The sequence below is a fragment of the Leptodactylus fuscus genome, chromosome 3 (genome assembly GCF_031893055.1).
Source record: "Leptodactylus fuscus isolate aLepFus1 chromosome 3, aLepFus1.hap2, whole genome shotgun sequence".
Taxonomy (NCBI): domain Eukaryota; kingdom Metazoa; phylum Chordata; class Amphibia; order Anura; family Leptodactylidae; genus Leptodactylus; species Leptodactylus fuscus.
In genome coordinates, this window is record NC_134267.1 from 121955941 (window position 1) to 122028029 (window position 72089).

The window sequence follows — 72089 nt, forward strand, 5'->3', positions numbered from 1 at the left end:
GTGGTCCAATTTTAGACTCCGCCTCTTCACAAACGAGCCTCCGGCAGGACCAGAGTTGATTGGCTGAATGCTGTACACTGGCCAATCAACGCTGGTCAATGCATTCCTATGAGAAAGAGAGTCAGCTCCCACATAACAGCAAGCTGCCTGCTCTTCTGACTAGCAAGGACGAGCCTGCTGCAGAACCAGCGTTGCTTTGCCGCGTCTTTGCTAGTTGGGAGAGCTGGCAGCTTGCTGTTATGAGGGAGCTGACTCTCTTTCTCATAATAATGAATTAACCAGCGTTGATTGGCCAGTCTACAGCATTCGGCCAATCAACGCTGGTCCTGCCGGAGGCTTGCCTGTGAGGAGGCAGAGTCTAAAATCAGACCACAATGGAGACTGCTGTGGTCCAATCTTAGACTCCGCCTCCTCACAGACGAGCCTCCGGCAGGACCAGCGTTGATTGGTCGAATGCTGTACACTGGCCAATGAACGCTGGTCTGTTCATTCCTATGAGAAAAAGTAAGCTCGCTCGTAACAGCAAGCTGCCAGCTCTCCTGACTAGCGAGGACGCGCCTGTAGCAAATCAACGCTGGTTCTGCAGCAGGCTCGTCCTTGCTAGTCAGGAGAGCTGGCAGCTTGCTGTTATGAAGGAGCTGACTTTTTATCAGCGCAACTGCAAGCACTTTGCAGTTAAAGCCCACGGTCCCCATAGACTATAATGGGGTCCATGCGCTTTAACTGCACAGTGCTCCTCCTAAACACTCTCCTCCTGCTATTCCTGGACTTAGTGACTCTCCTTTAGTCGAATAGTGGTTTCCCCTGAAACAAGCATTTTTTCCCATAGACTATAATGGGATTCGATATTCGATCGAGTAGTCGAATATTGAGGCTCTACTCGAAATGAATATCATATGTCGAATAATTCACTGTTCGCTCATCTCTATTATTATTATCTTGAAACTTGCTCTACTTGATCTATTCATTGGAAGAGAAGCAGTTTCTAGAAAGCTAATATAATTATTATAATTTTTAATCAATAGAATGAAAAAAATGAGTATCCTCCATAATAAGTAAAAAGCTTAAAATTGTATTGACTCTTATGTTCTATTTTCCCATTTTACTACTAACTTGACACCTGGCACGCTTCCCTATTAAAGCTCTTTTACAGTAAAATGTATTATTTCTTAGCCCTGTAGTACAGGGAATACTAAAGTAACAAATGAAAGAAAAGGCGGCAGCTTGAGGTTTACCCTTTCATCAGCATATATGGATTATGACTTTTGGCAATAAATTTTAATTACTTGGAATTTGTTAATATGATACTTTTGCATTCTAGGGTGTATGTGTTTGCTTTATGAGTCATATTTGACCCGAGTTATCATTAGTTTTCCATCTGTTGAACTTTAAACATTATAGAAACAATAGAAAATGAGTAGAATGTGGGTCCAACTTGATTGTGTGCCAAGAGATAGATAAATAGATAGATAGAATAATATTAGTTATACTATATGGATTATTCTAGTACATTCTCGTTATATTGTTACACTTTGCCCTGTTCTTAGAGTGGATGCAGTTGCCTTATAACAAGATATTAAACAGACTCTAGATGTCATAATACAAGCATCTGATTATGTGTTTTTTTAAGTCTTGGCTGTGAAATTTATGGGATTTTCTGTCCCTGGAAGAAATTTCTAAAGCAATTACAAACCAGTACTTCCTTTACATACATGTGAAACCGCTTCACATTTTAAACTAGGCAATACCCACCTTGCTGCTTGGTTGTGCCCATTGAGAAGGCCATTTTGGACTTTTTATGATCTCCAACCAATCTCTGCTCTGCTTGATGTCAGACTAAGTGGTGTTCTATAAGAAGTTGTTGCCGATTTTTCTGCGGTTTTTTGAGCCACAGCCAGGAGAGTATTGAGCAAAAGGTAGAGGTATAATAGCTTCCTATATACAGCATTTCCCATTCCTTTTGTAGCCATTCTTGGCTTTGGCTCAAAGAACTGCGGGACGTACACCAGAGCCCAGGAGAGGTAAGTATTAAGTGTTTTTTTATATTTTTATGCTCCCCTGGTCTCCAATTATTATACTCTATGCCCCCCCCCCCTTCCATGTCAAATGTTCACCTTGGGGCCCCGCCATTCCTAGTTACACCACTGGACATGTATATTTTGTTATTCATTGCATTGCTCTCTTCTTTATGTCTTACAAGGGGTGCTCTGCCATCTCATTCTTTGTGGTTGTTGTTACATGAAAACGTTAATAAAAAACATTAAGATATAAAAGAGATAATAATCTTAGAAACATGGCCCTGTTTGACCAAATAGATAGTTATATTTGTTTACATATGGATGCTTAAATATACTCGAGTATAAGCCGAGTTTTTCACTACAGTTTTTGTGCTGAAAAAGTGCTCCTCGGCTTATATTCGTGTCATTACGGTAATTTTCTGGTAGCAGGCCAGGATAGCTGACCCCCTCCCCACCGCTCCATCACACGCCGGGTGACGTGGCCACGTAAGCTCAGGCCCGCACCCGGCGTGTGTCTGCTTCCTGGCCTGCTAGCAGACGTACCGTAAGTACTTCTGCAGATCTTAATGTACAGCATCGCCGCGCTCCTGGCAAAAAAAAAATAGTAAAAAAAAAAAAAAAGTTTTAAAAAAATATAAAATAAATAAAAGTTCTAAATCACTCCTTTCCCTAGAATACATATAAGGGCGGGTTCACAGCACCAGATCTCAGTTATGCAGGATTCCGTTTTCTGTCGGCAGAAGACAGAAACCGACATTCAGTGTCTGTGGGTGAGCCGTCTTCTGCTGCCCATGGCGAAACCATTTTTTTTTTGTTTTGTTTTTTACCGGACACAAAGTCCTGCATATCCGACTAAAAAAAAACAAAAAAAAAAACGGTTTAAATGCGGAGAGCAGAAGACACTCACCGGCGGACACTTTTCAAACCCATGAATGTTTCTCGGGCAGGAAATGGAAACCTGCATAATGGAGATTGGGCGCTGGTGTGAACCTGCCCTCAAAGTAGAAAATGACTGTGAAACACATACACATTAGGTATCCCTGTGTCTGACAGTACCCGGTCTACTGAATATAGGGGATCTGCAGTTCTTCTATGCCATCGGGAAGGGGTTAATAGGAGCACTGCTGATACCCTATATTCAGCCAGGCTGAATTCCAAGTGGGGGTAAAATATCCCAGTCCTCAAGCTCAGGGAAGGTGCAGACAGACAACCAAAACACCCCCTCCCCTTTCCCAGCACTTACTGCACCCAAGAACTCGGCCATTTTAATTTTTTAAATTTTCCAGTAGCTGCTGCATTTTCCCCCTAGGCTTATACTCGAGTCAATAAGTTTTCCCAGTTTTTTGTGGTAAAATTAGGGGGGTCGGCTTATATTCGGGTCAGCTTATACTCGAGTATATACGGTAAGTACTTGAGATTTTGGCTACAAACCACAAATCACTGTTTTCTATAATGAAAGTGGCTTTGTGGTTTAGATATACAAAGATATTTGTGACATCTTTTATGAAATAAAATTAAGAAAAACAATTCTTACCTAATGCTATATCACTGTATTTACAAGTAAAATCTATAGACACAATGCATCTTTATTGCAGTTAATGTTTCTTTGGTACATATGACACATGAGGTATATACAAAGCATGGAACAAAATAAAATAGCACCTTAAAACAATTAACCAGAAATATTCCTTTATAAATGGCCTCTATTGTTTACCACATGGCTAACTTGGGATAATACAGGAGGGCAGACATGGTATAACTAGATTACCACTAGCTGTTCTTTTCAGTAAATTATTATTTCAGTGTAGAAAGAAGATTGTATGTACATGTGCAAAAAAGCCTCCAAAATGAGCACACAGCTCTCAATGTATGCGGTGCTCAAACAATTGCAGTAGAATACAATCCTGGTAATGTTAGCTGAAAAATTAAACCTACCCTCCTGGCCGTAAGTGTTGACACCCCTGAAATTTTTTTTATAGAAAATGAAGTATTTCTCCCAGAAAATTATTGCAATTACATATGTTTATTTCCTTTATGTGTGTTGGAACAACACAAAAAAGCTGAAAGTTATATAATTTCATGTGAAACTCCAAAAATTGGCCGAACAAAATTATTGTCGCCCACATCTTAATATTTGGTGGCACACCATTTGGAAAAAATTACCAAAAAAAAAATCACTTCCTATAACCATCAACAAGCTTCTTACACCTCTTAACTGGGATTTTGGACCACTCTTCTTTTGCAAACTGCTCCAGGTCTCTCGTATATGAAGGGTTCCTTCTCCCAACTGAAATTTTAAGATCTCTTCATAAGTGTTCAATGGGATTTAGATCTGGACTTATTGCTGGTCACTCAGAATTCTACAGCACTTTGTTTCCATCCATTTTGGGGTGCTTTTTGAAGTATGTTTGGGGTCATTGTCTTGCTGGAAGACCAATGACCTAGGAGGCAAACCCAGCTTTCTGACACTGGGCCGTAAATTGCGACCCCAAATCCTTTGGTATTCTTCAGATTTCATAAAGTCTTGCACACAGTCAAGGTACCCAGTGCCAGAGGCAGTGAAACGACCTAAAAACATCTTTGAAGCTCCACCATATTTGACAGTTGCTACTGTGTTCCTTTCTTTGTAGGCCTCATTCTGTTTTTGGTAAACAATAGAATGGTGTGCTTTAACAAAAAGCTCTATCTTGTTCACATCTGTCCAAATGATGTTTTTTTCAGAAGGATTTTGGCTTACTCACGTAAATTTTGGCAAACTGCAGTCTAACTTTTTTATGTCTCGGTCAACAGTGGGGTGTTCCTGAGTCTATTGCCAGTATTTCATTTCAATTAAATGTCGGTGGATAGGTCACGCTGACACTGATCCACCCTGAGCCTGCAGGGCAGCTTGAATTTCTTTGGAACTTGATTGGGGCTGCTTATTCACCATCTGGACTATCCTGTATTGAAAGCTTTCATCAATTTTTCTCTTCCATTTACATCAAGGGAGATTAGCTACAGTGCCATGGGTGATAAACTTCTTGATTATATTGCGCACCATGAACAAAGGAGCATCAACATCTCTGGAGATGGACTTGTAACTTTGAGATTTATCCAGTTTCAGGTGTGATTTTTTTTTATATTACCCACACCTGTTACTTGTCACAGGTGAGTTTGAACAAGCATCACATGCTTGAAGCAAAGTTATTTACCCACGATTATGAAAAAGTGCCAACAAATTTATCCATCCCATTTTTGGAGTTTTTTTTAATGAAATTATGTCCAATTTGCCTTTTTTTTCTCAGTTTTTTTTTGTGTTGTCCCAATACACACAAAGGAAATAAACATATGTATAACAAAACAAGTGTAATTGCAATAGTTTACTGGGAGAAATACTTCATTTTCTGAATAAATTTCGGGAGTGCCACCACTTACGGCCATGGCTCTATTTATAACCAAAAACCCTAAACACATGATTTGAAAGAGAATCTATTAATATAAAACACTACCCATCCCTATGCCTAATTATTATAATACATGTACAGACGAAAACACAAAAACACCTATGTATTTATTATGTTTCACAGATTTTCATTCCTTCATGCTGTATGAGAGCCCATAGCGCTCCCATACAGTACGCAAATACTGGACATTCTCTGTCCTTTGAATGCTATGCTCTGCCCAGCTGTTAAATAGTCATGAATAAAGCAAGTCTGGTTATCCTAGAAAACTTTAACAGGGTTAAGGATATGAATAGCTTACCCGTGCATTTTCTGAACATTCTTACTAATCTATATACAGAGGTCCCCTGTCACCCAAAATCTTAGTTTGCATAAAGCATCAAGTTGTCAGAAGTCTCTGTGTTCACGCTCCAGGTCTCTACGATGTCACCAACTCTGCTCTACTCCTGCCACTGGTACATAGAGTGGAATCAGTTATGAGACCAAGAGTTGGAACATCAGCAGGGGAGTCAGAGAAGCAAGATCTCCACTCCCCGATGCCCTCTACTAATAATGGGGTTTAGGGAGGACCTACACATATATTAGTCAGTAAGCTTATTCAGTGCATTAAAAATTTTTTCCCACTACATAACCCCTTTAGTTAGCAAGCAAATGCTTGTAATGCAAGTGAAATAAAATATATCTATGAAAGACAAAGGGCATTTAATAGGCATGGATAACTGCATACTTAAAGGGGTTGTCCAGTTTCAGATGATATTGAGAGACAGTTATTGTTTGTATAATGAAAAGTTCTAGTTTTCTATTATGCTTTCTATATCAATTCTTTAAGGTTTTCTAGATCTCTGCTTGCTGCCATTCATTCTGATTACATACAGTGGATAGAAATCAGTCCATGGTCATGTGACATACAGTCCATGGTCATGTGATGAGCACACAGGTGCATAGCTCGTTACCAGGCAGATGTCTAATTACAGTGCTGTGACTGTAGTCCACGAATCCCTATCTGAGAAGATGAGGTTTACACTCTGTTAGACGTTCGCATAATCCATAGCCAGTGCACTTTACATTCATTGGGTTTAAGCCTAGTTTCATAATGGAAAATTCACTTTAAGAGACCTTGCTTGTCAAATGATAAAAATTACTTTTTTTTATTTTAATATGAAATATATCAATTCCTTAGTGAATATATCATCTTTTTCCAACTATGACATGAAAAAGCAGGGTAGCATATTTTCATATGACTTTCATACAAAATAGTGCATGTGTATATATAGCAGCTAGGAACTGTGAGGTCAGATATATTTAAAGGGTTTGGATGCTCTAGCCAGTCCTTTTTATATGTCTAAAGCCGGTTACATACAACCATGCACACGTGACCGTGTCATTCACGCTCATGTGTAAAGGCCCATAGAAATGAATGCGTCATTGTGCTATTTGGGAAAAACCTGGATATCACACTGACCAGACATACGGTTGTCTGCAAGGGGCTTAATCAGATAGAACTCTACTCCTCTGCCCCTCCCTCATCCCTATTATCCCAATCAACAGTAGATTTCTTAACAGAAGGACAGCAAGCATTGGATGGAGTGGAGGCCTGTGTTTGTTCACCAGTTTCTGGATATTCCAAAATATTTCTTTTTACAAACTGTTACAAAAACAGTCCAAATGTTCTACTAGGTGCAATAGAACAGGATTAGGATATGTTCACACTACTGTTATTAATGTCCGTTGCTTCATTATTTATAGTAGAGTAACGGACACAGACAGAGCTATAGACATATCTGTGTTCGTTCCTATTGATTTTAATGTAAACAACATGACAGACGCTTTCTTCCATCTTGTTTCTTCTGTCAGAAAAATATGACAAAATAATTTTTTACGCTGGGGTGAATGCTGAGGGGGTTCCATCTGCATCTGTCATTTAATGTCTATTAAATATCTCTCATCCTGTGACAGATGAGAGCAATAGAAATTAAAGAACGGTAGTGTGATCCTACACTTTGTAGCACTGGATATACTAAATCTACTAGAAAAGACAAGTAGAAACATTCAATATTGAGAAGAAATCTTTGATTCAGATTTATGATGATGATTTTCAGAGTATTTTATGTATCAACAAAGTTAAAGTCACTAAGGAAACGAAGGACAAGTTCATCTGCAAGATGTTGGAGGAAGAATGGCCAGATTCCTCTTCTGAAAACTGAATTCTCCCTTCCACTTCAGGGTAGACTCGTAACATTTGATGGATATAATTCCCAACTACTGCTATATCAAGATCACCTAGAAAAGGCATAAACATAGGAATAAATAAGAGTAGAGATTTATACATCCAAAACTGAATCATAACTTACGAATAATTTGAAGCAGTCTTTTATATTACAATCCAGCGACATTTTCTGTTAATAAGCAACAAGCTATGGAATTGCCACCACACACTAGACACTGATCTCTTTTTGATGGTCTAAGGGTACATTCACATATGTACAGCCAAAGTATCAGTTGTGCACAACGCTGGAGGGAAACTGATGCCAGAATGGATCCCATAGTTTTCGATGGGATCGGTCCTGGCACGAGAGGCATCAAATCTGTGCCTCAGCTGGATGGAAAAACGTTACCTTCAGCGTTTTTCCATCTAGATCCCTTAAGGGCTAGTTCACATGGGGCAAGAAGGGGCGGATTTTGGCGTGGTATCCTCCTCAAAATCCGCCCACTCACAAAAGAGGTCTATGTAGACCACTAGCGTTCTTTTTTCCGCTAGCAGTTTGTTCCTATTAGCGGAAAAAAGAAGCGAGCTGCCCTTTCTTCAGGCAGATTCTGCGGCTGATTCAGCCGCAGCGTCCGCCTCGTGACAGCACCCTCCGGACTAGGCCCATTCATTCGGGCCTAACCTGGAGCGGAAAGCCGTGACGGGATGCCGTGCACTGCACCTGCATCCCGTCGTGACAGCCGCAATGGAATGTGCACACGCAGAATCCTCGTGTGAACTAACCCTTCTGCAGTGCCAGATGCATGCCAGGTGCTGCCACATCCAGTTTCAGGCAGAAACTGGCATACATCCAAGCACCATGTATGTAAAGTAGTGAAGCCAGCAATTGCCGTCTTCACTACTTTACCGGACCAGGGGTTGCTCTCCTGGACCTGGCAGCTCCTCTTGTAGGTGCTACTGCCCAAAACCCCTTTCATCTTGTAGTAAATCCAGGAACTGCTGGCTTCACTACTGTACGGGAGCAGGGAGTCTCCTGCTGTTTGGACCCCTGCCTCCCGACATTTTCATTATGACTGTCCCTCTCCAAGCCCCGATCTCCTGCACTAGTAGCAGTAGGGATCGGTAATTACCTCTGCTGACTTCTCACATTTCAGCTCTTGCGCAGGCAGAAGGGACAATTGCCAATCCCTGCAGCTGTTTAGTGTAAGGGAGAAGGACTTAGGGACAGCAGGCAGGAGGTGTATGGGGGTATTAATGGGGATTTATACTGTGTGTGTGGGAGATACTAAGGAACATGCTGAGGAGGCACAATAATGTGGCATTATATTGTATAATGGTCCTTAATGTCCCCACTCACAATATAATTCTCCTTAATGCCCCCACCCACAATATAATGCCATATTAGTGCTCCCTGCACAATATAATGCCACATTAGTTGCCTCCATACTGTATAATGTCACGTTAGTGCCCCATGCACAGTATGATGCTACATTAGTTGCCCCCGTACAGTATAATGCCACGTTAGCCCTCCACACGGTGTTATGCTATGTTAGTGCTCCTACACAGTATTATGCACTGTTAGTCACCCCTGCACAGTATAATGCCACATTAGTTACCACCCGCATAGTGTAATGCTATGATAGTCGTCCCCCACACACAATATAATGCCAATTTTGGTTGCGCCCTGCCTAATCCTAATCTTTGTTGTCTATACATCGGTTGCGTCAGACATCTTTTTGTCTGAAAAATACCATAAATACTGGACCTGTTCAGCTCGGACCTTTACTTGATGGGAGACCCCATGATAACTCTGATCATTGGCAGTAAACCCTACCCCAGAGATCCTCAACCTTATCTACTTTGTGAGCCCCCAAGTGGTCAGTTATGAAATACACTGGGAATATGTCTGTTTATCCAGACAGGAGTGGATTAAACATCTAATATTGTGATGCTTTAATAATATAGTTATAGTCTTGCTCATTTCTCTTTTACACACAGAGGAATAAGTTACAACTTACCACTATCGTGCTTTAGACTCTCATTTTTCAGCATACTAAAACCATCTCCCCCTTCAGCAATATAAGCAGGAAGAACAACTTTGTAAACTTCATCCATTTGCAAAGGAATATATTTCGGTACTCTACATTTGGTGCATATCACTTGCAATGAGACAACTCTTTCTCCAGGCTTGTTATCTGTATTATAAACCACTTTAATTCCTACAACAGAAAAGCAAGAAATACAGTCTAAACACAATAACTTTGTAATTTTATGAAGTATTACTACGAGAAAAGACATTATTTCTTTGATTCTCAAAGTTACTGAATTATTTCCCACCATCTTCAATGAATATGACTAATAGAGTTTAAAGGGGTTGTCCAGATCTTTTTTTTTTTATTGATGACTTATCCCCTCAGGATAGACCATCAATATAAGATCAGTAGGACTTCCAGTGATCGGCTATTGAAGGAACAGTGGTGCACGTGCAAGCACCATAACCTCGCCCCCTGTACGCTGTTAACATCATAGCTCCCATGTGATGAGATATAATTACTGTCTTGTCCACTTCTCTTCTATGGGAAGACTGTCATTACATCACATGGCTCCTATGAAACAGGGTGCATATGATGTAAAGAGTAAGGAGTCACAGCGCTCATACTAGCACATTGCCCCTTCATTGCCCAGAGGACATGGGTGTTTGATCCCCACTGATGTTTTATTGATGACCTACCCTAGGGACAGGTCATCAATAAGAAAAATTAACTGGACATCCACTTTAAGGCAGATGAGTAGCAGTTTTGTTGCATAAATTTCTGAGGCCTTTTCATATATATCTTAGGGGTTTTGTAAAATCCATGTACATATTGCTGTAACAAATCTGTTTAATTTGAACACCCCCACTGTCTCTTCCTGATTGCCGATCCTATCCTAAGCAATAGGCGACAACTGGTCGACGGGCTGTTCCTATATAAGTGACAACACAGAATGAAGATAAGATAAACAACAACAACAAAGGGAGATCAGCTAGCCAAGGGTCCAGTAACAGTCAAGCAATGCAGCACAGAATCAAAATCCAAGAGAGTAGTCACAAGGGAAGCCAAAGGTCAGAGGTCAGTAATATAATAGCAGCAGACAGAGAAGCTCAGCAGGGACAAAGTCAAGGACATAGTCACAATAGCCAGCAAGCCTGTGTGGGCTGATGGCCGGTATATTGGAAGCAAAAGCCGTCCCAGGCTTAATTGGAAGACAGGCTATCAGTTACACAGGCAAGACTAGAATTAACCATTTAATGATCAGAGAGAAACAAGTTGCAGGAGATGGGTGAGGTTGAAATTCAATTACAGAGGAAAGGTAATAGAGTAGTATACACACAGTGCAATGAAAAACTCTAAGCAAAGAATCAAAATGAGCCCGTCTCCTGCGCCATAGCGTGCGCACGGAGGGTGGCTCAGACACCGAGCAGGCAGAGACGTTACATGAACATAGACTTCCTTCCACATGTTTTTGTCATTTATGTCAGGATTTCCATAGAGATCAATTACATCTACAAGAAAACTATTTTTTCCCTTGAATTTGTAAAGACAAAAAGCAGACTAAGTAGGAAAAGGTACCTAGTGCCAAAATGTACATACTTGTATTGTGTGCTGTTTTAGGCATGGCTTGCTTTGCTCTTTCGAACTTTCACACATTTTTCATAAATTACAATATTAAGAATGTTAAGTAAAGCCAGGCATCCTTCATAGGAAAAGGTTCATGTGAAGTGTTTATAAATATCTTTGTATAAGTGTGCACATTTGGCATAACTATCAGGAAAATCAGCTGGATGCAACTGTTAGTAATACAATTGGATACATTCACCATTGGACCCCCATCATAAAAAACAAACTATACAGGATAAGTTTTTTTTATGAGATACTATTCACTAAGTGAGTCCATAGCAATGGTCCCTTGTATGCTAAAAAAGTGTGCAGTTACATAAAACATAGTCAACTGCTTTTCAATTGGGTATACATAAACCCAATAAAGGATATTTACTGAACACGTTAGGAGATTTCCGAGTACAGCAGTGTACATGCAACTTGATCTTAAGGGGTAAAATACCAGCCTGATATAGACAATGTTAAAATATAGTTTCTGAATCTCAATTACAATGTATTCAAAAATTCAAATCATCCATCCAACAAAGAGCGTAGTGGGGGTGTATTAGGCTATCTAAAAAAAAATATATACAGTATATAGAAGGGTGTCCTCTCACGTGTGGGACTATGTCACACAGACCACTCTCCCCCTTGCAGCACATAATCGAGGGCAAATATTGACTAGGAATAGAACTCATCCAGAACCAGGACTCATCTACAACTCATCCAGACCCTCACGTCTACAACACACTGTGTCCTCTTAAAACTTAGCTGGTCTCATCAGTACATGATACAACCTTATACTGTAGCATCATACAGTACTGCATGTGTAGCATATTAAATAATACATACACACTTCTATATACTTCATATATAGAAACATTTGACACGTTTCCCAGCTAGGAAGATGTTAAAGCTGGTTTATCAGAGATATATAATATCTATGAGTAAAAGTATCCAGTATGTGTTGGAATTCCTCATAGAATCTAGGATGGCTTACACAGTAAATCTGAATAGGTCTGTTAGCCAATGAACCACTGGCCCTTGTATGTGAACCTTTTACATGTATTCAGCACTATACTCTACTATATGTATCTTACAGCGCTCTGATGTCAGTATAGTAGTTAGTAACCAACCTAATGATGCGCTGTATATAAACCAAGTGGATCATTGTTATATATATATACAGTCCTATGAAAAAGTTTGGGCACCCCTATTAATCTTAATCATTTTTTGTTCTAAATATTTTGGTGTTTGCAACAGCCATTTCAGTTTGATATATCTAATAACTGATGGACACAGTAATATTTCAGGATTGAAATGAGGTTTATTGTACTAACAGAAAATGTGCAATATGCATTAAACCAAAATTTGACCGGTGCAAAAGTATGGGCACCCTTATCATTTTATTGATTTGAATTCCCCTAACTACTTTTTACTGACTTACTGAAGCACAAAATTGGTTTTGTAACCTCAGTGAGCTTTGAACTTCATAGCCAGGTGTATCCAATCATAAGAAAAGGTATTTAAGGTGGCCAATTGCAAGTTGATCTCCTATTTGAATCTCCTCTGAAGAGTGGCATCATGGGCTACTCAAAACAACTCTCAAATGATCTGAAAACAAAGATTGTTCAACATAGTTGTTCAGGGGAAGGATACAAAAAGTTGTCTCAGAGATTTAACCTGTCAGTTTCCACTGTGAGGAACATAGTAAGGAAATGGAAGACCACAGGGACAGTTCTTGTTAAGCCCAGAAGTGGCAGGCCAAGAAAAATATCAGAAAGGCAGAGAAGAAGAATGGTGAGAACAGTCAAGGACAATCCACAGACCACCTCCAAAGAGCTGCAGCATCATCTTGCTGCAGATGGTGTCACTGTGCATCGGTCAACTATACAGCGCACTTTGCACAAATAGAAGCTGTATGGGAGAGTGATGAGAAAGAAGCCGTTTCTGCACGTACGCCACAAATAGAGTTGCCTGAGGTATGAAAAAGCACATTTGGACAAGGCAGCTTCATTTTGGAAACAAAAATTGAGTTGTTTGGTTATAAAAAAAGGCGTTATGCATGGCGTCCAAAAAGAAACAGCATTCCAAGAAAAACACATGCTACCCACTGTAAAATTTGGTGGAGGTTCCATCATGCTTTGGGGCTGTGTGGCCAATGCCGGCATCGGGAATCTTGTTAAAGTTGAGAGTCGCATGGATTCCACTCAGTATCAGCAGATTCTTGAGAATAATGTTCAAGAATCAGTGACGAAGTTGAAGTTACGCCGGGGATGGATATTTCAGCAAGACAATGATCCAAAACACCGCTCCAAATCCTCAGGCATTCATGCAGAGGAACAATTACAATGTTCTGGAATGGCCATCCCAGTCCCCAGACCTGAATATCATTGAACATCTGTGGGATGATTTGAAGCGGGCTGTCCATGCTCGGCGACCATCTAACTTAACTGAACTTGAATTGTTTGTCCAAAATACCTTTATCCAGGATCCAGGAACTGATTAAAAGCTACAGGAAGCGACTAGAGGCTGTTATCTTTGCAAAAGGAGGATCTACTAAATATTAATGTCACTTTTCTGTTGAGGTGCCCATACTTTTGCACCGGTCAAATTTTGGTTTAATGCATATTGCATATTTTCTGTTAGTACAATAAACCTCATTTCAATCCTGAAATATTACTGTGTCCATCAGTTATTAGATATATCAAACTGAAATGGCTGTTATAAACACCAAAATATTTAGAACTAAAAATGATTAAGATTAATAGGGGTGCCCAAACTTTTTCATAGGACTATATATATATATATATATATATATATATATATATATATATATATATATATATATATATATATATATATTCCTTTCCACTGGTTAGTGGCATCAACCACTAGGAGAGAGTCTATTTCTTATGCAGATATATGTTGAGTCTAGCACATAGGTAAACTTGGCATGATACATATGGTGATTCCTATAGCAGCGTACATAGTTACATTATGTCCTTTAAACAGGCTGTGAGAACCAAGGAGTGCTGTAGAACCAGCATATGTTACTTCTCCAGGTCTCGCATCAAGACTGTTATACAAACTGCTATATGTCCAATATCAAGTGTAGCAAGTGGATGTAGTGATCCTGCTTTAGCTGGACATCAGCTAGTAGTCTCTGGTACAAGACACACGCAGTTTTGTTGTGCCCTTTTAAAGGGATCCTATCATTCAAACTCATTTTTTTCTCACTAACACGTTGGAATAGCCTTAAAGGCTATTCTTCTCCTTCTCTACTTTTTGATGTCTTCTCAGCGCTGCCGTTTGCTTGAAATCCCGGTTTTTGTCAGTATGCAAATTAGTTCTCTCGCAGCACTGGGGGCGGGCCCCTGCGCTCAAACAGCTCTAGGGGCATCCCCAATGCTGCGAGAGAACTCTCTCCAGCGCTGCCTCCATCTTCTACAGCAACGGCCTCTTCATGCATCTTCTTCCGGTGTGTGGGGGGTCAAAATTCAACACATGCGTAAGTCGGCTCGGGCAGAGCCGACTTCACATGCGGGCAGCCATTTTTTTGTGGCCGCTTATGTGAGCAGGCGCAGTACACTCTGTACTCCATAGAGCTACAGGAGCCTACTGTGCATGTTCACGTAAGTGGACACAAAATAATGGCCGCCCACATGTAACGTTGGCTATGCCCGAGGCCAGCTGGCAGAGCCGATTTGCACATGTGTTGAATATTGACCCCTTGTGCGCCGGAAGAAGATGCGTGAAGAGGCCATTGCTGAAGAAGATGGAGACTGTGCTGGAGAGAGTTCTCTCGCAGCATTGGGGACGCCCCCAACTCTCTCCAGCACCGTATACATACAAGACAAAAAACAGGATTTCAAGCTAAATGGCGGCACAGGAGAAGACATCAAAAGGTAGGAGAAGAATAGCTTTTCTTAAGTTTATTCCGACGTGTTAGTGAGAAAAAAATGAGTTTGAATGATAGAATCCCTTTAAAGAACTAAATTAACAGCAAACCTGGAGTATTTCTAAACCAGCGACTCTTTATTCCTAAATCCCACCTATAACTTGCTGTTGTATCTGTTATTCTTTTAGATTAGGAAGTTGTCATACAGTATGGGTGGATCGCTGAAAAAACAAGCTGGTAGTAACCTAGAGTGATGGTAAAATAGTGTCTGTTACTTGTACAATAGCAGGCTGGTAATAACCTGCAACATTGTTAAAACAGCATCTATTGCTTTTTCAGGTCCCACATCCATACTGCTATTATACACTCACCGGCCACTTTATTAGGTACACCTGTCCAACTGCTCGTTAACACTTAATTTCTAATCAGCCAATCACATGGCGGCAACTCAGTGCATTTAGGCATGTAGACATGGTCAAGACAATCTCCTGCAGTTCAAACCGAGCATCAGTATGGGGAAGAAAGGTGATTTGAGTGCCTTTGAACGTGGCATGGTTGTTGGTGCCAGAAGGGCTGGTCTGAGTATTTCAGAAACTGCTGATCTACTGGGATTTTCACGCACAACCATCTCTAGGGTTTACAGAGAATGGTCCGAAAAAGAAAAAACATCCAGTGAGCGGCAGTTCTGTGGGCGGAAATGCGTTGTTGATGCCAGAGGTCACAGGAGAATGGCCAGACTGGTTCGAGCTGATAGAAAGGCAACAGTGACTCAAATAGCCACCCGTTACAACCAAGGTAGCCAGAAGAGCATCTCTGAACGCACAGTACGTCGAACTTTGAGGCAGATGGGCTACAGCAGCAGAAGACCACACCGGGTGCCACTCCTTTCAGCTAAGAACAGGAAACTGAGGCTACAATTTGCACAAGCTCATCGAAATTGGACAATTGAAGATTGGAAAAACGTTGCCTGGTCTGATGAGTCTCGATTTCTGCTGCGACATTCGGATGGTAGGGTCAGAATTTGGCGTCAACAACATGAAAGCATGGATCCATCCTGCCTTGTATCAACGGTTCAGGCTGGTGGTGGTGATGTCATGGTGTGGGGAATATTTTTTTGGCACTCTTTGGGCCCCTTGGTACCAATTGAGCATCGTTGCAACGCCAAAGCCTACCTGAGTATTGTTGCTGACCAAGTCCATCCCTTTATGACCACAATGTACCCAACATCTGATGGCTACTTTCAGCAGGATAATGCGCCACGTCATAAAGCTGGAATCATCTCAGACTGGTTTCTTGAACATGACAATGAGTTCACTGTACTCCAATGGCCTCCACAGTCACCAGATCTCAATCCAATAGAGCATCTTTGGGATGTGGTGGAACGGGAGATTCGCATCATGGATGTGCAGCCGACAAATCTGCGGCAACTGTGTGATGTCATCATGTCAATATGGACCAAAATCTCTGAGGAATGCTTCCAGCACCTTGTTGAATCTATGCCACGAAGAATTGAGGCAGTTCTGAAGGCAAAAGGGGGTCCAACCCGTTACTAGCATGGTGTACCTAATAAAGTGGCCGGTGAGTGTATATGTTATTACTCTAGGTAAGACGTTTGTCAGCAGCCAGGGGATAAGTGGATTGCTGTGAAACCAGCATTCAGGTCTAAATCCACTAAATGCTCATGCTATCCTAACCTAGATAGCCTGCAACATATAGCATGAAGATCAGATAGGACAAGGTTCCCCGCAATATATATATATTTTGAGGTAGCCTGATAGACCGCCACTATGCTCTTTGTTGGGTGGATGATTTGAAAATTTGAATACATTTTCATTGAGATTAAGGAACTATACTTTAATATTGTCTATATTGGGCAGGTATTTTTCATGACAGTCCTATAGACAAACACATATTCTACAACAAGTTCAGTTTTCTTTGCTAAGGATCTGAAGGGGAACTGTGTGCACAAAACTGTAGAATTTGCTCTTGCAAGACTGTTTGTAAAATTGCTGAAATTTTTATTTTAGCCTGGGCCAATTATAAAAATGTACAACCAGTAATGTGTCCTTCATATTCAATGACATTTGATATTCAACATACCACCAACTTGTAAAAACTCTCCAGTACTTGCTCCATATCGATATACGCTGTGCTCAAACGCTTTTTTGAGGGTTGATCCTTTGAGTTCAATTAGATCAAAAGTACCTCCAAATGGTAGCACAGATAACAGGTCTTCATAGGTTATACTTCCTGCAAACCAGAGAGAATTAATATTATTTTAAGAAAAAAACTTACTTATCGCCCAATAAACTTTGCCACGCATGTGTTTCTGCACCACACTGGCTCTAAGGGTGGGAGCCTCTACTTAACACTTTGCCCAAAGTTCCCCCCACTTCCTGACAGTTAAAGATGCTGGTAGTTATTTCTCTATCCACTTATGGGACAGTGTATTACACTGTGACTGTGGTGGTCCTGAGACAGACCATCATCTTCACCCAGTGGGTACTTATAGGGGTGATGATAATTTTAAAGGTGAGTGATCCTCCACCACCTTATAATACCATACAACATTAAAGCATACCTGTTGATTCTTCAGAATGAGCTATATGCCATATACAATATATAGTAAGAAGAGGAGAATCTGTCTGTAAGTGTCTCTCTATTTCTCAGAAACACACCCACGAATGGAGTGGAATTCGATCCGAATTTCAGGAAATATTTGATTTGCATTGAATCTGGATTTCCTCACACTTCATGGTAAAAAAACTGCTTCAAACATGACCGCGGCATCCAAGGGGTTCCACCATGCTACCATGATAGCCATGAGGAGACCATGAGGAGACCCCAGTGTATAATAATAGCACCAATTCTAGGTGGGGGTCTTAGGAGCATATAATACTGTGTCGGGGCCACTACTTTTTAAAAAAAATTTTTTATATACCTATAGGGGATTGAAACAGCTGTAAGTCAAGATAATTGTAATGAATTACATGTAAACTATACAATAGTCGGCTTTGTGAGATCAGTATTTTAATATGTTTTTCATATAAATTCTCCAAAAACAAATAGTATATTTTATAAATGTATAATAATAGTGTTCCTTGCCTAAGCAATCACAAGGATACAATCTAGTTAAATATCTGTCAATGCTAAGTACATCTAGAGGATTTTTGATGATTTTAAGTAAAATTCCATCTTGTGTATAACACCAAGTTCATGTTAAAGGGCAAAATAAAATGTCTTTTTATGGAAAATTCTTCAATGAAAACTGGAAACTAAAGGTAACAGTATTACTTTTATTTGGTGCTTGTTTTATACCTCCTAAGTTCTAAAAGACTGAGTCACAAGATGATAGAAGTTATGACTTCAGTGCTGGTTTGTTTAGCAAAGGAAGTGTCTGGATGGTAAAGTGGTCGTGGTAAATAAAAATAGCAAGTAATGTCTACAAAGATTTTGTCTGCTTTAAAAACAAGAGTTTCCATGAAAGCCAAATTCTAGAGATGAATACAAATAATAAGATTATAGGTCCAATCTGCTTTTAAAAGAAATGAGGTAGAAATAGCTAAAAAGTGTTTAAAAATTAAATGTTCTAAAATTAAAATCTCCATTTCCTATTGCTAAATGTTGTCAATGGTCAACTGACCACAACAGGCGATGATGTGATGACCAGATACCAAAGGCCGCAGTCAAGAGATTGGGGGTCATGTTGTTAATGTTATTATACAGTCCTATGAAAAAGTTTGGGGACCCTTATTAATCTTAATCATTTTTAGTTCTAAATATTTTGGTGTTTGCAACAGCCATTTCAGTTTGATATATCTAATAACTGATGGACACAGTAATATTTCAGGATTGAAATGAGGTTTATTGTACTAACAGAAAATGCGCAATATGCATTAAACCAGAAAAGTGACATTAATATTTAGTACATCCTCCTTTTGCAAAGATAACAGCCTCTAGTCGCTTCCTGTAGCTGTTAATCAGTTCCTGGATCCTGGATGAAGGTATTTTGGACCATTTCTTTCTACAAAACAATTCAAGTTCAGTTAAGTTTGATGGTCGCCGAACATGGACAGCCCGCTCTCAAATGATCTGAAAACAAAGATTGTTCAACATAGTTGTTCAGGGGAAGGATACAAAACGTTGTCTCAGAGATTTAACCTGTCAGTTTCCACTGTGAGGAACATAGTAAGGAAATGGAAGACCACAGGGACAGTTCTTGTTAAGCCCAGAAGTGGCAGGCCAAGAAAAATATCAGAAAGGCAGAGAAGAAGAATGGTGAGAACAGTCAAGGACAATCCACAGACCACCTCCAAAGAGCTGCAGCATCATCTTGCTGCAGATGGTGTCACTGTGCATCAGTCAGCAATACAGCGCACTTTGCACAAGGAGAAGCTGTATGGGAGAGTGATGAGAAAGAAGCCGTTTCTGCACGTACGCCACAAATAGAGTTGCCTGAGGTATGAAAAAGCACATTTGGACAAGGCAGCTTCATTTTGGAAACAAAAATTGAGTTGTTTGGTTATAAAAAAAGGCGTTATGCATGGCGTCCAAAAAGAAACAGCATTCCAAGAAAAACACATGCTACCCACTGTAAAATTTGGTGGAGGTTCCATCATGCTTTGGGGCTGTGTGGCCAATGCCGGCATCGGGAATCTTGTTAAAGTTGAGAGTCGCATGGATTCCACTCAGTATCAGCAGATTCTTGAGAATAATGTTCAAGAATCAGTGATGAAGTTGAAGTTACGCCGGGGATGGATATTTCAGCAAGACAATGATCCAAAACACCGCTCCAAATCCTCAGGCATTCATGCAGAGGAACAATTACAATGTTCTGGAATGGCCATCCCAGTCCCCAGACCTGAATATCATTGAACATCTGTGGGATGATTTGAAGCGGGCTGTCCATGCTCGGCGACCATCTAACTTAACTGAACTTGAATTGTTTGTCCAAAATACCTTTATCCAGGATCCAGGAACTGATTAAAAGCTACAGGAAGCGACTAGAGGCTGTTATCTTTGCAAAAGGAGGATCTACTAGATATTACTGTCACTTTTCTGTTGAGGTGCCCATACTTTTGCACCGGTCAAATTTTGGTTTAATGCATATTGCACATTTTCTGTTAGTACAATAAACCTCATTTCAATCCTGAAATATTACTGTGTCCATCAGTTATTAGATATATCAAACTGAAATGGCTGTTGCAAATACCAAAATATTTAGAACTAAAAATGATTAAGATTAATAGGGGTGCCCAAACTTTTTCATAGGACTGTAAGTGAATGAAGGATGTTACTACCCGCAAAAGCAGCAAGAAGGCAAAAAAGTCAGTTATTTTTCACTTCATATTGAATATGATAAGACTGTTTTGTTTCTATTTTTATATCAGTTACATATATGTAACGTGTCTATTGATCCTGTGATTTCAGTAATTACAAGACTTTTCCTTCATGGTATTGCAAGTGTAATTTACATTACAATTAGAGATGAGCGAACACTGTTCGGATCAGCCAATCCGAACAGCACGCTCCCATAGAAATGAATGGAAGCACCTGTGATGCCGGCCGGCCGACGGCAAAGTCAGCGTCACAGGTGCTTCCATTCATTTCTATGGGAGCGTGCTGTTCGGATTGGCTGATCCAAACAGTGTTCGCTCATCTCTAATTACAATCACAGTTCTAACTGGTTACAGCAGTCGTATGGAAGCTATATGGTCTTTACAATCTCCATTTCACTTTACAAACTTGATTTCTGCCACATACATATAGGCTTATGGCAGCCATCTAACATTTTTTATGCCCTTGGTTTATAGCAATTGAGGTAAACACACAGGAGACGAGACCCTTTAAATACATTTAAGGAAACATACCAGCTTCTTAAATTAGTTCCCTGATCCCCTTTACCAATTGTGCAGCAATTCATAACTTAGTATGCATTGGATTTATTGTAACTCCTGGCTGGCAGTCATGGTTGCTTGGGGGAGATTGATGTCGGGGTGATTTAAACAAACAGATCCCACTAGCGAATTTCCCCAGTACAAGCAGTTCAGCCAGGCATTTTTATCTTCACGATGCTTATTAGTTTGTGAAGACAATTTGGGAATTTGGTTGGGAGGGTTTACGCTTTTAAATTACTGTGCTGTTTGCTCTGTAGTTGGCCATAGTTAGAATTGCCCCTACTTAGGAATCTTACTGTTAGTTCTCTGGCAGCAAGCTGCTTTGTTTTCAGAATTGCACTGGAGGCACACACTTTAGGTTGGTTTGGGTCTAGCTCAGAGGTTCTGGCTAGACTGTATTTCTTTAGCGGCTGCTCTGAGCTGTGCAGGCTGTCTCTGTGAGGTTAATAGAGACACCAAGATGGTGGAGTAGCCTGGCAGTGACGTTAACTGTCAGGCTTCATTCACACCAGGGTCGATCTGCGGCTCAGAGCCCAGTTGGGCTCCACAAGTTTTTGTTTTTTTTTAAAGTAAACTTGCAAATCATAATACCCTTTCACACCAGCTTAACCCAGTATTCTGCATTATTTGTAGTGCCCTTGCTGTAATGCAGTCAAGTAGGAACTAGACATGGTTTCCTCATTGAAAAATATAAATGTGTCAAATTTGAACGTCAGTTTCTTTGTTAACTGGCAATAGCAAAAAACAAATAGGTACACAATTATGTACACAAATATGTACACAAAACAATTATATACACTTAGCTTAGTGTATAAGCTAAGTGTACATAACACAATGTGGATCAAGGTGTGTGACCGAAACATACACTTTAGCATCTGTGCACAGGCCAGTAAGTGATGAAGAAACCGGACATTACTGCTTTGGTTCCCTTATAGTGACCTTTTGCACAGTAATAAAAAAAGACAGCAATGTTTCGCTATTTAGGGAGCCATTTCTAGTCTCAGTGTAGATATATTTACTGTATGCCAATAATGAGTTAGACATATTGCAAGGACAGGCTATGGTAATTCTTTATGCATACCATTACTGGATTTCTCATCAATCGATGCTCTTATTCCACCACCGTTCATGATGCAGAGGGAAACATGGTTCCATCTCACCTCATCAGGATTCCGAATATTGTTATATATCTTAAATAAAGAAAACAGAAATATAATCCTTAGTATGTTTAATGAAGCCAGTCTAACAGAAAAATCTGGTGAGAGGGTTATATAATGCTTTTAGAGAGTGGAGTGTTTAGGTGTTAAAATGTGGCTGTTGCTTTAGGATACCCATCTATGTGCCATTTCCCAAATAAGGGACTGTAAGTGGGGGATTGTGGAAAAGAAGTCAATGGCTGTCATCTAGATACTTATCCCCAACACATTCTCATTAGGGTCAAACTCATAAGAAGACAATATAACTCTCAATAGAGGAAACCCACACAAGCACACGGCAAACATATGCAGGAGAGAACCTGGGAATTGTGAGATTCTCTGTCACTTGGCTCAAACTCCCCCCTCTCTAGTAACTTCTATGGCGACATGTAATATGATTTTTCTTTCAACTTGTCCTTGTCCATGACCGATTTAGCAAGGAATTCCAAGTGAACAGTTGAGAGTGGGAGTGAGAAGAAGGAAAATAGGAACATGAAAATTTCATAAAGAAGTATTCTTCTCTTACATGATTACAACATTTCTTATGTTCACTTGTTATGTTCAACAGTTCAACAACCAGAAAGACACATTATAAAAATTGTCTGAAACATACAGAGACATCTTTGGAACACGTTGAGAGTGCTAAGAGGTGACAGTCTCTCGACACCGAAGAGAGACAGAGCATTTACTCCTGTGTCAGGGACAAGCCTCCAGTCAAGAAAGGGGGAAAGATCAGGCTGAAATGTTAATGGCAGTATACTAGAAAAGTGTTTATATTGCAAAAAAAAAAACTATTATTAAGGCCTCATTCACATGGTGTAACGTGCTGCGTGATGTGGCACGTGTACGCCGCGGGACCCTTTGCGTGCCGTACACGGTCCCATTGATTTCAATGGGAGCGGGGACCGTATGCGCCGCGATAGTTTGAGGCCATGCATTTATATAGTGTTTTTTTCAATATGACTGAGGTTACAGATAAAATACATATCTCCCAAGTTTCAAAGGACAGAAAAATGGACAGACTGTGTGTTCATTTAGCCCCACCTACTTCCAGTTTGACTCTACCCATTCCTATCCATTTCTCTTTGTGCCTCCATACAGTATAATACCCCTACAGTCACCAAAACATGCCCCCACATTATAATGTCCCCTAGAGATGCCCACAAAGCACAATGTCCCACTCCAATTGCCCCCACAGTATAAACTCCCCCTTCTGGTGTATCCGATGTTTAAAGGGGCTGTCCAGGCAAAAACGGACAACCCTTATAACAATTAAATCAATTTTGGGCAATGAAAAAAAATATTTAAAAAATGCATATCCAACTGTCCCCGTTGCTCTGGTGTCCTCCTCACGTGACTGCTGAGGCCAGGCAGAGGCATCAGGAAGAGGACCCATGATGTCACAGGCAGTGACATTGCAGGCCCTTTACTGATTGGCCTCACCTTCAGCGGAACTCGAGAAGAGAGTCGGGAGATGCAGCCACAGCAGAAGAACTAGGATGTAATGGGGACAGATATGCTTTTTTTTTTTTCACAGCCCCAAATGATTTAAATCCAGCTACTCCCACATTATAAAGTCCCCCTTCAGTTGCTCCCACAGTTTGATGTCCCCTCCAACTACTCCCACATTTTTAGGTTCCCCTCCATCTGCCCTCAGTTTAATGTCTCCCTGCACCTGTCACTCTCCAGCAGTATAAAGTCCTCCTGCAGTTGGCCCCACAATCTTACCTGTCTAATACTCACCTGTCTCCATTTCCCTGCTGTTCTGTCTGCTGTTTCTGGAACCTTCAGGGAGAAGTAGGTGCGATGTAAGTGACGTTGCTCCTATAACTCCCAGTGCTGAGACAGTGGCAGAATGGTGAAGCAAAGAGCAGATAGCTCCCTATTTCACCATTGTATTCAACTAATATGCATCCTCTGGATGCAGAGGAGTTGAGGACCAGGACATACCTCCTGGTGACCAGGAAAGACCTAGAATCCAGGACTCCGGATGGGAGGTATGAAAATTTATTTCCATGGCCGCATACACACAGCCATTTATTATAACAGGCCTGTTTATGTGGAAGTGAGCCGTGAATGGGGCAGTAGAGGCACAGACAACACACGGATGTCACCTATGTGCTGTCTATATTGTTCAATCACTGCCTGGCTACATGGATATGGTGATGTGCGTGTAGCATTACACTAGGTTCACACTAGTGTTTATCTTTCCGTCATTTGGGTCTGCATGAGGATCCAAAAGATGGAGAGTACATTCACTAAAAAAGTTTGTCTGTTTTATACCAAAGCTGGGGGAGGAAAAAAAGTGCAGAACTTTTCTCTCTGCCGATTTTAGACAGAATTTGTGGTGGAGTCTTCAATGGAGATGCCAATGCAGATGTCAACCTAGACTTACATTTAGAACTGGCACCAACATCAAAAAGTGCAACAAAAGTGAATTTTTTTTTGCTTTTCTGATTTTGATATGGTTTCTAACTGGACCTCAAGCTCTAATAAAGAAATAAATTATATGCTAACCACTTACCATAGCATCACATATCAGATTTCCCAAGTTACACTCTCGAAATCGACACTCCAGAGAAGAACCATTTAAAAACACTATAGTTTTTCCAATTACTTGAGCAGAGTAGTTATTTAATTGCTCCTTCCATTTGTTAATTTCCACTAAAAGCGCTGGATCTAGAAAAGAGATATATATAGATATATTACTATAAACAGACATGAGATGATTTCTTATAGTCAGGGCCGGTTTTAGACAAACTGTAGCCCTGGGAAAAATTAAAAGCGGGGCCCCAAATGCTGATACATCTTCAATGCCATAATATTTCTATTATAGAACTTTGTGTTATTTTACTTGGGCCCTCAAAATGTTAATAAAAGCTAATAAAAAAAATTATATGCACCCCAAAATGGTGCCTAATGAAAGTGCTACTTGTCACACAAAGAATAAGTCCTCACATAGCTATGTTTATAGAAATTATGAATTTTGGAAGGCTGGGAAAGAAAATATGAAAAAAGTCTGAGTCTCAGCAAGTTCTTCTGCTCTCCATGAGTATACAATAATATGAGGGATTCTGATAGCAGCTTAGGAGCATGGTTGTAAGAAAATACATTGTATTTTGGCTACACTAACTATGCATTTAGCTGGCATATTCATGAGCCGTGGGCTTATTTAGATCTACTAAGTATGAAAATACTAAAGAATTTTGTAAAAGCTCAGTCATTGGACTAACACAATAATGAATGAAACTCCATTATTGTTTGTTTGGCAAACAAATCAGAGTCTGGCAAATTTTCGGAGAATGTTTCCTGTCTGGCCATGTAATGAGTACTTAAGAGATCGGAGAAAGAAGACAAATTGTTTGTATTTTTTCACGGTTAAGTTTGGTTCCTTAGATACAGTAATATAATATACATTGACATTGAGGAGTATTATAGGCTTACAACTTTGTAACAACAGTTCAGCATGACAATATTCCCATAAGCAAGCGAGATCCTTGAGAATGGTTTGCCAACATTAGTGAACTTGACTGACCTGCACCAGAGACCTGATCTCCACATCAACATCCTTTGGCATGAAATGAAATGCTGACTGCAAGCCAAACCTCTTCAGCTTGTGTCAGGACCCAACCTCATTAACATTACTGAATAGATGTGAAACTCCTAAAACCTTAGGAGAGAACAGTCTTTTCTAGCAGCAAGGAAGGGACAAACTCAATATTGACGGGAACCTGTCAGCTAGATTTTCTGTTTTAGATCTCAAGCTGGCTACAGTGCTCTTATACCACTTTATAGCCATGTTACTATATATCCAAGAGGGGTTGGTAAGAGAAGACTACTGGAGGAGGCTGGTGCTATACTCGGATACACTTAGAGTGAGAAAGCTCTTTTTCCACTACTATACTAACTCTGTAAAATAGTAGGAGTTAAGTTACTGAAACTACATATCATTTACTAGCTGGCAGCAAATTTCTCCTCCACCTCCCCTCTCCATAGATCTGTGTGTGAGAGGAGTACAGATCATGGAATCTATTAGTGATAAGACAGTGTCTGTAGGCAAGAGGTTGGAACACAACCACTCAAGTGGAGGCAAAAGTATTATTATGTAAAAAGATCTATAATAAAAATGTATTATTTTTCATGTGTATAGCTCAGTTATTAAATGTTATTTAAGAATTGGAGGTACTCTCTAACCCCATAATAGTTTTGACTGAGGTCTGCTTGGGCTTTGAGCAACAGTTTAGACTGAGCAGAATGCCCGACTTGGGAGCAAGAACTTAAGGGGTTAAATAAATCACAAGCACATTGCTGCCTGAAGATCAAGCTACATATTAAATGTATGACTCCCTTTAATGGCAATGTTCTTGAACTAGATGTCTTACAAGAGCATGACTGTGAATCTGCATACTTTTAGCCATCTAGTTTGTCCTCCGGAGAGAAATCATGAAATAAGTACAGGATATCAAGGCATTATCTGTGTATATCTATGTCAGTATTGACTTCATATAGCTATAGATTACATTCTACAGTATTTTTATGATATTGTAATCTTTAACTGTTGGTTTAACCCCAAATAGCTTTTTTTTTTTTTTTTTTTTAAAAGTGTTTTATTTAGCAAAAGCAGCAAAACATAATAAAATCAATATAAATATGGTATTGCTGTAATTGTAATGATCCACCGGATAAGGTTGCCATGTTATTTTTAATGCAGATTCAATGCTGTAAAAACAAACTGTATAAAATAATGATGGATTTATAGTTTGGTTTTTTAAATGGATCTCTCAATAATGTTAATATAAAGCTAATCAAACAGTATATGTACCCTATAATGTATATATAACACCCACCAACAGTAAAACTTGTCATGCAAAGATTGATCCAGCACAAGAAAAATCAAAAAGTTATGAATTTAGGAAGGCGAAGATGGAAAATATGAAAAAAGTCACGAGCATTAACATGCAAACTACTCTGTCATTAAAGGGTTATTTAATATTAGGAGTAATATTTCAATGTAAAATCTCCCTGTACAAATAACACAGTAGTTACATATAAGTGTAGGTATTCAGCTCATTTCTTGTTGTTTACTGGACCAGGATGACAAAGATTATCACTGGTCTGCTAGCTAGGAACTTCTGAACATATGGTTCTACGCGTCTTCACTTCATAGAGGAGCAATAAAATAAATATTTTGCCTACCTTCAGGAATGCTGCTGTCCAGTAAAATTGGATTTCCAGAAGAATGTAAAACATTTCCTTGTGCATCAAAAGTAACATTTAAGTAGCCAAGATATTTTCCAAAGGCATATGCTTGAACAACTGGCACAGATCGCCCATCATCAGAATTTACTATAAAGGGATACTTCCCGACAGGTACATCGTTGGATGGCGGGTTGCCTGCAATCATATTGACATTTACCAATGTAACACAGAGTCTGACAAAAATTTTACTAATAAAGAGGACTGTTCACCAGCTTTACCATCTGCATCCAGAATTTTCAATGCAGTTCGTTTCAGCACTGCCCAGTATGGTCCATAAACATATATTGTAATTTCAGAAAATAAAGTATTCAAAATGTTCTTTCTTTACCTACTGTGTCTGATGATCAATGACTTTACCTACTGTGTCTGGTGGTCAATGACTTTAGCTACTCTGTCTGATGGTCAATGACTTTACCTACTGTGTCTGGTGGTCAATGACTTTAGCTACTGTGTCTGATGGTCAAGGCTACTAAGAGGTGCATTTTTGTGTATGCAATAAATATACAAAATTATCAAGCTGCTCAGCTAGATGTATATGACCTCTACAAATCTATTTTTGATATTAAATTGGTCACCAGTGTATAATATAACATGACTTAAAAAACATGATGGCCATATGTGGTGCTGTTCCCAGAAGGATATATATATATATATATATATATATATATATATATATATATATATATATATATATATATATATACCAAAACAAGGTGCACTAACAATGGCCTTCTCTAATCTGGAAGATACTAGATGTATTTATACACTGTCTACCAATAAGTATTTAGACACCTGTGGTAGAATAGAAAAAACATTTATTCATATTCAATAGTTTGTAGAGCCTCCAGTAGCAGCAATTACAGCCTCAACCCTCTGGGGCATGCTTTCCACAAGTCCTTGTATGACGGCTAGTGGTATTTTATTCCATTCGGCTTGAAGAAATTCTTTCACCAATTTTGGTCGGCTGCTGCACCCCTTAGTTCGACGATCCAAATCGTCCCAGAGGTGCTCGATAGGGTTCAAGTCTAGGCTCTGAGCAGGCCAGTCCAGTCGGTTAACCTGATTGTCACTGTGCCAAGCCATGGTAGACCTCGCTACAGGACAGCTGGCATTGTCATCCTGGAAGTAACATTGGTCCGACCCATAGAACCGCCATAATGTAGGAAGCACACTTATCTATAATAGCGCAATAGGTGTCGGCGTTGAGTTTACCATGCACTGGGACCAAGGCGTGACATACATCACGACCGCAGATATCTTCATTTGCATGGGTGTCCAAATACTTATTAGTTGACAGTGTAGTGATATAAACAACTCTAAGGCTGGGTACACACCGGATGCACAGACTGCTGTATTTCCATCTGATAAACTCAGCAGCATGTTTCCCTGAAAGCTTCAGTGGCAAAAATGATCCACAGTTGGGTGGTTTGCTGCAGCACACCAGCAGAGATTGCATGGGTCTCTATTTGTTTTCAGTCTTTGCATTACAAGTAGTGAAAGCCTTTGGTAAAACCCACATCAATAATTCACATGCTGTGTGTTTAAAATCCACGGTTTCACGTCATGTGTAGATAAGATTTAGTGAGGTTGCATCTACGTACATAGCAATGGTTAAGCCACCTTGAAGTCCATCCTATAATCCTATATTTCCTAAATCTTAGTATTCTAAGACCTGGATATCTCAGCTTCCCAAGTCATAATTAAGAAATACAATTGAAATAGAAGATTGGTCTGAGGTTATTCCAAAGTCCTAAAAGCTGTTAAAAATAACAATTGTGAATTTTTAGTACTAACCTGTATAAAGAAATGTATTTGTGTGTCCACCTACTACTACGTCAACTCCACTCACTTTTTGAGCAATGAGTTTATCAGTTTCAAAGCCCGAGTGTCCCAGTGCTATAACCTTGTCTACATCAAGAGTTAACACTTTAGAAACCACAAGTTGTAACACAGAAATTTCATCTTCAAATGTCAAATGTGGACCTGAAACACAAAGTATAGGAATAAGTAAGCAAAATAGACAAAATACAATATCCTTGATGTTTTTTACCATATTATTTAGGCAAAGGTCAGGACGTGCAGCTAAAAAGTCAAGTCTTATATACTGTATGTGTGCTTGCATGCTCAACGTGCACAATAAAGGAATGCAAAACTTAGTTATGCAAGTCTGTAATATGTCACACAGACATGTAGCGGTGACAGATGTGGATCACTAGATCCCCACTTTCTGTAAAGTAAGTAAATCATACAGAAGGGACATATCCTTAAAGGGGCTTCCCATTAAGATTTATCCAACATTCGCAACATATGGGATGAATGATCGATGGGTGTCCAACCTGTGAATTAGGGATAAGTGCCTCAATTGAAACATTACAAAATATTTGTACATTCGTGTTTGCTTATAAGAAACTGTATTTGCATTGTCACCTGCATAACTTATGTATGTTCCTTTAAAGAGGACCTTTCATGTTCTCAGGCACATGCGGTGTAATATACCACAAGAAAGCCGACAGTGCACTGAATTCAGCGCACTATTGGCTTTCCTGTTTTGTGCCCTGGGGGAAGAGCCATCGGTGTCATTACCATAGCTCTTCAGTGTCAAAAGGGCGTTTTTGACAGTCTGTGAGGAATGTCCCTCCTCATAGTACTGTCCATAGCTCTGTACTGTGAGGGGGTGTTCCTTATTGCCTAGTCATGATGATGAGCGGTGAAGAACGCCCCCTCCCCTCCTGACAATACTCGCCCATAGACTAGTACAGGGGGCCGTTCCTCAGCATCATGGCTGGACGGTAAAGAGCGCCCCCTCATAGTACAGAGCTACTGACTGTACTGTCAGAATGGGTGTTCCTCTCAGACTGTCAGAAACGTCCTTCTGACACTGAAGAGCTACGGTAACGGCACCAATAGTTCTTCAGCAAGGGCACATAATGGGAAAGCAATGCGCTGTATTACACTGCATGTGCCCGACAACCTGAAAGGTCAAACCAATGTTGAGTGGATGCTGAGTTGTTGGTATGACCCTGACTGTGGAAGTTCTGGGAAGGAGAGCTTTAATGTTGTAGATCACCTAGGATTAGTATTAATATTAGTGCTTTATATCAGTGTTGTGACAAACAAAAAAAAAAACTACCGGGGAATTTACTAAGATCAGACTGTTATATGCTGGTCTAAGGGTGCCTTCACACGGAGTAACGCTCCGCACATTATGCTACATTTTACACGTGTTCAATGGTTTTTTTTCGTATAACGTGCTTCTTTTTGCACGCTTTAAAAAAAAAAGAAAAAAAAAAAGCTAACTAACTACATTTTACACGTGTATTTTTACACATGTAAAGTGGACAAAAAGCACGGAGCGTAACTCCGTATGAAAGCACCCTAAGAAGAAACTCTGCTGGAGTAAAAAGCAGCACGTTTATTAAGATGCACAAATCTCTTAATTTATGTTGAATATTTCCCTTATCTAAGTAGCAGAATAAAAATTTATAACAGTTAAAGTGAAATTTGTGGTTTTTATACAGCAGTGTGGAATTCAGGCCTTCAAATTAGAAGCCCATAGTAGAGCCATTCTGGAAGGTTTGACCTTCATATTACTACTGCTATTTACTATTTGCTATTACTACTTAATACATGGCAATTGAAGAATGTTAAGATATTTCTGTGTATGTTGTTTTATTTTTCACAGAAAGTACAAGAAGTAGCGCATTTACCTGGATTAGATAATACTCCAGTCTCTTTGGAGGTGTATCCAACTATTGCAATTTTTTCACCACCAACTTCCAATATCTTATATGGTTGAAAATATCCAGTAATGTTAGATGCAATGTGGTTGTCCGATTTAATATTGGCGCTTAGAACAGTAAAATTTACGTTCATAAGGAATGGGCTTAGAAGTCCTGCTACTCCGTTGTCAAATTCATGATTTCCCAGAGCCTAAACAGAGAAGATTGATACTGCTGTAACATAAGGAACGTGAAAAGACAAATCATCAATCCAGCACTTTATTAAAAGTCCATCATTTTATCAGTAAACCAATAAAATCCATGTATAGAAACAAATTAGCACAAATACATAGAATCCATGCAGTGCTCCCTTGGGGATTGCTGGTTTACGCATTTAAGACCTATTGATCTTTAGTCATCGCCATGTGTTATTATCAAGGCAGGAAGGAGATATACCAAGGCATATATTAACTGCACTCTTTGGACCTGGGAGTATAAGTGCAATGTGCAAAGTTTTAAAGGGATCCTATCATACAAACGCCGAGGCGTTGAAGTCTGAAACCTGTGCCAGAAGAAGAGGACATTCCTAAAGAAGATAAAGGCGGCGCTAGAGACAGTTCTCTCGCAGCATTGGGGCCGCCCCCAGTGCTGCGAGAGAACTCATTAATATTATATGTTTTTCAATTCCTGGCATTACAAATAGCTTTAGTCTTCTTGACATATATGCAGCATATCCATCTATAATTGCCAAACCTATAAAAGCCCTTCACAAACTGAAAGCAAACCATCAAAAAATGCAAAGGAAATAAAAACTGAAAAAGAACTAAATGTAGTTAATCTTTCTCCTTTACCATCACTGGAGCACAGATTTCGGTATTAATAAGAGGTTTAAATGTTGCTCCAATATATCACTTTGATGTGTTCAAAACCATTTTGGATTTTAATACATTTGTAAGAGCCAAGGGCATAATTAGCAAAGACTGGGCCCCATAGCAAGCTTTTGACTTGGGCCCTCCCACTCCCACATGGAATAGCACCCCCTTTCCTGTCTCCCACATGTATAAAGCCCCATTTGCACACACTATAATGTCCCAAAGTGGTCTCCAGACAGATTACTATCCCATAGTGGCACCTCTACACAGTGTAATGTCTTATATCAGTCCCTGCACAGAGAATAATGGCCTATGGTGGCCCCTTCACACAGTCGAATATACTGGCGGGGGGGGGGGCTAAAAATTCCTGCTGGCAGCCCAGTGTGCTATGTCTGCATCACAGGTCCCTCACTATAATCTTGCATATATGTGCAGTGCTCAATGATCATGTTATTTCCCATACAGTACTGTGCATGAACATGAAGCTATTGGGGCCTGCATAACACTATAGAGGATGACTATACTTTTTACATTTTTTTTGGTTTTTCCAACTAGGAGACTTGATCAAGCAATCTTCTGATCGCTTCTTGCATGCAATACACAGCAATAGACATGTATTATAGTGTATACATTCTGTCAACCTATGCAGACAGATAGGCTTACAGCCTATTTAATTTATCTTGCCAATGTGGTGAGATATGGTGGGTCTGGGGTCACTGATCAGACCACAGGCTGCCATGGAAATGAATTGGAAGCCATCAAACATAGTGTAGAAGGGGCAGCCATACAGAAAACCCCTTAGATGCTGCAGTCATTATGGACCACACTATCTATAGGGTTAGCTCCAAAGAGCAGAGCTCATTTCCTATATTGGGGTTTACAGGAAGATATCAGCTATATATTACACCTGACACCCACTCTCCATGATGCCTGCTCAGCTCCTGTCTACATGACGTAATAGTATGTCACAAGCATTGTCAAACATGATGTATCTCGTGTCAAGAAGGAATTCATGACGTAAAATGTTTAATGTAAGCTTTTATGAAGTAAAATGTTTAACATCTGTATATGTGGCAGATGTCTATTGGGAAGCTCACAATACATACAGGTGAGCGCGGGTTCACAGCTGCGCGCGGTCTCCGCTTCGTGGATTTCCGTCTTCTGCCGGCTGGAGACGGAAACCCAGCATTCAGTGTTCGCCGGTGAGCGTGTTCTGTCTCCGTGGTGAAACCATTTTATTTTTTAACCGAACACAAAGTCTTGCATGTCTGACTGTGTCCGGTTAAAAAAAAAAACGGTTTTGCTGGAGAGCAGAAGCAACATTGCTTAGTGTTGGATTCCGTATCTGAAGACATTAAAAGCAGTTTTCATTGTTATTACTTATCGGACCCCTGATAAATTGTTATATAGGGAATGCGTAAGGTCTTTTGGCAGCTGTTAGGAGTGTCACCCTTCCCTTTGATAAATTGCTCAGAGCTATTTGGAGACCTTAGATGGTGTTGGCGTGGCAGTAGGCCAGTAACATCATTACCTGGGTCCCCCCTTGGTAATGAGGTTAATAAAAATTTAGTCAATAAGTTATATGTACTTCTCATCCCCCAAAAAACCAAGCCCTTTTATAGTTACATCTCCTGGATATCTAAAATTGTTAAATTTTTAGAGCAAAACTGGCTGTGGCAGGAAGAGAAATGTATAAACTGTGCAAGCGTATGTAAAAGTACACCCAAGATTTAGAGATTACGAAGGAAAAGACAAGGTCAGTTCATTGGGAGGGAGAGTTTGATGATAATTTTTGTCCTTGGATATACTGGCTTGTTCCACTTTGTTAGGCTTAGTTCACACGTAAATAACGTGTGGCTTATTTTGGTACCGGAAAAAACGCTTCCTAATTAGGAAGCGTTTTTTTGACCTTGGCGCACTTTTTGTAGAAAACCATTTTCCCATCCTTTAAGAGAACAGGCCGCAAAAAACGTGACGCTTTTTTACTGCACGTTTTTTGTAAAAAACGTGACGCAGTTTTTTTGCAAAAAAAGTGCTGTAAAAAATGCTTCCCATTCACTTCTATTGCTTTCTTCAACCGGAAAACGCCTGAAGAAAGGTAATTTCACTTCTTTTTCTCTGCTAGCAGAAAAAAAAGAGCTAGCAGTCTCCATAGACTAACATTGTATGGAGGAGGATTATGACGTGGATTCCCCTGTCAAAATCCTCCTCCATGTCCCCGTGTGAACTAGCTGATGTTTATAATTTATGGACCTGGAAATTGAGAGGCTCTCGGGAAAACTAGGTGAGTTGACAGGTCACCTAAAATATAAAATAAATCCAGAGGCCCAAATTGAGGAGACTATTACAATAAATGTACCATAATAGTTGGAGCCATGGTATCAGCAGTCAGTTATTCCCTGAACCTACAAAAAGGAAGAATTATGCAACAACGGGACAGTCAAATAAAAAAAACATGATGCCCTGATCACAATAGTAGCAGGTAACAAGAGTGCAAGATAGAAGAACGCTCATCAATACATGAAGAATGGTGATGGTATTCACATGATGAAATGGATGATGGCGATAGTCAGATAAAGGGACAAATGGATGATGGGGATGGGATGGTAAACAGAAAACTAACAAACAACAACTGACACTGAGTCTACTTTTTTCCCTAGTTCTATTTCTAATATAACACTGACACCATTGACCCTCACTTTCCGTAAAGATATTACTAAATCACTAAGGCTAGGTCCACAGTTGCACTGGGCTCTCCATCGTTCGTGTCCACTAAAACAGCAGTTACCTTTGGACCCCATAGACTATAATGGTCCTGTGTGCAGGACTTTTATCTACGAAGGGGAATCTGTTATAGAGTCTCCTACAGAGAATCCAGCGCAAATGTGAACCTAGCCTAACTGAACCTAGCACAAACAACAGGAGGGTGCTAACACCTACACCAGCATCTAGACAATGAACAGATTTGTACAGGGAAACTGGAGGCAAACAAATAGATCGCAATAAACTAGAAGTGGAAGTGGGACAAACCACTAGGATTGAAACGCTCTGGACTAGAAATATACTATAGAGCATTACTGGATTGAACACATATAGAATACACTATCACCTGCGACAAATTGCAAAAAATGAAGTTTAAACAATCAAGTACATTTTAGGACATAAGACCCCTCTGCCAATTACGTGACGTCACCGATATGTCAGCTATGAGGCAGCTGCTCAGCAACTACCTTGACTACTAGGTAGGAGATATCAAAACGGCAAAGAGCTTGTGCTATCCTTTACAAGCCGCGAGATTGACAGAAGATGATTTCTCTCTCCAACTCCCACACTAATGTATTTGTTTATCCTGTGATGTTTTTCCAGCAGTGTGAGATATCTGGTTGGCAGACATATCTGACACCACTTATCTTGGGAAGAACAAAGGATTAGGACGGTTAAAACCCAAGCTGTCAAATATCTTTCATCTAAATGGAGAATGTGATCAGTGACCTAATATTTAGCCCATTACTACACATAGATACGTTAGATATTAAGTGCACATAAAAGCAATAAATTGCATAATCGCCATTTAAAGCAAAATGATAATAAAAAGAACATAGTTCACAGATATAGAGAATGCAACATAGCGATAATATGTCTGAAAAGCAGAGTAATCATTAACTAAAATGCGTTGCTACTGATTCTCCCAGGATTACGGTATATTGTACACAGCTCCACTAACCTATCTACAATGTAGATCACAGGGAGTAGCAGATATACTGTACTAAGGACTGTAAAGATACAGTATGCACAAACACTGGGAATTTTCAAGCTTATTACCAAGCAGGTATCAGTGGCGCATACAAGTGCTGTACTTGTCAGTATAGGATTAATAGCAGAATGCCACTTTACACTGCTTACTGTTATGATCATGCACAGGGCTTTCTCCTGACCATCAGAAAGAACTCATTAGTTCCTACTGGCAGATTTATGTGTGTAAAGATAAGGAAATAACATTCACTGATAGCTGGCATAGATTTCAATGCAGGCACGCATTGGACTGGACTGGAATTGAAATACCAGTCTTCATAAATCTCCCCCAATGTCTATTGCAAGTATGTACAGATGTGGCAGTTGCCAAACAAGGGGAGGGGTCGCTTCAAATAGTTGTATCTCTAGTTTTGTACCACTTAGAACTGTGGTTCTAGTGTAATATGAAAACTGAGTTCACAGTAATATCAGGAATGTGACTTTTATATGCAGCATTAAGTTGGCTTCTCCCACTTTGGCAACTGCTCAATCTGTACATACTGACAATACAAATACATAGGGATTTTCACTGGCAACAGATAAGAGGTTTGCTAGGGAAAACGTTACAGCTTATTTTCTACTAAAAGGAAGCTAGGTTAATAACGTATGTTACAAAACTGGTCAGAAAACACCAATACCAAAAAAGGCACTTGTTAAATTTCAGATTCAGATTTTTGGAACCTAAAGATCGGTGATGCTGAGAATACAGTAAAATGTTATTCCCATCTTATAAAATATTATCATATTGCTACGATATCCCATCACTTTATGATTGCTTGGGTTTTGGAACCTCCACTGATCTTGAGAAGGAAGGGGCCACATCACTTATGCATTTCCTGCACAGATAGAAAAGGATACAATGACAAGGTAGGGCTCAAATCTGGTGAATTCCCAGAGATTGGACCCTCATTGATCATAAAGTGATTGAATATCCAGGCATTAAAGAAATAAAGGAGTAATAAAAGTCATTGGAGTCTTAAAACCGAACATGACAAGACAGAACACCGTAATACTGTAGTACTCTGCAATTTGACGTCAAACTATAATCACCCTTTCATTTTTACCCATTTCATCCTATAATTTACCCATTTCATTTTTTTACTACTATTTTAATTTAGCCCTAAAATTTACACATTTATAAGGGGTTATAGGAGAAAATGCATCACTCGATTTGTTATGCAAGTTCTTCTGACTGCCCTAGTACCCCACATGTGAGTGTAAACTGATAGATGTGCAAAAAGCAAGACGGAGAAAGGAAGAGTGCCAATGAGCTTTTGGAGGGCAGATTTTGCTGTGATCAATTTCAGGCACTAGTACATAAGTACTGATGTCTATCATTGGGACCCTGGGAAAGCAGTTTTTACTGCGATCAGGTGTCTCTTTGACTACACTATCTTTTAGAGCTCTCTAGGAACTATTGGTTTGATATATGGTCCTGCTATTTATAGGCTACACATATAGTTTCTGTAGATTGGTCTCTGGACGAACCCTTTTGCAAATCTTAAGGGGGAAACTCGTTGCACAGTGAGATTAAGAGGGTCATGGGGCTATTTATTCTATATAACGAAAGATTAAGCCGCTTTGTAGTTATCTCAATATCTACCAACAGTAGCAAATACACAGTTTATGTTGTCAGCACTGGCACACTGCCTAGGTGATTTGGCTACATTAGGTAGCAGGGAGTATATGCTTTGTGATCAGGGACATAGGTCTTGCCTTCTAGAGATAAGAATTCATTTGAGCAGGGTTCTATGAGGAATTATCCTCCTAATTAAGTGGGATATCCCCTAGAACCTCTGTCTATAAACATTTTTCATTTGATATTGGTAGTGACTAGAGAATGAATATATAAGCCCTTTTTATAAGACAGGTTTAAGTACAAGTTACGTTTTAGCTTTATTGCTTTATATTCCTGTTCAATGATTTTGTTAGTGGATAGAATAGTCCAAATCTGATTTTTTTCTCTGTTTCAGGGACCATTGTTGCATTTGCAGAGCCCCAGATGGTGGGGGCCTTTTGGAAACTAGATAACTTCAGAAATGTATTGAGGGGTATAGCGAGTACTTTGACCCTACAGGTCTTTTACAGAATTGGGCTATGAAAATTGAAAATTACATTCTTATCTATAAAATTTAACTTTAACTCAAAATATTCTTTATAATCACTTAATAATATAAAATGCCATTTATGTGATTTATAAAATAATACACCACTTATAATCTAGTATGCCACTTATAAAATGCAATTTATAATATAATATGGTGCTTACAATATTCCCCAACATGTGCAACAAAAAAAAAATTCTAAGGGAGCCTTCACATGGAGTTTACGCTCCGCTCATTCTGAACGTAAACTCGTTTAGAGTGAGCGGCGTAAACAACATTTCCCATTGACTTCAATGGGTGCTGGCATACGCGCGTATCAAATTGAAAGCAATAGGTAAAAAAGACTCCCATTGATTTCAATGGGTAGCACGCGTATGCCAGCACCAATTGAAGTCAATGGGATCTGTTTTTTACGCCACTCACTCTGAACTAGTTTATGTTCAGAATGAGCGGAGCGTAAACTCCATGTGAAGGCTCCCTAAAAGTTATAGTCACCTGCCACTGATCCTTTGATGCATGGAACCATTACTGCCATGTCTTCTTACTTTAAGCTTTGACTTGTACGCTGTGAGCCACTTCAGGTCTGCAGCTTACAAGGTGCCCAGACAAGACTTCTGCTAGCTTGTGCAAGAAGTGACATCATTGTGCCTGCCTGTGCCTGGAAGCAAACATCTTGCTTGTGGTCACAGAACCTTGTAAGCCATGTATTTCAATTGTACAAGTGTCCTGTAGTGAGGTCAGCCAGAGGCTGAAAGAAGACACCAGGGGACCGTTGGACACCACAAGGATGCCCAGGAGAGGCGAGTATAACTTATTTTTACTTACCTCCCCTAACTACAACTGGTAAATAGCATCTTTATTTATTCAATTTCTTTCCTCACTGTCCTTTTTAGCTAGCAGCTAAAATACATCTGAACTAATGGCTGAGAGCCACCGAGTTATATGCCAACTTGTGTTTTTTCAGCCTGTTTTAGAACTTGTTGATTTTCTATAACATATATATACTGTATGTGTATATGTTGAATGTTTAACATGCTGCATTTCTAAGTAGGATTTGGTCTATTAACCCCATTACCCCCTACTGAACTGTGTGAAGTTAAATGGAAAAATCTGTGATAGAACACTGTTCATATGCAATTCATTTACTATGCATAAACAGGAAACAATTTTCCAAGAAACATGAAACCTGAAGTGGAATTAGTGGATACATGAGAAGAAGGAGACTGACAACACATTGTGATGGACATTCAAAGATAGTGATTTTCTGCCAGAATCATATTAGTAAGAAATATATAAAATGAAACGGTAAAAAAAACAATTGGGCACATAGTTTTAAGGGAATCTATCAGGGCCAAAATCCCTCAACCTGCAAGTGCAACAAGGGTGGACCCAGTTTGCAAGAAGTGACTACAGATAGCCACAATAGCTTTGCATTGCCCCTGGAATCCCCATCCAATCTTGGCCGTTTAACTTTTAATTAAATTTTTAGCCTCTACCATTGTCACAGCAATAGGGGTGCAGGTGGATGCAGGCTATGTTTTTACAGGAGAAACATATTAAATAAATGAAAGAGATAAGCCTGGATTCACATCTACACTCACTTTCCATTTGGGGATTCCGTCCTCTATTCCGCTTGAAAAATGAAGACTTCCCTTGTCTCCTCTTTCTAACTGTTTGGGTGAAATAGGAGCATATTTGGAGTGAAATGACTAAGGTCTCCATAGTTTCAAGAAGGATATGGTATAGTACCTTTACTAATATGAGGGGTATTCCATAAGTTATGTGCCACACTATGTTCTGTCAGTGTAAGGCCCGGTTCAGATCTGCGTTCGGTATTCTGTTCGGGGAGTCCGCTTGGGGACCTCTGAGTGGAAACCCATACACATTAAAAAGTGTTTAGCTAAGAATCCACACAGACCCCATAGATTATAACGGGGTCCGTGTGGTTTCTGCTCAGTGTCCACATAAATCATGTGGAGAGAAAAGTACTACAAGCAGCACTTTTCTCTCCACATGTTTAGTGCGGAAACCACACGGACCCCATTATAGTGGTCCATGTGGTTTCATGCCTAACCACTTTTTAATGTGTATAGGTTTCCGTCGGGAGGTCCCCAAGCAGATGTGAATCAGGCCTTAGAAATGTGTGCGTGCAGGAGGAGACATGTCCATCTAACAAAGCCTATGTGGCAAAATGTGCAATGAGGTGGGTGCTGTGACTCGTGGGCAATTTTGTGACAACCATGTCTTCAGGTAATACCTTTGTGTCACTATGACGCTGATGTTTTTGCTTTCATATATGAATTAACTCTATTTACTAAGCTCTGTGACACGTTAACTAGACATTGCTTACACACTTATGCTTGGCTTTAGTAGCCTTTGTGATTATATACTCCCTCTTGTGGTCACTGCTTAATTATTATCTTTTTTGGCTTGTCACTTATGAATTACATTTGTGAATGTTGTGTTTTTTGCATATGGACATATAGTTGGACAGGCAATATATTTAATATTTATGTACTGGATTAAATTATTGTTATTTATTGTCATTTAACCTATACATATATATTCATCTTTACACTCTCCATATTTGTTTTTGTGATATCTCTTTAATGTCCTTTGTATTTAATTCACCCTGGTTTTGAAATTAATTTATAATGAAATATGAAATGTTTTATTACTATTGTTGTTAATGCTCCATGATTATAGTCTCATTTTATCAGTTCAGTCTGATATAAGCACTGGAACTGACAGGGTGGTAAGTGCAGTACTGCGCGGATCTACAAAGAAATTGAGGGATTTGGAGCATCATTATAAAGGAAGAAAACAAGCCTAAAGAAATCCGTGAACACATGGCTGCTGTATATGCTGATGGTGCACCTTCCTACAATCAAGTAAAGTTGATGATGATTTGTGATGATAATGAGAAGTTGTCGGCAGGTATATTGCTGCTTCACAACAATGCAAGTCACACAAATCACAAACTGCTGTCAGGGAATGCGGCTTCATTGAGATTAACCATCCACACTACAGTCCAGATCTGGACTCTCTTTCGCAGCCAGAAAAAAATTCTGCGTGGGCAATGATTTCCTGATGATAAAGCAGACAACGAAGTGGTTTGCAGCAGGAAAAAAAAAAAAGTCTCCTATTCTGAGGGCATCCAATCTATCCGGAGGCTAGGTGGAATAAGTGTGTTAAAGTCTAGGGGATTATATAAAGTAGAAAGTTGAATTTTCTGATTTTTTTTTATATTCACGTAGATAAAAGCAAAGCTCCACAGATTTGAACCAAAAATTTGCTATTTGCAACTTCTTCAGTATAAAGGCAATGATTCTGGATAAATTAAATGGTCTGGTGTATAATACCATCTGAGGAATGATATAACTGCTGCTTGCAAATGGGTACTACCAGTAACATGTTGGGAACCAGGCTACTATACCCAATCTCCCAACCTCCCGTTGAAAAAATACACAAGTCCACTTGCACCGCATGACTGTGTGCAGTGTCTGGGTGAATAAAAACGGCATGGGTTACACATGGATTGGTATTCCTGTGTCATCCGTGATGTTCACTCACCCAAATGATTTGACAGAGCTGTAATAACAATTAGGTATAAGATCTGATCCATAATTTGTGGTTCTCCAATTCGTCCCAAACACAGGGCCACAAAAACTACAGATTTGTGTCTGGGCCCTTGGAAAAGCATGTGTCTATACTTGTAGTATGTTCAAGTGGCCTTATAAAATACATAGAATTATTTTAATTATTTAATTTTTATTGAATCATTAACATAGTACACATCAATTTGTTTTTGTGATGTTTCCTGACAAATATTTTTGCTCCATGCTGGATGTTAAATGAGTTGCTTGATTTTTTTAATTGTGGACTGTTATACCCAACCACTTATCTAAAAACCTCCCATGCCACCCCCCAAAACCACTTCCCCAACTTACCAAATCACCGTGTAACCTCCACATTACTTGAACAGATGACACAGAGACTTCTTGATGAATAATTTGGCCAAAGCAGCCAGTTTATTTACAAAACATATATAACAAACATTAGTGTACAACACAGTATAAATACCAGACCCGAAAGGATGTCCTTCGAGCTACAAAAGTAAATGGTCTGGTGCCCACCAATATGTATAGCCAAGTTATACATACTTTACCAACAGCAGTTACCCCCCAGTTCGGTGGCACCGAACCTGGCCAACCAATTAAATGGGCTCCACCTTATGAGAGACCCACCATGTGCCAGACCACCCACCGCCATAATCAGAACCTCACCACAATGACCTTCCCCCACGGAATTCCACCAACTCCAAGGACCCTCACCCACCACAGCGAGTGTGCTTTGATCCTTTAAACATGTGATGCTTCCCCACAATAACAAGGCTCTTTTCTGCTAACTCAACGACCAAAAATCTATCCCAAAAGCATTGAGGTGAACCCAATCCGGAAGCCAAAAACCACTTTGTCCTGACTCCAAGTCCACATGCCGGACTGTTAGCCCCCCATTTAAAGCCACAAAAGTAGAAACCACCTGGTTCACCTTAATCCAGGATTTATTTAACTTATCCACAGACCGCAAAACTACTGAAAGCTTTAAAGTATGTGCAAAAAAATTGTGCAACCCATCTGCAGACAACTGTTGACGTAATACGAATTATCCCACAGACGGCCTAACAGCATGGGAGACAACCATGTCCTCAAAAGGTAGAACCAGAAAGGGGCCTGCCATCCTGCCCAAGCTAACCTTCTTGCTCAAATATGAAGCCACCACCTCAGGATGCATATAAGCTGACTTCAAGGTATGCCAACAAGTGGGGCCGGTATAACAAAAACGTGCCAAAACCCTCCAAGAAAATCACCATCTTCCTATCGAGATATCTATTTAGGTAAGGGCGCATTTCCTGCAGACTCACTGAAGTCTCCCCACCATCCATTTCTCCACTTGCACTGGGTTTTCTTTTTGCTTTATGGAGACATTGGGAAGCGCCGTGGGATGTTCCATTGCAATTGGAACAAGCATGTTTGAACTTACAACTGTAACCAAATTTGCACTGTCCCTCATTGAACTGCCAGCACATTCCATGCTTCTCCTGCTGGCTATCGTTTCCTTGCCCACTTCCACTAGATGAAGGAGGGCTGACTTAGCTGCTTTCCCTGGTAAGTGTTGATCAAATTTTGCTGGAGCCATCACCCGCAACCACAGGCCAATGTCCTTATCATCCCATGAGTGCATGGTCGGATGACCTTCCTCTCCCTAAACTGTTCATCATATTGCAGCCAGGCTTGACTGCCAAACACGCGATAGGCTTCCCCAATTGCATCCATATAACAGAAAAGACCCAAACAATTGTCTAGGGCCTTTTCACCAATGACACTGGCTAATGTTGCAAACACCTGCAGCCAATTTGTAAACGTCTTTAGTATAAGGCGCCAGTGCCGCTTTTTTGTTGGACTTATCCTTCTTTCCCCTATCCAAACTAAACTTTTCAAGGGGGAGCAAAGAGAAGATCTCGAGATATTCCTCCTTCCAGATCTTCTTTTTCACCTCCTTCTTTAAATGTGTGCCCAGGAGACCCCCAGACCACATGAAGACCTCACCGCACGCTTTGTCATCCAACCAAATGCCATCCCCTGACCCCGATTTAGTCTGTACTGACACAGTGATGCCAGTCTCCTTACTCCCACTAACGCTTGCGTCGGACACTGCTGATCGAAACAAACCCCAGGCTTCCCTAACAAAGCCGGTGACAACCCCGGCAGCCGACCTGGGATTGGAGAAGGTGACATGGACTATCTACAGTGGGCTAGCAATTCACTGACACTACACAACAACTCTCACACCCTCATCTGCTGATTTCTCACTGTTCCCCAACAGGGATCTAACTCTAGCTTCCTCCTCTGAGACGTAAGAATAGGCAGAAATGGATGACATAGAGACATACTCACTGGGCTGTGTAGGAGCGTGAGATCCCACCAGGCAGAAATCCATCAGGAGTCCTGACATGCCAATCCCTTCAAGTCCTGGTCCAAACCATGTAGTGAAGGCGTACCTCTGTCTTTGCCGCACCCTGCAACAAGACGTCGACTGAACGCTCACCAAAGAGGCCCTAGGCGACCAATCTGCTGAGTAAGCATTCTCTTCAGCGGGAGCACACGCCCGCATCCTCAGATGGTCTGGAATGTCCACGCAACACCTGCCACTCCCCCCGGGGGACCCTGCCGCCACAACGGTAGATGAAAGCAGGTGTCTGGGGAAAGAGTCGGGCCCAGTAACCGCCACTGGTACCATCCACCCATGCCAGATTGGGGACGCCCATTAGAATTCTTTCCAGGCCAGGACCTGAGCCCAGAGGCAGATGGACGAGGTGTCCGAACCGGAGGGTTGCTGGTGGCGCTTCTTTGGTGCTGCGTCCTAGGAGCTGAATCTGGACGAAGCCACACCGGCGGATGGGCCCGATGTGGCGGCTTCATCGGTACAGCTGCTGGGGCGATCCCACCCAGCATCCTTGCTATTTGGAACCACAGCCATGCTTCCCCATTGGTGCCGGTGGCAGCCCAACTGTCCTAGGAGATCCTCAACGTCGGCCATCTTGAAATACCGGCTGCATAGGGAAAGGGCAGGGAGAACTTGCAGGGACGACGGCTCACAACAACGTCTGCCGCGAACTGAAGCTCTGGCTAACCGCCGGAAGTTGTGTTAGGCTCCGCCTCTCCACTTCCAGTACTCGGCGCAGGATAGTGGAGCGATGCAATTATGATGCAGGTAATTAGATGCTGCCCCCTATAGCACCCCTCCTACAATGCCAGTCTTGCTGGCTTACGCTAGGGACTTTGTCCTCCTGCTTCATCCCTTCCTTTGTGACTTGAATGTTGCTATGGAATTCTCAGAGAATCATATATATATACATTTTTAGATATTAACTGGATTATATAGCATAAATAAGGTGATGCAAGTGGAATTAGAAACTGACTGCAACTTGTCTCTTTTGCTAAACATAGATGATTTATTATTATCTCTGGATTATGTAAAGACCTGTGTTTAGACATAGCTCAGGTTAGTGATGATAATACAGCCTTTACTAAATCACTTTTCTATTTAAGGAAATCTTTAGATAAAATTTGTCCTGATCTGTTCCATTTACAGTAAAAGACAGGAAACTAAATCAATTTGTTAATCAGAATTCGGATAACTGCCTATGTCATCATGGGACAAAGAGTTGCAATCTTTTCAAAATACAGGAAGCCTCGGTGTCAATCCTTAATAAAGGTCTGACAACACCCTTACAACTATTAGTATTGGCAGCGGGTGAAAGCTAGCTTCTAGAAAACACTGCTGCTTTCTGCATTTTTATTGGTAGAAAGTTGATAGTCCATTTGTGAGAAAGTTCATTTATTGAACTCTAGCACATAACTTGTCATCCTGTGCCCTACGTGATAAGAAATTAGTTCTTCATATGTACAATTTTTGTGTCGATTTTTGTATAATCTTAGATATTTTGCTCATGACCATATTGTTACTTACAGAATCATCACGTCTGTACAAATTTGATTTCATATAGAGTTGTCATATTTCAGACCCATTCTACCCTTTGCTTCTAGGATAGTATATCTATCTCATTTAGTACAACACAAAGACAATATATGACAGTAGACAGAGTGTGTATGGCAGGGGCCTCAAACACATGGCTTGTGGGTGGCATGTGGCCCCTGAAAGAGCAGGCCGATGGAGGAGCCTGCTGGTGCCCCTTAATAATGTCATTTGTGCTGCCGAATCACTAGTGGTAGGTGAATATAGAGCTGACAGTATGTTATTACCAGGGGCTCAGAAGACTTTATATAAGGGCAGAGCCACTATGTATGTGTATGGAGGCATCATAATTCTATGGTGGCACCAGGCTGTATATAAGGGTGGAGCCGCTATGTATAAGGGGACACTAGAATTATATGAGGGCAGCAGCCTGTATATAAGGGCAGAGTCACTATATTTCTATGTGGACTTGAACATTTCTGGTAAGTTTAAACTTAGTAGTATTAGTATAGTAATGTAGCATTGTTATATTAGGTCAAATTACAAATGACATAGGCAGTCCTTGAAAAGAGGATCCACCATCTGCTCTTCCATGTCTTAAATATTACACTGTATTTGGCTAGATTGAACTGCACTAATAAATCCCACCTATATATTTTACTGTGCTCTCTATTAAGTGGTGAATTTAATTACCAGGAAATCTTCAGGCTAGTCCACTCCCCATGTGTTTGGTGTCCTAATCTCTTAGTTCTAGATGCTTGCTATACCTATATTTAGGCATTGTGGTGATCATTATTGGGTATGTTGAATATTCTAGGGCACTCTGATTTTTCTGTTACAATGGCACATTGGATGTTTCTAGACCAGACCTGGGCAAAGCATGGCCCACGGGCCATATCCGGCCCTCTGACTGATTCAGACCGGCCCGCACAGCTTGACTAGGGAGGCGTGTCTAGGGGATGTGTCTTAGTGCCGGCAGGACAGTGCAGGAAGATGGACACATGTGGTGTGTGTCATAAGGTACTGGGAAATGTGAGATGCAGGGGGAGTGTGTGTGTCTATATGTGTCTGTCTATATGTGTCTGTATGTGTGTCTGTCTGTGTCTATGTGTGTCTCTGTGTCTATATGTGTGTGTGTCTGTATGTGTCTGTGTCTGCATGTGTGTGTGTCTGTATGTATGTGTGTGTCTCAGTAACCTAGGGGCAGAGATGGAAGGGGAATGTTATACTAGGGCAGAGATGGCAGATGGAAGGGGGGAAATGAAACTGGGGGAGAGATGGAGGGGGGACATGAAATGGGGCAAATGAAGGGGGATATGAAACTGAGGGAGACATGGAGGGGAGGACATGAAGCTGGGAGTAGATGAAGAGGGCACTTAAACTGGGGGGACATTAAAATGGGGACAACTGGATGGGGCATTAAACCATGGAGGTAGGTGGAGGGGGACCTGTCTGCCTCTAGTTGCCCCCAGTTTAATGTCACCCTCCAGCTACCCCTACGGTTTAATGTCTGCTTCCAGCTTCCCGATTTTAATGTCCCCCCTAGTTGCCCCCAGTTTCATGTCCCGCTCCAGCTGTCAATTTATTGTCCCCCTCCAGCTACCCCCACTGTTTAATGTCTCCCTCCAGCTGCTCCAGTTTCGTGTCCCCTCTAGTTTCCACCAGTTTAAACTGGGGCACCAGGAGAGGGACTTAATACTGTGGGGCAGTTGGAAGGGAACATTATAATGTGGGGGCATATAGTGTATGGTTGACTGTAGGAGGATTATACTTTGTGGGGGCACATGGAAAGATGATTGGGAATGGGCGGAGTCAACGTAGAAGTGGGTGGAGCTAAATTTGCCATGGTGCAGCCCTCTAGCATAGTCTCAATTTCTTATGCGGCCCCATGGGAAAATTAATTACCCACCCCTGTTCTAGACCATGTAGCTGTCTTTGCTTCTTATCTAGTTGTCAGTGTTCCCATCAAAATAAAACAAAATGAAATAAAGCAAATGGGAATCCAAGGAATCCTTTACAATGCTACAAAGTATGCAGTAATAATAAAATACAGTGATAATGAAATTATAACTGGATGTTTTTAAAGCAAAATCAGCCCAATGTAAATACCGTATCACACGTCTGACTTTGTAACTGTAAGAGATTTCATTACATCATATAGCTGAAACATAAGTGAGGAAGGCCGTGCTCATGAAGTGCCATAAAAGTGTTACTGGATAAGATTTACCCCACTATTTATAATCAAAATACAGATATAACACCATTAGGCTCATTCTCATGATATAAAGCTAGCATAGAGGCCTCAAGCTATTAATATCTTACACCTCAAACCTATTAATCACCACAATATTCCGGTTTAGTCATAGATTGTGTCTCATTTTGTTAATTTAATATGGTACTCTTGTTTTTCCAGTGCCTTTAGGTTTTTTATATCTCATGTGTATGGCCGACAACAAAACATTAATGAGATGAAAGGTTCCTATAAGTAAAACAAGATAGGGGAAGACTTTTATCAGGGTTCTAAAACACAACCACTTTACTTAGGTCTATAGATTTCTGGGAGTATGCTACGTAAGACTGATGCCAAGTTTTTCTCTGCAGACTTTTTGCTTCTATTATACCTATACAAAAAACGTCAGATCTTCTGTAGGTATAATTGACCTGCTGCGATTTACGAAAACGTAAAGGTTTTTGAGATCGTAGCATTTTCACTGCACAACGTGGGGCCCCGGCTTAAGATACATTTATTGTCCCCATGTCATTTGTAGAAAGTGGCAAATTTTTGTACAAATCTGTTTTTGCACAAATATTTTCAACTTTTATACAATTTTAAGTTTTCTTCTGAAAAGTGGGCGAGTTCTGTGGGAAGAGACATATTAAGTTTACTATTATTCCATAGATGATAGCTGAAATCTACACCTGCTCCTCGCCTGCAGAGAGTTCAGTTTCTGAACATATGCCTATTAATAATCGAGATGCGTCTTACTCTAGTGCAGGACAACAAAACTAGTGTTTGAAATGTCAGTCCTGAAAAATCTGCCCCACTTTTCTTAACATTCATGTCTTCCAATTGTCCTCCATGTTCTCATAAAACAGCATGCAAACCCAAGCAGCCCTCATTATATGCCATTGTGACTGTAGTGATCATTCATCCCCGTTCACGTTGCATCTGCCTGTATAATAGGCTGATACTAATGGCAGATAGGTGAATTATGATTTTGTCTTATTTTGTAGAATCCTACAGCAGTCATTTATTTGGTAAGGAATACATCATACATATAAATATTATACAGGTCCTACTGACAGAGTTAAGGTTTATCACATAATCCAATAAAGTTAGGATGGCTAAATCTGGATTTACTGTATATGTTATATCGCATTTCTCTCAGAGTGAAACTCCGCATGAATGTTATTTTATCAACTTGATCCTAAAGCAGCCCATACCCATTAGATGTATCAGGCCATATATTATCTCATGTGTTTGGGGTCCTCCTTCTCTACCCTGACAACAGATGTCAGGAGAGATACGGATCAGGCAGCTGAATTTCAACTGCCTGATCCTTTTGTTCACAAGGAGATAAGGTGTCTGACAGTAACTTTCTCTCCTCAGTATACATACATTGTAAGTGTACATCTCATATGTATGGCGGACTTCAGGAGATGAACATGAACATTCAAGCAAACCAAATGAGCACAGGCAAAAGCAGCTTTCAGGCTAAAAGAATGTGAAATATTTGATGGGATTAAAATTCTGATAAAATTTAGAATTTTTTGTAGGTATGATACAGCAGACTATCGCCAGTTGAGAAATAACTGGTTTCAATCCAATCTTAATGCACGCAGGGGCACTCCACAATTAAACGTTACATGAACTTATGAGCTTTTCCTGGAAGCATGCATTTTTGCTAAATTTGCTTTTTGTTAAGGTGCCTGTACATGTTGTGGCTTATTCATGCTCACTACATGTGGATTACTGTCAATTGCTGTTCATCTCCTGTACTGGCCATGTTTGCCAAATTGCAAATACAGGTGAAGCATGGAAATTATTAGCGGTGCGTGAGTGGTTAAAGAGGCTTGGCTGCAACAAGTATGGGCGCTCCTACACAGGGAAAACATGGTTTCTCCATTACAATAATAGACCATCTCTTATCTATTCTCCACCATACTAAAATCCAGGGGCGTAACTACTGCTATAGGACCTGTGAACTTACGGAGCCTGGAAGGCCCCCCAATGCTTTTTTTTTTTTGTAATAGGCTGTTACCCCCTGGATCACTAACCTTTCTCCTCTCCCATCCACTGCCACCTCCAGGGGGCAGCACATAGGCACATAGTAGCACATGCATGGGGTGAAATATGCATTGCCCTCTGGACGGAGGCGGCCATGGACAGGAGCGGGGAAAACTAAGTGAAAATACATCAGGTAATGGCCAATGGGGCACAATATGGTGCGGGGGCCTGAAACATGAGCCCTTACAGTCAGAACATATGTTTCAGGCCCCCATACAGTAAGGGCTCCTGTTACAGGCCCCCATAAAGTAAGGGCCCCTATTGCAGGTTAAAGATGAATAGCTTATTTATTTGCTTGTTATATATCTCCCCAGCTTCTTAGTCAATGTGAATTGCCAGAGGCATGAAACTACGATAAAACTGGTAGCACAACTTCTCCAAATAGTCATATCCTGTCAATCCTATGTGGATACTCAGGAATGAAGGTGCTTTGATGCTGCTGTTTCCTATATTCAGCTCCACTTCGAACATATCCACACTCAAAGAGAATAAACTGACATGCATTCCAGATTACCAAAGGCACAAGATGCATACAGATGAGAAGTCGGGCATTAAAGTAAGAAAGATGCTTTTGCATTGTATTTTACACAGGCTGTCAAACAATAAAACATGCAATTTCCGTTTCAGTAGTGAATGACACTTATCTTCATTATACTATATATTTAGTCAAGGCTAGAAGCCTCTGTGAAGGAACCTACAAGTCTTCTCATCAGCTGCTTATTCACTCATGGATATAATGGCCAAACTGTCACAGCTGAAGCAGAGCAGTAGCCAAGAGGGAGTCGGGGATAGCCTGCCACTTTAAATTTATCCATTCCTCTGTGCAATGGGAAGTCAATGACTAGACAGAAAGGTAGAACCGTGCTGAGATATTTCATATATTACTTTCTTATTTTACAGGGATATGCTTTGTAGCAATTAGAGGTATGTTATGTTGTACTAATATTCCAACATAGTACAATAAGCACACGTACACTGTCTGGAATACTCCTCGTACTGTCTGAAACTGCCAAAAGAAGGTTCTTAAGATGTTATTCGGTTTATTGATGCCTCTAAAAATAACTTAGTGTAAGGAATGTAGTTCAGGAGAAATAGGCATCCTTCATATGTGTAAGAAAGCGCCCACACTGCTGCGCTGTAGCAGAACTGCAGAAACTGCTTAACTCTTTCTTTTATACTTTGTAACAATTTATAAGGTAGAAGATTTAACACTATTCTTGTGTAAACTGTGACTATCATATTGTGATCCAGGAGCTAAAAGGCAAGCTCACTTATAACTCAGGGTCTCTCTTCCAGGTTATGTTTAGATTGGTCCAATTTTATGTCATGTTCACGTTAGTGATACAATCCAGCCTTTGTCACCTGCTATCGGCGTTCTCACATGTTATCAAGTGTAAATGCCACAGCTCAAAGAATGTCAGTGGACACTGAAGCGGCAAGGATTTGTAAGATAGGGGCGTCTGAAATCCCTCTGTAGGTCAGACTTACTAAAGATGAAGACACTCACTATACTGTTTTTTCACGTATATGCTAAATGTAACTCTATAAAAATGAAGCTGCCTGATAGTATAATATGTTATCCAGAGCTCTCCCTACAAGAAACAAGGAATTCATCCTTGTACATTGCCTCCATTAGGTATAACCAGATTTTGTAGAGTGCAGACTTTGTAGTACATCCTACAAATTCACATACATGTGTGCAACATAGTTTATTGTAACTTAACAAAAAAAATGTGTTACTTGTGTTTATATAAGCCTGTCAGAAAATGTATACTTCATTATTCAGGAATGCAAAAAGTACCCAACACACCAATATGTGTGTCCGAGAAAACACTGGAAAATAATTGACTGTTCCTGAGACTCTGCACTGTGCCGCACATAACTTTACCTGTGTACAACTACATATCTTGAGAAATCCCCACAGTCTTTGCATAACGTTCCAAAGGTAAAGGTAATCTAACACAGACAAACCAGTACTGTGCCCTCCTGGTCATGAGATATGTACGATATTATATATTAGAATTATATCTCTCACTCACCATGGCATCATACTGTAAGTAGTTCATAAAATACGCAGCTTCGTCTCCCTTATAAACATTGAACCAAATAGTCCCCTGAAACTGGTCACCTCCATCCAGTAAAAGAACATTTTTGTGGCTGGCACGGATCTCTTTGATCTTGGTGAGTCTCCTGGCCACCCCTCCATAGCAGTCCCCAGGGTTGCCACATTTACCAGAGTCCCTGTTGGTTTGCTCTACACGAGCATGGACATCATTTGTGTGCAAAATAGTGATCTGGAAGGACGCAGAAAGAGTGCAAAGCTCACCAGCGAGCAGCAAAAGCACAGGCACCAGCTGCATTACCAAACGCTGACAAGTGCACGTCTGAAGCCTCCTTGTGCTCTGCTCTAGTTGACTATAGAAATTCATTTCATCTACAGAAGGAGGGGACTCTCCAGAGGAGGTTCTGGGAGGTGTTCCTGAGCAAACAGAAAAAGTGTCAGAGTAAAACTGACTTCTCTTGTTTCTTTACGAGTTTTTGCCTTCTCTAGTCCATATCGTGACATGGTTATTGTTCCTTTAGGTAATAGCAAATAATATGAAAATGTTTACATTTTAGAAAAACCTGATATTTTTGTCTCTGTAGAAAAGTGTATGGTAAAGTGGTGGATGGGGTGTATATCTCACCTTGTTTCCTCAGCCAGGCAAGATCATGGAAAACCAGGATACTTGTTTTAGCAGAATGTGGTCTACTAAGGTGCTTTATTTAAGTTATATGGGCTGTTTTTTCTGGACTGGAGGGCAAGTTGGTAGTGGGAGTCTTCCAGTCCATACCCTTGGTCCACTATGTTTTTTTTCCTTAGTCCCAGGTGCTCACAGGTGAGGGTTCCTCATGGTCATGGTCTGGATTTGAAATCTACTGCTGGTGTGAAAGAACTTTGTCATTGCCGATGCCTACGGTGTGAGCTGGACCCCCTTACAATACACAGATTATTTTCTGCATATGGTGACTGAGGCAGACATACCATTGGTGCAACCCAGAAAGTTAGTGGCCCCTCTGTCACCCTCAAGCAGTTTCGTATTGTTTATGATATTGCAAGGCTAAGTGATTGGATTTCATACCTAACAATTACTAATACACTGTTAAGGGTGCATTCACACTACAGAACGCCAGCGTGTATCACAGCCGTACACGCCGGCGTTACAGCAGGGCTGCCGGACACTTCCCATTCATTTCTATGGGAGCCGGCATGCGAGCGCTCCCCATAGAAATGAATGGACTGCTTTTTTCCATTCATTTCTATGGGGAGCGCTCGCATGCCGGCTCCCATAGAAATGAATGGGAAGTGTCCGGCAGCCCTGCTGTAACGCCGGCGTGTACGGCTGTGATACACGCTGGCGTTCCGTAGTGTGAATGCACCCTTAGACACGAGTGGTTTTGTATAAAATAAGGTACAGCAAGGGATCCATGTACTTTTCCTGCACAGGGGTCCTTTACCGTCTGTGCCACTGGTTGTGACTGTAAGGCTAAGGACCCACATAGCGAGCCACAGCCGAAAAACGCTCAATAAAGATGACGATGGAAATACATCACTCCATCATTTTTTTTTCCGCAGCATTATTCACAGAAAGTCCTCTGTGGACTTTCTGCCTTTATTACACCTATACAGAAACCACCAGCATTTCCATAGGTATAATTGACATACCGAGATTTACAAACACAAGCGGTTTTGAAGTTGCTGCGTTTCTGCTGCAGATTTTTTTCTGCAAGGTGTGGATGGGATTAGCCAGAATCCCATCCACCTTGCAAGGACAGTAATATGCAGCATTATTTGTGCAATGTGGGGCCCTGATTTAACAGGATTCTATCATAAAAAAAAAAAAACCTTTTTAAACTAAATCGCATAAGAATAGCCTTTAAAAAGACAATTCATCTGTTACCTTTAGTTTGCAGGTCCGTGCTGCCGTTTTTGAATTTTTCATTTTTTGTTTCTTCATTATACTAACTGCTCAGGGGGTAGTCCCCCTGTGCTAAGAGCACAACGTTGTCATTGATTCCAGCGCTGTCTTGTGCTCCTGAAGCGTCTCCTCCTCTCCACTCTTCTTCTTACATAAGACAACTGCAAAATGGCCGACGGAACAGAAGACAGAGGCGGTGCTGGGATCGATGACAATGTTGTGCTCTGAGCACAGTGGGAGCCCCCTGAGCAATTAGCATAATGAAGAAAAAAGAAGAAAAATTAAAAAACGGCGGCGCAGATCTGCAAAATAAAGATAAGACATGAATAGCATTTCTAAATGCTATTCCTATGTGTTTTTAGTTTAAAAACATTTTTATAACAAGTATTTATGTTAACAGTTTTATTCTTTAAGCATATCATTTACATCTCGGAAAACGATGCTCTTAGTAAGACTGCAGGTGTAAATGAAGCAGAAGATAGCATGCACACTGAAACGTAGGCTCCGTTCTCACGGAGTAACGTGCCGACACGAGTATACAAGTGTCAGAGCGCAGCGCCTCAAAATATGATTTCAATGGGTGCCGGCTTACACTCGTAACACATTGAAATCAATGGGATCTGTTTTGAGGTGCCGCGCTCTGACACGTGTATATGTGTCTAAATGAGCGGCGCGTTTCTCTGTGAGAACGGAGTCTTATTCTGAGAGTGGTGCAATCACATGACACACCTATCTATCTATCTATCTATCTATCTATTTCATGAAAACTACTGCATTAATTTCTACTCCTCAAACAATAATCAGATATTCAGAAGAATCTGCCCTTTCCTGAGGTAGTTCTTACAGTATGGATCTCTTGTATCTTTGTGTTCAGATAATAGGAGCAGAGTTGTAGTTACCCGTTGCCACCTACATGTCGGGTTTTTCTGTCCGCTTGAAAAGTCGGACATCTTTACATGCGGACAGTGAAGGAAGGGCACGGAGTGCAAAAGAACGCACCCGATCGCCATTTAAATAAATGACAGGTGTCACGGACACAGCTAGTGTCCGCTCCTAATGTCCGTGCCAGATTTTGAACGGACACTAGGAGCGGACACTACCTGTCGGACACCGACGGTAGTGTGAACGCCCCCTAACCTGTCATCAATATGAAAAGCTCCTGGGAGGCCAGAAAACCATTACACCAGTCCTACACATCAGATAATGATGGTCAACATTACAGATAGTTGATCAGTGGTGCGAACTTCTGGATGAATGATCTCGCCATCAACATAAACAACTCATGTTTACACATGTAAGGCCTGGTTCACATCTGCGTTCAGTATTCCGTTCGGGGAGTCTGCTTGAGAACCCACCCCCCATATGGAATACTGAACGCATTAAAAAGCAGTGAGCAGTGAAAGCACATGGACCCCATAGACTATAATGGGGTCCGTGTGTTTTCCACGCGGTCTCTGAACGAATTATGCGGAGAGAAAAGTACTTCAAACAGCACTTTTGTCTCTGCATGATTCGTGTGAACACCACGCAAAAAAACACACGGACCCCGTTATAGTCTATGGGGTCCATGTGTCTTCATTGCTCACCTCTTTTTAATGCATTCGGTATTCCGTTCAGGGGGTCCCCAAACGAACTCCCTGAATGGAATACTTAATGCAGATGTGAACCAGGCCTAACCCCTGCAAGCAGCACTTTGCATATAGCAGATGCTGTGGTTAATGCCAAGCCAGGACCCATTACAGCAGACATCAGCCATTTTATTCACAGGGACACTGGATTACATTTCCCTACAACACTTACTCCAGGGGGAGGAGGATGAGAGAAAGGGACTGATTGGCTGAGCTGCGGATTAGGGGAAAGGTCTGCTCAAGAAATAGAGAGGGCAGCCACATGAGGGGCAGAAAAAAAGGCTTCATCCAGCAACTGCCAGGAAGCACAGCTTGGCACTGGGTAGCCCAGGACATAGAGACAGTCCTGCCTGCCCACTAGCTCACTCTGAGGGAAGAAGCGGCCTCCCTGCAGCACCACCTGTCCAGACTGACCAGAATCCCAGAAGGGCTGCATCCAAGAAGACTCCTGCCTCATACTCCATTAGTATCCTCTCATCAGAAATCTGTAGCCCCCAATGATACTCCAGACTGCAAACTTATTTTTTTAATCAAGTTTTATGTTAAACATATTTTATAACTCTGGCCATTAAATGAAATAGTATGTGAGACTTACTGTTTTCTGTTTTAGATTTCTTTGACGCAACCACTCAACACACTGATAATCACAGCTATTATGTATATGTAGATAAGGGCTCGTTCACATCTGCGCCCAGGGTCTCCGTTATGCAGATTTCCGTTTCATGCACGAAACTGGGCAGGAAATGGAAACCTGCAGGCATTTTTCAAACCCATTCATTTGAATGGGTTTGAAAAGTGTCTGGCCGTGAGCGCCGGTGAGCGTTTTGTGCTCTCCGCGGCAAAACCGTTTTTTTTTAACCGGACACAAAGTCGGACATGCAGGACTTTGTGTCCGGTTAAAAAAAAAACAAAAAACTTTCACCGTGGAGAGCACAAAACGCTCACCGGCGCTTAATGTCGGACACGGTCTGACAGGTTTCTGTCTTCTGTCTGCAGAGGAGTGGGACCAACAAAATGGGCAGATTGTAATACTAAAACAAGTTATCAAATTTAAGACTGATCTGTTTAGAGAAAAAAATGCTAATTACTATAAAAATGTATTAATTTTAGAGATATGTTTTATACCAAGGCCTATAACCATGACAAGGGATCATTCTTCTTGTACATATACGCATAGTATGTTGTTTTCCTATTTTCTTAGATTTCCATTTGTTACTATAAATAGGCCACAGTTCCATAGGCATACATTTACATCAGAAACCACTTTTGTGGTGCTCTTAATCTGACCGGTTGTTTGTTCGGTCCATTCTATAATCCCGAACACCTGGAGATTTTGCATCCCACTGTGACTATTCCAGTATTTAGAATATAATGTACTAAAACTAGTGAAGGTGATAGCGAAGAAGATGTCTATGGTGACCAATAAGAATTCTGCTCTATGGCGCAGATTACATAATCAAATAACTGGTTTTCCATTCACCAGAACTCTTACTATGGATGGTCATTGGTATTGGTGAACTGAAAGTTATCGGTAACAACTCACCAATTACATATATCAAATCTAACTTATTATCTTACAGTGTTATTTAGGAGGAGACCCTATCAACATGTCTTGCTTAAGCCTCACCCAAAGTTGCACAATAAATCAGATAATTCAAAGAAACACTTCTAATGCCTACTGTGATTCTAGTGTGACAGGTAGAGACAGACTGCAGCCATGATGTCATCCAGCACCTGTGGAGTTAAAGCTCTAACAAGAGACACAGGAAGTGGTCACTGACACAGCAGGGTGTGCTGGGAAGGAGACAGTGATCCAGAGGAGAGAAATAGGAAAAGGGAAGAGAGACACCATGTTGGTCCTGAAGCAAAGCTAGGAACTCGGGACTGTAGAACAGAACAGTGATAACAGAAGGGAGTTTAGCTGAGCAGCTGAAGGCCAGAACTGACTGAGACATCCATCTTTCCCAGTGATAAGTACAACTGCCAGTATACAGTGATATCTGTTATGAGAGACTCATGTACTGTATGTGATAGCTGTGGAGACTGTGTGAAGAAAAGCAGGAGAAGTAAAACCTTAGCAACAACTGCTGTCTGGGACTGTCCCTTCGTCTAAGCTCTCTAATATCCAAGAACTCATATACACTATGTCCTACCTCGCCCCGCTGTGAGACGGACATACGACATTGGTGGCCCGTACGGGGATATTTAGAGACAAGATCAGACTGCCAGCGGTGGGATTCTGGGTAAAGACTGCCACAACAATTAAAGACACAGTATCAAACAGACAGCTATGGATGTTGAGACACGGCTTAACAGCATCAGTACGTTGCTCCTTCAATTGACTTATGAGGAACTGGGTGCTGTAGCTGCACATGTGAAAGTGTCAGAAGAACAGGTCTCTAAGACATGCAACCACAGACAGCTCTTAACAGCCATCAACAAGCAGATGGATGAGCTAGGGGATAGTGAGGAGGAGGATGTCTTGTGCACATTCCTTAATGATTTAATGAAGTTCATCACCAGTTTGAGACCGGGGAGTAAAGAGGCAGTGCGAGACACTGAGAGGGAGAAATCCCTTCCACAGACTGAGCTGCAGGAATTAAAAGAGCAATTGGTAGCATTGAAGAGAGCTGTGCAAGAATCGACCAAAACCCCTGGACAAGCAGCAGAACCCAGCAGAACTTGTAGCCCACCCAGGTTAGGGAAGTCAAGACAACAGACCTCTCTAGCATCACAAATCACCATCAAGAAAGATTTCAAGATCCTGGGACAGATTGGAGAACGTGAACAAAAAGAGAAACTGTCTTACACAAACCTGATGCACCAGATAGAGGCAGGATTGCAGAAAGGCTATCTACCAGAAGAAATTATCGAGGCAGTGGTAAAAGCTATCAGCCCAGGACTGAATCTGCGTAACATGCTAGAAATGAAAAGTCACTTGACCTTACCACAACTGAAAATGATCTTAAAAGGGCACTACAAAGAAGAAAACACCTCAGAGCTGTTCCATAGACTTATCAACATATCTCAAGATGCCAAGGAATCTCCTCAAAGCTTCTTGTTCAGAGCCATAGAACTCAAAGACAAACTGTTGTTTGCATCCAGCGAAGTAGGTGCAGAGGAAAGGTTTGACGCAGGACTAGTACAGAAGAAGTTTTTGAGATCTTTAGGAACCGGGTTAATAAGTAAAGACATAAAGTTGCAAATGAAGCAGTACCTGGAAGATCCTAACATTCCAGATGAAACCTTAATTGAGAAGATGAACAAGGCAGCTAGCTTGGAGTCTGAGAGTGAACAAAAATTAAAGAAGGGCTCTATAACTAAAATGACCAAGCTGGGCCAGCTGAAAATGAATATGCCTAACGATCAGCCAGAAGGTAGGCGAGAAGATTCTACTAAACATGCGGTGCACACCAAATCATCTTTGACAGAGAGAACAGCCGACACTAATTGGGAGAAAGCATTTGGGGAACTCCGAGCTGAATTAGCGGAAGTGAAAAAGTTGATTTGCGCTAAACCAGAGCCAAGACCAATCAGATCTGGAGGGGGTTTTCAGAACAGAAGACGACCTACTTATGAAGCATATCGAGTGTCAAATCGAAGTGCCGCCTGTGTCCATTGTTGGGGGTGTGGTGAAGAAGGGCATTATGCCAGTGGATGTCCAAAGTCACGATCCCAGAGTTTAAAAGACAAAAGGTTGCTGGTGCGGGGCGGCTGGTAACCTCTAAGCAGATGAAGTCCCAAACACAAACACCACCCCTCCCCAGAACAGCTTCAGGCATACAGAAGTTGTATCAGTCTTATCCCCAGGTGTGTGATCGTCTTCAACAGTTACAGCAAGGCGGACAGGGGCATCAACCACTCGGCGATCAGTGTGATAGTCTGATCAGGCATCCCAAGGACCAAGGACAGTTCTCAGGTAGTGAAGACAGACTCATTAGCCTAATTGGTGAGAAGTGCTTGATTCAATGTAAGCTAAATGGACTCCTAGTGAAAGCGTTGTGGGACACAGGAGCTCAAGCCAGCATTATAAATGAAGATTGGAGAAGAAGTCATTTGCCGCAAACTTGTCTTCATCCAGTTGCAGAACTCATGGGTCCGGTAGAACTCTGTGGTCAAGCGGTGAACCAAACTGAAATTCCTTTTCTAGGTTGGGTGGAAGTGATGTTTCAGCTGAAAGCTAAGAGGAACAATGCTATTGAGTTACTCGTACCCTTTCTAGTCACAAGTGATCCAAAGGTGGCTGAAGAACCGATCCTTGGGTACAATGTGATCAATGAGGTCATTCAGCAAACTAATTCCTTGACACCGTTAATAGATGCTATAGCCACCTCGTTTACCATATCTAGCAGGGAAGCGGAGAAGGTGGTCAGCAGGATAAAGGAAGCACAGAACACAGTGAGGTTGAAGGAAGTCAAACTCGGCTCGCGTCCAACCATCATTCCTGCAAATAGAACGGTGAGAGTGAAGTGTGGTGTATGAATGGAACCAGGAAGAAAACCACAAGAGAGACTGTTTGTACCGAAAGACTCTTCAGATCTTCCTGAGGGCATTATCCAAGGTGAGACCATATTGACTGTACCTACTGGTGGTTTTGCTCGGGTGGCTGTGTTAGTGAGAAATGCGACAAAGCATGAAGTGAGGCTGAACCCCAAGACTGTGTTAGGCCATCTAGAAACCATTAAGACTGTGTATCCTGCCAATGTGAGACCAGCGCAGTTCTCTTCCATGAATTCGGTGGTACAACCCAGTAACAATGGTTGCCCAGTCGAAAGACCCGTACAAACTACACCAGAACTGTGGGATCCCCCAGTACCTCTGGAACAGCTGAGTGCTGAAGAACTGCCGGTAGTGAAACAGATGCTGAGGGAAGAATGTCATGCATTCTCTAAAGATGACTCTGACATAGGCTGTATACCCTCATTGAACCTGAAGATCAATTTGAGAGACACTACCCCAGTAACTAAAAGTTATATGTCTGTACCTAAACCATTACACCAAGAAGTGAAAGAATACCTGCAGGATCTAATCAACAGGGGATGGATCCAAAAGTCTAAACCATCCTATTTCTCCCCGATCGTATGTGTCAGGAAGAAAGATGGTACATTGAGACTGTTGTGACTACAGGGAACTGAATAGGAAGTCAATCCCTGACCGGCACCCAATCCCTAAAATTCAAGACATGCTGGATAACTTGTCAGGAAGTACCTGGTTCTCTGTTCTTGACCAAGGGAAGGCCTATCACCAAGGTTTTGTGGAAGAGTCCAGCCGACATTTAACAGCCTTCATCACACCATGGGGACTGTACGAGTGGATCCGTATACCGTTTGGGCTTAGTTCTGCTCCTGCAGAATTCCAGAGGAGTATGGAAACATATTTAGAAGGATTAAGAGATGACATTTGCCAGCCGTACTTAGACGATACGGTGGTACACAGCAAGACCTTTGCTGAACATGTCGAACATGTGAGATCAGTACTCCAACGTTACCAGCAACATGGAGTAAAGTTGACACCAAAGAAGTGTGAACTGTTCAAGAGACAGGTTCGATTTCTGGGAAAAATCGTGTCTGGAGATGGTTATACCATGGACCCAGCAGAGATCGCTCCAGTAATGTCATTGAAAGACAAGCCTCCATCTACAGTGGGAGAGTTGAGGAAGATCTTGGGATTCCTCTCCTACTACAGAACATATATCAAGAACTTTTCCCGGATTGCAGCTCCACTATATACCCTCTTGGGTGCGCCAATCAGCTCACCCACATCAGTAAATAGGAAAAAGACCAGAGGCGGGTCACAGCCGAAGGAAAGAAACACTGTTTCTGCGCAGCAACCAATCAATTGGACTGCAGGACACCAGGAAGTACTAGAAGAACTAGTGAATTATCTTGTGAAACCGCCCATCATGGGATATCCAGATTTTAACCATCCTTTCGTCCTTCACTGTGATGCTTCTCAGGTGGGGCTTGGAGCTGCCCTGTATCAACGACAGAATGGCAAGCTAAGAGTCATCGGCTATGGTTCCAGAACACTGACAGCCGCTGAGAAAAACTATCATCTACATTCTGGGAAACTCGAGTTCCTTGCAATGAAGTGGGCTATCTGCGAACGATTTAGGGATTATCTGTATTACAGTCAAGAGTTTGAGGTCTACACTGATAATAATCCTTTGACCTATGTCCTCACGACAGCAAAACTGAACGCGACTGGTCAGAGGTAGGTAGCAGAACTGGCTGACTTCAACTTCAGTATTAAGTACAGGCCAGGAAGATGCAATGCTGATGCAGATGGATTGTCTAGGATGCCGTTAGAGCCTGAAGAATTTATGCAAGCTTGCTCAGAGGAAATCTGCCTGGGAACCATTAGGAGCACCACTCAGGCGATAGAAATTCAGAAGCAGGAATATATACCACTGTGGTGTCCATTGACAATAGCAAGCGCTATGGAAGGGAGGGAACAAGATTACACCCCCATGTCCCTCCAACAACTGTCAAAAGAATCTATCAGGAAAGCGCAACAAGAAGATGAAACAATTGGAAGAGTCCTCCAGTATATGGACCAGAACAGGATTCCAGGAAGACGAGAGAGGGAGTCAGAATCACCAGAAGTAACTACTTTACTGAGAGAATGGTCAAAGCTATACTTCAGCTCAGACGGTATCTTATACCGTCAGAGAGGACCGAATCAACAGTTAGTGTTACCCAGAGTATACCACAGATTGGCTTTCAAAGAACTCCATGAGGAGATGGGACACCTGGGGGTAGAAAGAACAGTGAACCTGATTCGTGAACGGTTCTTCTGGCCCTATATGCAAAGAGATATCGAAAGTTTTGTGACCAGAAAATGTGGGTGTTTGAAAGACAAACATCCTAACAAGGCGACCAGAGCGCCCATGGGCCACATCCAAACTACTTACCCGTTTGAAATGGTTTCAATAGACTTCCTACACCTGGAGCAGTGCAAGGGTGGATATGAATACATCCTAGTGGTAATGGACCATTTTACTCGATTTGCTCAAGCATATGCCACTACTAATAAATCAGGCAGGACAGCAGCAGAAAAGATCTTCAATGATTTTGCTCTGAAGTTTGGATTTCCTACCAAGCTACATCATGACCAAGGAAGAGAGTTTGAGAACCAACTCTTTGCCAAGTTAGGGAAATACTGTAGAATCCAAAGATCGCACACTACGCCCTATCACCCAGAAGGAAATGGACAAATAGAACGCTTCAATAGGACATTACTGTCAATGTTGAGGACTCTGACAACTGCTGAGATTGGAAGAATTCCTTAACAAAAATGGTACATGCCTATAACTGCACTAAGAGTGAAGCAACAGGTTACTCGCCATTCTTCCTTTTGTTTGGTCGATCCCCAAGGCTACCCATTGATATTATGTTCGATACCCCAGTTTCAGAAACATACAAGACATATCCTGAGTATGTCCGGGTATGGAGGGAACGTATGACTGAAGCCTACAACATAGCATCAAAAATGAATGCGGAAGAGCAGAAAAAGAGCAAAGAATACTATGAAAGAAGATGTCATGGAGCAGAATTGACACCAGGAAGTCGTGTGTTAGTCAGAAACCTACGAGAGAAAGGGGGTCCAGGAAAACTTCTATCATATTGGGAAGAGAAGGTTTATGTGGTTGTGGGGAGAAAATCTGATGACAGCCCTGTTTATGAAGTAAGACCAGAAATAGGAGCTAATAAAACAAGAATATTGCACTGAAATCTACTCCTACCATGTGATTACCTACCACCACAGCAAGCTATTCAGGAAGTTGATAAACGTCGATCAAAACCTCTCAGACAACGACCTAGGAAGGAAGTTATTGATGGAAGTGATGACAGTGAGAGTTCAGATGAGGAAATTCAAACCCTTGTATTCCGTATACCGAACAGACGCGGAACCAACATTCCTCAACAAAGTGAGTTATGTCCTGAGGCTCCTGAGTTTGTACCTCGAAATGCACCCAATAATTGTATGGTCTCAGATGATCAGTCACCAGTTACTGAAGAAACGGTTGAAGAGGTAAGAGCAGAGGAACCCCTAGAAGATGCAGAAATAGGTTGTCCAATGGAAGAGCAAGGACCTACGGATGCAGTTCTGAACACATCAGAGAATGAACTAACAAGCGACATGGAAGCAGATACCATTGGAGCTGCTAGGACTGAATCATCAAGAGATCTACCCAGCAGGAAAGTATCAAGTAGAGAAGTAAGAAAACCGGTGATCCTGACGTATGACACTCTAGGAGAACCAAGAGAAGTACCAAGAACTGTCCAGTTCAGACAGGTGTGGACACCTAAGGATCAGGTAAACCGACCAGAGTGGTATCTACCAACAATCTACTTTACTGAGGACTTTAACTGTGATGAATAGACTGGTTTGGTTATCTTGAATAGAATCAACCTACTTTGAGGATAGTTATTCAGAGCTGGTTGAAGACGGAGGAAGAGCTCCAGCTGAAGAATGAAAAAAAAAGGTTATTGTTAATGCTATGTTTAGTCAGGTTATGGTTATCGTTGATATGTGTTAATGTTAAGGGAAGTACTATGGACACTGTCTCACACCTCTTCACTAAGGACAGTAGAAGGGACAATGGAGACATCCACCAGTTAGATACTGGGATCCTGGATGTGGGAGACGTCCTACAATCGGGAAAAAGGGGTGTTGACCTTTGAGTAAGGACAGTTCCAATTGGGTCCAAATTAACCATATGTAGGCCATATTTTTGGGCCAATGTCAGGGACGACATGAAATTAGCGGGGGAGAGTGTGACAGGTAGAGACAGACTGCAGCCATGATGTAAAATCATCCAGCACCTGTGGAGTTAAAGCTCTAACAAGAGACACAGGAAGTGGTCACTGACACAGCAGGGTGTGCTGGGAGGGAGACAGTGATCCAGAGGAGAGAAATAGGAAAAGGGAAGAGAGACACCATGTTGGTCCTGAAGCAAAGCTAGGAACTCGGGACTGTAGAACAGAACAGTGATAACAGAAGGGAGTTTAGCTGAGCAGCTGAAGGCCAGAACTGATTGAGACATCCATCTTTCCCAGTGATAAGTACAACTGCCAGTATACAGTGATATCTGTTATGAGAGACTCATGTACTGTATGTGATAGCTGTGGAGACTGTGTGAAGAGAAGAGAAGTAAAATCTTAACAGCAACTGCTGTCTGGGACTGTCCCTTCGTCTAAGCTCTCTAATATCCAAGAACTCATATACACTATGTCCTACCTCGCCCCGCTGTGAGATGGACATACGACACTAGCCATTACTTTCCCCACCTTTTATGAAAGATTTTTTCCTGCTTTCATATCCCTGTGCATGCATATCAGCGTTCGCTGACCAAGCTCCTCACTTTGAAACCACATAGATCTCATGATACCCGCAGATTGCCCACAAGACAACTACAATGACCTATATGCCATCCTATGAATGCCTTCATGGCAATTACAATAACAGACCTTTATTACATTTAAAAACAGTTTTTAAATATTTCTTGAGCTAGTTTTTTCAAAATATCATATAGTGTTAGTCATATATCATTTGGGTACTGTTTCTACCTGAAAGTGTGTAATAAAGAGTGGAGTAGAGGTCTAGATGTGGGTCAGAATCCTGTTAAGAATTTTGGGTAATGAATATACAAATAAGACTTCATTGGTGAGAAAGACCCTGTAGCCTACTCTAATCCTCAAAATAACTGTCTGAGGTTCTCATGAAAGGTGTGTATATATATATATATATATATATATATATATATATATATATATATATACAGTCCTATGAAAAAGTTTGGGCACCCCTATTAATCTTAATCATTTTTAGTTCTAAATATTTTGGTGTTTATAACAGCCATTTCAGTTTGATATATCTAATAACTGATGGACACAGTAATATTTCAGGATTGAAATGAGGTTTATTGTACTAACAGAAAATGTGCAATATGCATTAAACCAAAATTTGACCGGTGCAAAAGTATGGGCACCTCAACAGAAAAGTGACATTAATATTTAGTAGATCCTCCTTTTGCAAAGATAACAGCCTCTAGTCGCTTCCTGTAGCTTTTAATCAGTTCCTGGATCCTGGATAAAGGTATTTTGGACAAACAATTCAAGTTCAGTTAAGTTTGATGGTCGCCGAGCATGGACAGCCCGCTTCAAATCATCCCACAGATGTTCAATGATATTCAGGTCTGGGGACTGGGATGGCCATTCCAGAACATTGTAATTGTTCCTCTGCATGAATGCCTGAGGATTTGGAGCGGTGTTTTGGATCATTGTCTTGCTGAAATATCTATCCCCGGCGTAACTTCAACTTCGTCACTGATTCTTGAACATTATTCTCAAGAATCTGCTGATACTGAGTGGAATCCATGCGACTCTCAACTTTAACAAGATTCCCGATGCCGGCATTGGCCACACAGCCCCAAAGCATGATGGAACCTCCACCAAATTTTACAGTGGGTAGCATGTGTTTTTCTTGGAATGCTGTTTCTTTTTGGACGCCATGCATAACGCCTTTTTTTATAACCAAACAACTCAATTTTTGTTTCCAAAATGAAGCTGCCTTGTCCAAATGTGCTCCCCATAGAAATGAATGGGATGCTGCTTTCACTGCGAGCAGTCCCATTGAAATGAATGGGGAGTGCCGGCGTGTACGCTCCGGCATGAGCAGAGCTTGCCGTACACGCCGGCACTCCCCATTCACTTCAGTGGGACTGCTCGGAGTGAAAGCAGCATCCCATTCATTTCTATGGGGAGCGCTCGTATGCCGGCTCCCATAGAGATGAATGGAGCTGCTTTAGACACCGCTTATTTTGAACGTGTTTTACGTTCAGAATAAGCTAGCGTTTACTCAGTGTGAATGCACCCTTAGAGTGCACCCCTTCTTCAGAGCCAATTTACAGAAACTAAGATTACAAAGATAAAAAATAAAAAGAATGTATCTTAATATTTAAATTATAATAACGGTATATAAATAGGTGTAGTAAGGGCAGAAAGCCTGCAGAGAAAAACTCTGTGAAAATGCAATGAATAACATTGTGGAAAAAAAAATGTGATGCGTTTTGCAGTGTTTTTTCTTGTTTTGTTTTTTTGCTGCATTTCTCTACGTCTGTCTTTTGTCTTGAGGTAAAGGTTACACAATAACTTTAGTTGTGTGAAATGCTGCAAGGCTAAGTACTAACGAGTGTATATGTCCAATGTGTCCTGTAAGGTGCAGTGGATTTCTGGAAATTTACTGTCTTACAGGTGACGGTCACATTACAGTCAACTTGTGCAACACAAACACGTTCACTCTCATGAAGTAGGCAGTGCATGTTAAAGATCCTTCACCCTTCTGTAATATATAGCAAGCAGTCCTGTCTCTTTAAGAGCAGGGAGTCATGGGAACAGCAACTTGGTTTATTTGCATCTCCACACATAGATCTGCAATTTCTTGCTGGCAATTTGCTGGCAGCTTGCTGTTACGAGGGAGCTGACTTTTTCTCATAGGAATGAATTGACAAGTATTGATTGGCCAGTGAACAGCATTCGGCCAATCAACGCTGGTTCTGCCTGAGGCTCGTCTGTTAGGAGGTGGAGTCTAAGATCGGACCACAGCAATCTCCATTGTGGTCCGATTTTAGACTCTGCCTCCTCACAGACGAATCTCCGGCAGAACCAGCGTTGATTAGCCGAATGCTTTACACTAGCCAATCAATGCTGGTCAATGCATTCCTATGAAAAAAAGTCAGCTCCCTGATAACAGCAAGCTGCTAGCTCTCGTGACTAGCAGGGACGAGCCTGCTGCAGAACCATCGTTGATTTGCCGCAGGCTCGTCTTTGCTAGTCAGGAGAGCTGGCAGCTTGCGGTTATGAGGGAGCTTCCTTTTTATCAGCGCAACTGCAAGCGCTGTGCAGTTAAATCGCACGGAACCCATAGACTATAATGGGGTCCATGTGCTTTAACTGCACATCGCTCCTCCTAAACACTCTCCTCCTGCTATTAGTGGACTTGGTGACTCTCCTTTAGTCGAATAGTGGTTTCCCCTGAAACGAGCATTTTTTCCCATAGACTATAATGGGATTCAATATTCGATCGAGTAGTCAAATATTGAGGCTCTACTCAAAACGAATCTCGAATATTTCACTGTTCGCTCATCTCTATTCATTAACATTGTGATGGTAAATTGAGGCTGCTTTCACACTTGCGCCCCTGTCCACCCTGTGTCATTCCACCGGGTTTCTGTCTTCAGCGCCGACGAAACTGGAAAAGGGGACGGCTTCCTGACGGTCCATTTTAAAACCCATTCATTTGAATGGGCTTTAAAAGCAAACCGCTGGTGTCCGCCTGTGGCCTTTCTGTGGGGAAACCGTTTTTTTGGGCTGGATACAAAGTCAGACATGCAGGACTTTGTGTCCATTAAAAAAAAAACAAAAAAATGGTGCTAATGTATGTGCTAATTTACATCAAAATAACCGACCACGGTTTGGATTATTACTGGGAGGGGCCTGTGAATTAGCACTGAAGTGAAGGAATCTTATCATTCTCAATTATGCCTGGACATGACTGCAAAATATACTGGGGTTACCCGAGTGGAAATTGTAGACCAATATAATCTGACTGAGGGCTTTTTTACATTACCCACATTTAGGGTGAGGCCCATCTAATAGGAAACTTGCATTGTGAGCTCTAGATTGCACAGTGACTGACAATTGACAATGTCTGTAAAGTACTGCAGAATATGTTGGTGCTATATAAATAACAGAAATATATTTATTGTAAATGCGGGACCTTCAGAGAAGGTAAGTTGCTAGGTCAATCAAACGGAGGCAAGGATGGCAGCTTATAGTGGTAGTTTTATTGGACGTAGTTCACACAGTTCAGCAGTATATAAATCAAAATAGCTTGCTTCAGCATGAAGGTACAAAATGAAATAACATAAACAGTCCTTACTTCAGGATGGCAGAAGGTAAGTCCTCAAGGTTTTGCTCACCAACACACAAGGTGATTTTTTTTTTTTTAAGGCTTTCTGCTCCAGACACACAGGGCAGTGTGTACCACAGATTTCTCTTACAAGAGACGACCATACCCCCTCCCTTGGGCAGCCTCAGCTCTTTTACAGGTGAACACTTGGGTCATCTATCAAATCAGGACTGGAGTATAGGCCTGGGTCTACAACAACTCCTAAATCCTGTAGCCATACTCCAGCCAGTCACCACGTGGATACCAGCCACCTCAGCGGAAGATACCTGCCATCTACAACTTTACCGTCTGCTTGTCTACAATATATATATATATTTATTTTATAGTAGAGATACATAGATACCACTGTATAAACAATGCTACCTCCGATGCTGCCCCTGCTACCTCTCGTGTCACCCATCTACCTCATAGATTGTAAGCTCCTGCGAGCAGGGCCCTCAGTCCTATTGTGTAAAATGACTATTTCTTTATAATGTATCTTTTTGTTTGTACTCGAACCTTCAAATTGTTCTGTGCTATGGAATATGTTGGCTCTATATAAATAAAATGTATCATTATATTATAATTATAAATAGACTCCCAAACTATCCCAAATAAATGTGTGAACGCTGTGATTTGCTGTCAGAGCGTTCACATGACCAGGGACCACACACATTGGTCCGCAGTCTTTGCCCAATGTCTGGCGCTGTAAGTAACAGCCCTGGCATGAACATATGAGAGAGCAACCGCTCTCACAGTGTCCATGAAGTGTCGCCGTATTTCAGAGTCCAGGACCGCCAGACATATAATTACAGCCCGTAACCAGCTATATGAAAACTATATACAAGATGGTGCAAAAGCATGACCTATTCAGTGCAAACATAGTATATATAGTTATGCAGTGACTAGTGGGATGCTGCACATATCCTTTGCTATTAATAATTATGGAAACCAAGCTGAGTAGTATGAATGCAAATATCTCATTAATATCAACATCTCCACCTTATCTCATCCTGCTTCTTCACAGAGATGCTTTGTTTTTACTATCCCATGTTCCTAGAACAATTCTGAGACTTCTTTCAGTTTGTGGAAATTATCCGCCAATTTATTTCTCTAATAAAATGCAGTATGTATAGGTAGAGTCATGAAAGATTTGTTAGGGCAGGTTCACACTTGCGCCCGTTCTCTGATTTAGGCAATCCAGCGGGTTTCCGTCTTCTCCCCGCGAAACTGGACAGGGGACGGAAACCAGTCAGTTTTCAAACCATTCAGTTGAGCGTCTTCTGCCTCTCCGCAGTGAAACCGTTTTTTTTAAACGGACACAAAGTTGGACATGCAGGACTTTGTGTCTGGTTAAAAAAAAAAAAAAAAACGGTTTCGCTGCAAAGAGGCAGAAGACACTCATGGGTGGTGACTCTGCAAACCCATTCAAGTGAATGGGTTTGAAAACTGACTGCCGGGTTTCCGTCCCCAGTCCAGTTTCTCAGGAAAGAAGATGGAAACCCGCCGGATTGCCTAAAGCGGAGACCTAGTGCTGTTGTGAACCCACCCTTAGCTGTTACTGTTTATAATGGTTAATAATTATATATTTTTTCCCTTTTCTCTCACATCACCTGCTTAATTTCTGCAAAAATTCCTTTCATACGCCAGTCTTGGGCAAGTTTTACACCAACCTGAACCTGGCACACAGTGGCATAACTAGGGATTGCGGGGCCCCGTGGCAAACTTTTGACATGGGCCCCCCCCCAACCGACACCGAAGACCTCGACGACCCCCTCCTACGCATTCCTGCGCGTTCTATTATGCCCCATAGTGGCCCCTTCACACAGTATTATCCCCCATAGTGGCCCCTGCACACAGTATTATCCCCAATAGTGGCCCCTGCACACAGTATTATCCCCAATAGTGGCCCCTGCACACAGTATTATGCCCCATAGTGGCCCCTGCACACAGTATTATCCCCCATAGTGGCCCCTGCACACAGTATTATCCCCAATAGTGGCCCCTGCACACAGTATTATCCCCAATAGTGGCCCCTGCACACAGTATTATCCCCAATAGTGGCCCCTGCACACAGTATTATGCCCCATAGTGGCCCCTGCACACAGTATTATCCCCCATAGTGGACACCCATAAACAATTATTATACTCTGGGGTCTTTTCAGACCGGGGGAATAAAAACATAAAAAACTGCTGTTACTTACCTGTCCCCCAGCTCCTACGCTGTGTTCTCTGCTGCCGTCCTTCTTCTATGACGTTGGACGTCACTTTACCCTGGATGCAGGCCGGGTTCATGTGACGTCAGAGACGTCAGATAGGACGTCAGGAAGGAGGCCTGGCAGGATCGTGGAGATGTAAGTAACAGTGTTTTTTACCTCTCCCGGTCCGTCAATCATTATACTCGGGGCTCCAAAAAGACCCCCGAGTATAATGATAGCAGCAGTGGCGGCTGTCACCGAGCCCCTAATGTCCTGGGCCCTGTGGCAGCTGCCTTTGCTGCTATGGCGGTAGTTACGTCACTGCTGGCACAGCTGAGTGAGATGCTGAGGTTAGTTCAACTGAGCAGTATTTGGGGTTGATACATAGACTGATTTTGCAGACCCATACAAACTAGTATTATAGTCAAAACTATTCACCACCACCCTTTTAAGTTAAATACCCTAAGGCCCCATGTAGTGTGCCATAGCCAAAAAATGCTGTGGAAAAGACCGCAGCGGAAACACATCACATTTTTCTTCTGCAGAATTTTTTATAGAAAGTCGGCAGTTTTTCTCTGCTGACTTTCTGCCTCTATTATACTGACGTGGAAAATAGAAGTGTTTCCATAGGTATAATTGACATGTTGTGATTTATATAAATGTGAGCGTTTTAAAATGCATTTCCGCTGCGTTTGTAGATGGGATTGGCCAGAACCCATCCACTTTGCAGGTGCTGTAAAATGCTGTTTTTACAACGTGGGGTCCTGTCCTAAAACTCATGCAATCTTTAGAAGTCATAGATGAGTGGGGTTCTGGCCATAGGGTTTAGTTTTACAAACATATAAATATTTTGTTAGCTACAGAATTTCAGTAACAAGACATGAATAATGTACTATAAAGTGTTCTTCTAGCACTGTTCTCTCTCGGACACTTTATTATATAATAGAGCCTTAAAGCTTCTTGGGATTCTTGTTCGTGTTTCTATGTGTCGATAAAACCGGCTGTCATTCATGCCTATAGGCACCTAATAAATCAATTCTAAGTTCCACCACACCCATAACACTGTCAGCAATTTACTTGAATCATCTATCTACTTAATTTGTGTTTCCAGTTTGTGTATTGCTTTACTTTCACAGACCGTGTTACCTACATAGGGTAAGGACACACATTCAGTGTTTCTTAAAGTGATTCTACAATTAAAATCAAATTTTTTGTCGATCACATGTAGGAATAGCCTTAAGAAAGGCTATTCTTCTCCTACCTTCAGATGTGTTCTCCGCACCACCGTTCAGTAGAAATCCTGGTTTTCGTCGGTATGCAAATGAGTTCTTTCGCAGCACTGGGGGCAGGCCCCAGCGTTCAAACAGTGCTGGGGGCGTCCCCAATACTGCAAGAGAACTCTCCAGCGCCGCCTCCATCTTCATCTAGAACGGCCTCTCTTCGCGTCTTCTTCCGGTGCTGGGGGTCAAACTTCTAGGCC

General features: G+C 41.3%; 1 protein-coding gene across 1 annotated transcript; it reads right to left on the bottom strand.

Moving 5' to 3' along the window:
* Positions 1 to 3603: 3603 nt before the first annotated feature.
* On the bottom strand, positions 3604 to 52266 carry NT5E (5'-nucleotidase ecto). Its single transcript, XM_075268230.1, has 9 exons — positions 51910 to 52266; positions 31263 to 31485; positions 29350 to 29538; positions 27493 to 27690; positions 24821 to 24975; positions 22182 to 22290; positions 17304 to 17453; positions 9683 to 9883; positions 3604 to 7738 (listed from the first exon to the last, which is right to left on the bottom strand). The coding sequence occupies exons 1-9, from the start codon at positions 52228 to 52230 to the stop codon at positions 7554 to 7556; spliced, it is 1731 nt and encodes a 576-aa protein (XP_075124331.1). The 5' UTR covers positions 52231 to 52266; the 3' UTR covers positions 3604 to 7553.
* Positions 52267 to 72089: the final 19823 nt, after the last annotated feature.

Bases quoted from the DNA above. Each gene is read 5' to 3' on its own strand.
- NT5E (XM_075268230.1), bottom strand. From the start codon at position 52,230: ATGCAGCTGGTGCCTGTGCTTTTGCTGCTCGCTGGTGAGCTTTGCACT. The intron at 31,486-51,909 runs GTGAGTGAGAGA...TTCTCTGTTTAG, and splicing joins ACTTACAGTATGATGCCATG to GCTCTGGGAAATCATGAATT. The intron at 9,884-17,303 runs GTATGTTGAATA...TTTCTGTTGTAG, and splicing joins AGAGTTTTTACAAGTTGGTG to GAATTAAAGTGGTTTATAAT.